Source organism: Sapajus apella, unplaced genomic scaffold (genome assembly GCF_009761245.1).
Source record: "Sapajus apella isolate SASKATOON/1434 unplaced genomic scaffold, GSC_monkey_1.0 scaffold129, whole genome shotgun sequence".
In the NCBI taxonomy this organism is placed as follows: domain Eukaryota; kingdom Metazoa; phylum Chordata; class Mammalia; order Primates; family Cebidae; genus Sapajus; species Sapajus apella.
This window is the reverse complement of record NW_022437069.1, coordinates 3,779,686-3,851,067: the sequence shown is the minus strand read 5'-3', so window position 1 is coordinate 3,851,067 and position 71,382 is coordinate 3,779,686. Positions and strand designations below refer to the sequence as shown.

General features: G+C 50.6%; 1 protein-coding gene and 1 long non-coding RNA gene across 2 annotated transcripts; one reads left to right on the top strand and one right to left on the bottom strand.

The window, feature by feature from the left end:
• Positions 1 to 17,339: 17,339 nt before the first annotated feature.
• On the bottom strand, positions 17,340 to 40,052 carry KLHL25 (kelch like family member 25). Its single transcript, XM_032262491.1, has 4 exons — positions 38,520 to 40,052; positions 26,633 to 28,433; positions 25,876 to 25,879; positions 17,340 to 19,078 (listed from the first exon to the last, which is right to left on the bottom strand). The coding sequence occupies exon 2, from the start codon at positions 28,420 to 28,422 to the stop codon at positions 26,653 to 26,655; it is 1,770 nt and encodes a 589-aa protein (XP_032118382.1). The 5' UTR covers positions 28,423 to 28,433; positions 38,520 to 40,052; the 3' UTR covers positions 17,340 to 19,078; positions 25,876 to 25,879; positions 26,633 to 26,652.
• A 6,157-nt stretch (positions 40,053 to 46,209) lies between these two features.
• LOC116539506 lies at positions 46,210 to 51,573 on the top strand. The gene is made up of 3 exons (XR_004264091.1): positions 46,210 to 46,369; positions 50,050 to 50,132; positions 51,418 to 51,573. It is a non-coding gene; the product is annotated as an uncharacterized LOC116539506 (long non-coding RNA).
• The last annotated feature ends 19,809 nt before the right edge of the window (positions 51,574 to 71,382 follow it).

Sequence of the window (71,382 nt, the reverse complement as noted above, 5' to 3'; positions counted from 1 at the left end):
CGCAGCAATTGCAGCTGGACCCAGGACGGTCCAGCTCTGTGGGGGGAAGGGCATTGGCCATTACCGAGGCAGTCCACCATTACCAAGGCCCTTCTAACTATACCTCCGTGAACAAACGAAACAGCAAGGGAGTTCACACAGCAGCTGGGCAGAGCCCACTGCAGTCTGCAACGCGTCTGCTGGCAGACTGTGACTAGGCCACCTCCTTGCTGGGCAGGGCATCCCTGAAAAAAGGCAGCAGCACATCAGGAACTTATAAATAAAGCCTCAACTTCCCAGGACAGAGCACCTGGGAAAAAATGTGGTTTTGAGTTCCACTGCAGCAAACTTAAATGCACCCGCCCAGCAGCTCTGAATGGAACAATGGAGCTCACAGGACAGCAGTTGAGCTCTGATAAGGGACATACTGTCACCTCAAGCAGCTCCCTGACTCCTGTATATCCAAAGAGGTACCTCATAAAGGAGAGCTCAGACTGACATCTGGCAGGTATCCTTCTGGAACAAAGCTAGCAGAAGAAGAAACGGGCAGCAACCCTTACTGTCCTGCAGCTGCTGCAGGGGACACCCAGGCAAGCAGGGCCTGGAGTGGACTCCAGCAGTTGTACAGCAGAGGCGCCTGTCAGAAGAAAAACTAAAGAACAGAAATAAATAACTTTAATGTCAACAAACAGGACGTCCACTCAGAGACCACATCCGAAAGTCACCACCAACAAAGACCACAGGTAAATAAATCAACAAAAAGGGGAAGAAGCCAGCGCCAAAAGGATGAAAGCCAGAACGTCTCTCCTCCTCCAAGGGATCACAACTCCTCACCAGCACGGGAACAGGGCTGGATGGAGAATGAGTGTGATGAATTCACAGAAACAGGCTTCCGAAGGTGGGTAACAACAAATTTCTGTGAGCTAAAAGATCATGTTCTAACCCAATGCAAAGACACTAAGAACCTTGAAAAAAGGTTTGACGAAATGCTAACAACGAGGATAAACAGCTTAGAGAAGAATATAAATGACTTGATGGAGCTGAAAAACAACATATTCCACTTTCGGGATCCATCACTGTTGGGAACTTAGGTGTTTTCAAGATTTCCCTCTTCTAAGTAACATACAAGGTTGTGTTTTATAACATTCTTTCTTCCCTAAATATGTATTTATAACATTCTTTCTTCCCTATTTTAAAGTAGTATGTATTTATTTTAAAAATGTAGAAACTACAGATTAATAGACTTTCTAGACGCATATGGGTGCCAAGCTGACAAGGGGTGGGCCTGTCATGGTTAATGTGTCAGTTTGGCTGGGCTAAGCAAGGCGCATTATTCCTGGGTGTGTCTGGAGGGCGTTTCCAGAAGAGATGAGCATTTGACTCAGTAGACTGAGTAAAGACCCGCCCTTACCAGTGTGGGGTGGCACCACCCAATCCATTGAGGGCTTGAATAGAACAAAAAGGGGAAGAAGGCTCCCTCTCTCTTCCTCCCTCTCTCTGAAGTGGTACATCATCCCCTCCAGGAGAAGTGCCAGCGGCCCCCACCCCAGTGCTTGGGGCTCTGCACTCATGCTGGAACTTACCCATTGGCTGGCCTGGTGCTCAGCTCTTCGGGTTTGGACTGAAGTTACTCCACCGGCTTTCTGGGCTTCTGCTGATGGCAGACTGTGGGACTGAGTCTCCAGAATCACCCGAGCAAACCCTGCATAATCAGTCTCTTAATTCTTTATGTAAGTGGCTGGGTATGGTGGCTCACACCTGTAATTTCATCACTTTGGGAGGCCAAGGGGGGGCGGGTCACCTGAGTTCAGGAGTTCAAGACCAACCTGGCCAACATGCTGAAACCCCATCTCTACTAAAAATACAAAAATTAGCCAGGCATGGTGGTGGGCACTTGTAATCCCAGCTACTGGAGAGGCTAAGGCAGGAGGATCACTGAAACTCGGGAGGCAGAGGTTGCAGTGAGCTGAGATCACACCACTGCATTCCAGCCTGGGCAACAGAATGAGACTCCGTCTCAAAAAATATATAATAATAAATAATAAAAGATACAAGAATTAGCTGGGCGTGGTGATGGGCGCCTGTAGTCCCAGCTATTGGGGAGGCTGAAGCACAAGAATCGCTTGACCTGGGAGGCAGAGGTTGCAGTGAGCCAAGATCACGTCATTTGCACTCCAGCCTGGGTGACAGAGACTCTGTCTCAAAAAAAAAAAAAAAGATAAAAAGTATATAATTGATGCAGCTTTTTGGAAAACATTCCAGCAGTTTCTTCAAATGGTGAAATGTCGAGTGCCGCTATCTGCCTCAACGTGGGGGAATGCTGGAAACGTTATGCTAAGTCAGACACCACTCACAAAGGACTGTGTCATTTACTCCTGTTACGCAAAATGCCAAATAGGCAAGTAGAGACAGGAGGTAGATTAGTGGCTGCCTAGAACGGGGGAGCCGGTGGGAGGGATGGTGAGTGACTACTCATAGCGGTGAGGTTTCTTGTGGGGGTAAGAAAAATATTCTAAAATTGACTGTGGTCATGATTGTACCACTGTAAATATACTAAAAACCACTGATTGTACCCTCCGCCCTCCCCTTTTTTTTTTTGAGATGGAGTCTCACTGTCGCCCAGGCTGGAGTGCAGTGGTTCGATCTCAGCTCACTGCAACCTCCACCTCCCAGGTTCAAGTGATTCTCCTGCCTCAGCCTCCTGAATAGCTGGGATTACAGGCACACCACCATGCATGGCTAATTTTGTATTTTTAGTAGAGATGGGTTTTGTCATGTTGGTCAGGCTGGTCTCGAACACCTGACCTCAGGCACCTGCCCACCTCGGCTTCCCAAAGTGCTAGGATTGCAGGTGTGAGCCACTGCGCCCGCCAATTGTGGGTGGATTGTATGGTATGTGAGTTATGTCTCAATAAAACTGTTATTCATATTAACAAAGGGACATGAGGAAGCTTTCATGTCACTGTGATTGTGATGAAGGTTTCATGGGTATAGACAGATGTCAAAGTCTACAAAACTATATAATTTAAGTATGTGTAGTTTCTTTGCACATCAATTAGATTTCAGTAAGACTGTTTCTAAAAGTTGCCTACAGTGAACACCTAGAAATAAGCACAGTTCACACGGGTCCATCCTCCCAGTCTCTGCTATAAACACACACTGTTTTACATAATGGGGTCATCCTGCCTTACTCCACGTTATATCATGAGCATCTTTCCAAGTCACTGACTCTGTGATGGATGGTCACATAGCGTTTTCTGTGCAATAATGTCGTTAGCTTCTTCCATGCAGGGTTATTTAAAATGAGACAATTGAACTGTTTCAGGCTACGGGGTCACCCCCTTCCTGTCCCTGCCTTAGACTGCCAACCCCATTGCTGCACCTGGCGTGGCTGCCTCTGGAAAGAGCCTCGGATTTGGAGCCTCTGCCAGGACAGGGAGCCTGTCGGAACCAGCCCAGGGCCAGCCAGCTCATTCCTGGAATTCCTGCCTCTTCTCACTGCCCTGGGTTGGCACCAGGTGCTGAGCAGGACTCAGGCCAACTGTGGGCATGGGCTCGAGGCCACTGCTTCCTCTTCCACATCAAGGCATCAGCCATACCTCATCCTGAAAGGCAGAGCGGAAATCCAGCTAAATCCCACGCCCAGCTCTGGGCTGGGTTCTGAAGGGAAGACCCAGCCACTGATCGGCACTTTAGATTCATGTGTCCTCCCAAAACAAATGTGAACAACCGTGTACCTTTCGCAGGGATTGATGTCTATCTCTCAAACGGTATCACAGGTGTAACTGTTACAAAGTATATAATTTGGGACATTATTTTCATGCTTCAAATATATTTAGGGCTGAAGGTTTAAGTTGTTCAATGTATAGAAAATGCCCACCATGTAACCTCATTAGCAAAGCCAGTACTTCTTGACAAATTTATTGGCCAGTTCAGAGTTCAATTTCCACTAAAAAAGTTTGATTTTGTAGCCGGGCGCGGTGGCTCAAGCCTGTAATCCCAGCACTTTGGGAGGCCGAGGCGGGTGGATCACTAGGTCAAGAGATCGAGACCATCCTGGTCAACATGGTGAAACCCCGTCTCTACTAAAACTACAAAAAATTAGCTGGGCATGGTGGTGCGTGCCTGTAGTCCCAGCGACTCAGGAGGCTGAGGCAGGAGAATTGCCTGAACCCAGGAGGCGGATGTTGCGGTGAGCCGAGATCGCGCCATTGCACTCCAGCCTGGGTAACAAGAGCGAAACTCCGTCTCGGAAAAAAAAAAAAAAAAAGTTTGATTTTGTTTATAAAATTTAAATTAAAATGTTAGTTGACAACTAAAAACGTTAATTAGTGACAAATAAATAATCTCACTTCTGAATTATAACTTAATAAGGAGGGAGGTAAGATGACTAGATGGATGGGTGGAGGGATGGATGGATGGATGGATGGATGGATGGATGGATGGGACAGGTGGATGGGTGGAGAGATGGATGGGTGGATGGATGGACAAGTGGATGGATGGGTGGAGAGATGGATGGATGGACAGGTGGATGGGTGGATGGATGAATGGTGGGTAGGATGATGAGTGGGTGCATGGGCAGGTGGATGGGTGGGTACATGGGTGGATGCATGGGTGGACGGACAGGTGAGCAGATGGACACAAAAAGATATGGAACCTTGCCATGTGCTTCTCAATTGAATTCCAAACGGCACTGTCCTCTTTAACAACCATATGCTTTGCAATCCACCTTTCCCTCATGCTGCCCAACCTTACCACGTCCATTTGGTGCTCCAGATGTTTTTACACCATGAGCAACGCAACATGAGTTTCAGGAGGGGAGAAAGAAGAGATGACTTTTTTTTTTTTTTTTTTTTTTTTTTTGAGACATAGTCTCTCTCTGTTGCCCAGGCTGGAGTGCTGTGGTGTGATCTCAGCTCACTGCAACCTCCACCTCCAGGGCTCAAGCAATTCTCCTGCCTCAGCCTCCTGAGTAGCTAGGATTGCAGGCGCGCACCACCATACCTGGCTATTTTTTGCATTTTTAGTAGAGATAGGGTTTCACCATGTTGGCCAGGCTAGTCTTGAGTTCCTGACCTCGTGATCCAACCACTTCGGCCTCCCCAAGTGTTGGGATTACAGGCATGAGCCACCGCGCCTGGCCTCCTTTTGTGCAATGAAAGAAGGGTGATTGAGGAAGAAAGGCGGAGAAGGAGGAACAGCATGGGCAGAGGCACAGTTTTGGGAAAGTGCATCCCCAGATCCCAGAGGGGTTCCTTAGGACTCGCCCAGCCTGGGACCCATCACAAAGCCCCTCTGCGGGGGGAGCCCTGTGCGCCAGACCACTTCCCCCACAGAAGGTGGGGCCCTGGTGTCTTCCTGCTCTTTCTCCAGCACCACAAGCATTCGAAGCCCTGGCTTTTCCCTGAGGAGAGAGAGAAACACTTCCTCACCCGCTAGCCCTGACTCTAGCTCAGACTAGCTCAGACAAGCCCGGACAAACGCAGCTCATGCCCAGTGACATTCTAGGTTGCCTAGGGAAGATCTGCCGGGCTACCGCCTGACCCTGTACTCAGCACCCGACCACAGCAGTCTTCTTTCAACCACCAGACTGAGGCTTGGACCTGGGAGTGACTGTCCCCACCAACACAACACAGGAATTCAGTCTTCCTGGAGGCAATCAGCCTCCCAAAGAGAGAAGTCTGAAAATCAGGAAGTCACAGAAAGTTTCTTAAGACTACACGCTTTCCAAGCAGAAGCGGAGGTCCTTTGCACACTGTGATTGCAGTAACCATTTCTCTCAGTTGGCTCATACAATTCCAAGTCATGGAAGGAGGACAGAGCACTCATGCCAACAGGAGGAATGACACACCTCTGTGAGGAACCTCCTGGTGGGCTCTGGGCTTCCTGGAAGCCAGGGCTAATGGGGAAACCTTTTTGTGGTTTGTTTTTTGTTCTGAGTTAAGAGTCTCACTCCATCACCCAGGCTGGAGGACAGTGGTTGGCACGATCTTGGCTCACGGCAACTTCTGTCTCCTGGGTTCAAGTGATTCTCCTGCCTCAGCCTCCTGAGTAGTAGCTGGGACAGGTTCATGTCATCATGGGAGGGGGGTGAGGGTTCACCATGTTGGCCAGGCTGGTCTTGAAGAACTCCTGACCTCCAGTGATCCACCTGCCTTAGCCTCCCAAAGTGCTGAGCCCCACCATGCCTGGCCAGAAACATGTATTTTTAATGAAATTGCCTTCAACTCCCCAGAAAAGCTGGACTGCCCTCTTCTTTCTAGTTAATGCTTTTTTCACACACACACACACACACACACACACACAAAGTTAGAAACGTATATGGGGCAAAGGAAATGGGCATTGCTGACGGAAGTCTAGCAGCCTCTTTACCCAATTTAGCTCAGTCCTTACAACAGGCAATATTATCTGTTTCATTTGTCTTTGTTACGAATGAGGAAATGAAGTTACAGGAGCAGAGAGACCTTCCCAACGAAGGCCACCAAGTAGAAGACGAGCTGCTGTTTGCACACAGCTGGCTTGGCTCCAGTGTGTCCCCCTTTCCCAGACTGCGTTTGGGAGAGAGAAAGCCCTAAACTACAGAGGCAGCAGCCTTTGGCAGGGTTCCAGGTGACACCAGCTCCCTGCCAGTTCGAGGGCCCAAGGTCTGCATCCTAAGGACGCCCTGATCTCACCCCATGAGCCTGAGGCTGAGAGCATGCCGGACAGAGGGACACAAGCTCACAGCGTCCTCCTGACTCCCAGATCTCTCCCGAACCCAGTTCATTTTTAAGAGGAAGCAAAAAATACACAGGTGGCTGCACACACCCAGAACATGTCACCCAAGGCCAGGCGGTTGGCCTCAGGCAATGACAGATGCACTCCGGGGCTAAGCCGGGCTGCAAAGCCAGCATCTCCTCCGGTGAAGACTGTGCCCTCTGATCCCAAAGCCCGCTGTCTCTCCTAATCAGCTGCATTGCACTCCGACCTCAACACCTACTCTGAGGTCTAATACAGCATTGACACAAGAAGAAATGCTGACGGGTACAAAGGTGTGCCTGGTGATATAACTTATCACCACTGGCACAACCCCAAAGGGCCAGAATTGGCCCCCATAGGGATGGCTGAATACAGGAGCAAAGCCAGGTGCGGCCCAGTGAGAGGCCGCCTGGGGAATAGCTGACCTCACGACAGTTCAAGGTGGCTGACTGTCCTGAGCCACAGTCCCTGCTCCTCTTGGCCCCTAAGACCTGGGCCAAGGCAGTGTGCTGGCATCAGAGCACACAGCCCAGTCTGACTGGTGTCCCTGGAGTGTGCACCACAGGTCAGGGGAGCAGACCAAGCTCCCCACCAGTGAGGCCGTGCCACGAGCCTCCCAGGGAGACCTCAACTCTACTCTGAGTCCCCAGCATGGAGCTCTTCTCATGGCTACATGCACCTGCCCCTTCCTGGATCCACACCGCAGGAAGGGAAGGGATAGCTTTGCTCCAGGCCAGCCTGCAGCCGCTGGCTTCCCTTCCACCGAGCCAAGACCCATAGCACCTGGTCTGGGCAGCCCCTGAAGTCCTCTGCAGACCCTGCCCTCCAGCTCACTTGGAAACAGGGTCTTCTAACGACACCTCTGGTCAGCTGGTGACATCTATGCACTGCTCAGCAGAAGGCTTTGGATGCAGAAATGTAACACAGGGGTTCGCTGCTGTAATAAAGGACCACAGCTAGCACGTTAAACAGAAATGCATTCTCTCACACACCTGGGGGCTGGATTGCGGTGCCAGCAGGACGATGGTTCCTCCAAAGGCACCAGGGAAGCATCTGTTCCAGGCCTCTCTCTCTCTTGCTTCTGAGAGTTCCTCAGCTCCTGGCAGCAGAACTCAGGTTCCACGTCGGATTCTCCCTGCACGTCTGCGTCCACATCTCCCCTTCATATACAGACACCAGTCAGTCATGCGATTTAGGGGCTCCCTACTCTAGGATGACCTCATCTTTATGAATTACATTTGCAAAGCCCCTATTTCCAAGTGAGGTCACTTTCTGAGCTACTGGGATTTACGATTTGAATATTTTGGGGGGGATTAAATTTCAAACCATAACACCTATCAAATATTTAAAAACCAAGTTTATGACATTAATAGCAGTAATCTGTCCTCCTTTATTAATACATTAAGGAACAACATCTCTTGACTGCTCTAAAATCGTAATTTGCAGATAGTAAATGAGTGTAATTATTTCAAGATATCTACGACTATAATGTTACGTGAAAATATCCAGAGACACAGTTACTGGGGCAGATAATACCAGTGGGGGTGTCGCCTACATCCGTAGGTGAAGAAAATGCTAAACATCAGTCAGAGGTTAGGGAAAATAAAGGTGTCAAGGCAGTCCGCTATTACCGAGGTAGTCTGACATTACCAAGGTAGGCCGCCATTACTGAGGCAGATCGGCATTACCAAGGCAGTTCTAACTATACCTCTATAAACAAAACCACAAGGAAGTTCACACAGCAGCTGGGCAGAGCCCGCCACAGCTCAGCAATGCATCTACTGGCAGACTGTGACTAGGCCACCTCCTTGCTGGGCAGGGCATCCCTGAAAAAAGGCAGCAGCACATCAGGAACTTATAAATAAAGCCCCACCTTCCCAGGACAGAGCACCTGGGAAAAAAGGTGGTTTTGTGTTCCACTGCAGCAGACTTAAACATTCCTGCCCAGCAGCTCTGAATGGAACAATGGAGCTCACAGCTCAGCATTTGAGCTCCTATAAGGGTCAGACTGTCTCTTCAAGCAGTCTGACCCCCGTATATCCAAAGAGACACCTCCTACAGGAGAGCTCAGGCTGACATCTGTCAAGTATCCTTCTGGGACTAAAATAACAGAAGAAGAAACTGGCAGCAACCCTTACTGTTCTGCAGATGCTGCAGGTGATCCCCAGGCAAGCAGGGTCTGGAGTGGACCTCCAAGAGTCCTACAGCAGAGGGGCCTGACTGTTAGAAGGAAAACTAAGAAACAGAAAAATAACTTCATCAGCAACAAAAAGGACGTCCACTCAAGAGACACCATCTGAAAGTCACCAACTACAAAGACCACAGGCAGATAAATCCACAAAGGTGGGAAGAAACCAGTGCAAAAAGGATGAAAACACCCAAAACCAGAATGCCTCTCCTCCTCCAAGGGATCACAACTCCTCAGCAGCAAGGGAACAAAGCTGGATGGAGAATGAGTCTGATGAACTGACAGAAACAGGCTTCAGACGGCGGGTAATAACAAACTTCTCTGAGCTAAAAGAACATGTTCTAATCCAATGCAAAGACACTAAGAACCTTGAAAAAAGGTTTGACGAAATGCTAACAAGAATAAACAGCTTAGAGAAGAATATAAACGACTTGATGGAGCTGAAAAACCCAAGAACTTCACGAAGCATACACAAGTTTCAATAGCTGAATTGACCAAGCAGAAGAAAGGATATCAGAGATTGAAGATCAACTCAATGAAATAAAATAAGAAGCCAAGATGAGAGAAAAAAAAGAGTAAAAAGAAATGCACAAAGCCTCCAAGAAATATGCGATTATGTGAAAAGACCTAATCTACGTTTGATAGGTGTACCTGAATGTGATGGAGAGACTGAATCCAAGCTGGAAAACACTCTTCAGGATATTACCCAGGAGAACTTCCCCAACCTAGCAAGACAGGCCAACATTCAAGTCCAGGAAATACAGAGACCACCACAAAGATATTCCTCAAGAAGAGCAACCCCAAGGCACATAATCATCAGATTCACCAGTGTTGAAATGAAGGAAAAAAATGCTAAGGGCAGCAAGAGAGAAAGGTTGGGTTACCCACAAAGGGAAGCCCATCAGACTCACAGTGGATCACTCAGCACAAACCCTATGAGCCAGAAGAGAGTGGTGGCCAATATTCAACATCCTTAAAGAAAAGAACTTCCAACCGAGAATTTCATATCCAGCCAAACAAAGCTTCATAACTGAAGGAGAAATAAAATCCTATAGGAACAAGCAATTGCTGAGAGATTTCATCACCACCAGGCCTGCCTTATAAGAGCTCCTGAAAGAAGCCCTAAACACAGAAAGGAACAACCAGTACCACCCACCCCAAAAACGTACCAAATGGTAAAGAGCATCAACACAATGAAGAAACTGGGTCAACTAATGGGTAAAACAACCAGCCAGCATCAAAATGGCAGGATCAAATTCACACATAACAATATATTTTTTTTTTTTTTGAGACGGAGTTTCGCTCGTTACCCAGGCTGGAGTGCAATGGCGCAATCTCGGCTCACCGCAACCTCTGCCTCCTGGGTTCAGGCAATTCTCCTGCCTCAGCCTCCTGAGTAGCTGGGACTACAGGTGTGCGCCACCATGCCCAGCTAATTTTTGTATTTTTAGTAGAGACGGGGTTTCACCGTGTTGACCAGGATGGTCTCGATCTCTTGACCTCGTGATCCACCTGCCTCGGCCTCCCAAAGTGCTGGGATTACAAGCGTGAGCCACTGCGCCCAGCCACATATAACAATATTAACCTTAAATGTAAATGGGCTAAATATTCCAATCAAAAGACACAGACTGGCAAATTGGATGAAAAGGCAAACCTATCAGTGTGCTGTATCTAGGAAACCCATCTCATACACAAGGACATACATAGGCTCAAAGGGATGGAGCAAGATTTACCAAGCAAAAGGAGTGCAAAAAAAATCAGGAGTTGCAATTCTAGTCTCTGATAAAATAGACTTTAAACCAACAAAGATCAAAAGAGACAAAGAAGGGCATTACATAATGGTAGAGGGATCAATGCAACAAGAAGAGCTAACAATCCTAAATATATATGCACCCAATACAGGAGCACCCAGATACATAAAGCAAGTTCTTAACGACCTACAAAGAGACTTAGACTCCCACATAATAATAGTGGGAGTCTTTAACACTCCACTGTCAATATTAGACAGATCAATAAGGCAGGAGATTAACAAGGATATCCAGGACTTGAACTCAGATCTGGACCAAGCAAACCTAAATAGACATCTACAGAACTCTCCACCCCAAATCCACAGAATATACATTTGTCTCAGCACCACATCACACCTACTCTAACGTTGACCACATAATTGGAAATAAATGCAAAAGTACAGAAATCATAACAATCTCTTAGACCACAGTGCAATCAAATTAGAATTCAGGATTAAGAAACTAACTCAGAACCGTGCAACTTCATGGAAACTGAACAACTGGCTCTTGATTGTTGACTGGATAAACAATGAAATGAAGGCAGAAATAAAGATGTTCTTTGAAACCAACGAGAACAAAGACACAACATACCAGAATCTCTGGGACACATTTAAAGCAGTGTCTAGAGGAAAATATATAGCAATAAATGAGAAGCAATATATAGCCCACATGAGAAGCAAGGAAAGATCTAAAATCGACACGCTATCATCAAAATTGAAAGAGCTAGAGGAGCAAGATGAAAAAAACTCAAAACCTAGCAGAAGACATGAAATAACTAAGAACAGAGCAGAACTGAAGGAGACAGAGACACAAAAAACCCTTCAAAAAATCAATAAATCCAGGAGATGGTTTTTTGAAAAGATCAACAAAATAGACAGACTGCTAGCCAGATTAATTAAAAAAAAGAAGAATCAAACAGATGCAATAAAAACACAATAAAGAGGATATCACCACTGATTCCACAGAAATACAAACTACCATCAGAGATTACAACAAACAACTCTATGCACATAAACCAGTAAACCTGGAAGAAATGGATAAATTCCTGGACACTTGCCTCCTCCCAAGCCTAAACCAGGAAGAAGCTGAAACCTTGAATAGACTAATAACAAGGGCTGAAGTTGAGGCAGCAATTAATAGCCTACCAACCAAAAAAAGCCCAGATCCAGATGGGTTCACAGCCGAATTCTAACAGACGTACGAAGAGGAGCTGGTACCACTCCTTCTGAAACTATTCCAAACAATCCAAAAACAGGGAATCCTTACGAAATCATTTTATGAGGCCAACATCATCCAGATACCAAAACCCGGCAGAAACTCAACAAAAAAAGAAAACTTCAGGCCAATATCCATGATGAACATAGATGCAAAAATCTTCAATAAAATACTGACAAATCGATTGCAACAGCACATCAAAAATCTTATCCACCATGATCAAGTAGGCTTCATCCCGGGGATGCAAGTTTGGTTCAACACACGCAAGTCTATAAATGTAATTCACCGCATAAATGAAACCAAAGACAAAAACCATGATTATCTCAATTGATGCAGAGAAGGCCTTTGACAAAATTCAACAGCCCTTTATGCTAAAAACTCTCAATAAACTAGGTATCAACAGAAAATACCTCAAAATAATAAAAACTATTTACAACAGACCTACAGCCAATATCATACTGAATGGGCAAAAAATTGGAAGCACTCCTTTTGAAATCTGGCACTAGACAAGGATGCCCACTCTCACCACTACTATTCAATATAGTATTGAAAGTTCTAGCCAGAGCAATCAGGCAAGAAAAAGAAATAAAGGTTCAGTTAGGAAAGGAGGGAGTCAAACTGTCTCTATTTGCAGACAACATGATTGTATATTTAGAAGACCCCATCGTCTCAGCCCAGAATCTCCTGAAACTGATAAGCAACTTCAGCAAAGTCTCAGGATACAAAATCAATGTGCAGAAATCACAAGCATTCCTACACACCAATAACAGACTTAAAGAAAGCCAAATCAAGAATGAACTGCCATTCACAATTGCTACAAAGAGAATAAAATACCTAGAAATACAACTAACAAAGGATGTAAAGGACCTCTTCAAGGAGAACTACAAACCACTGCTCAACGAAATAAGAGAGGACACAAACAGATGGAAAAACATCCCATGCTCATGGTTAGGAAGAATCAATATCATGAAAATGGCCATACTGCCCAAAGTAATTTATAGATTTAACGCTATTCCCATCCAGCTGCCTATGACCCTCTTCACAGAACTGGGAAAAAGCCACCTTAAACTTCATATGGAACCAAAAGAGAGCACACATAGCAAAGACAATCGTAAGCAAAAAGAACAAAGCTGGAGGCATCATGCTACCTGACTTCAAACTATACTACAAGGCTACAGTAATCAAAACAGCATGGTACTGGTACAAAAACAGAGATATAGACCAATAAAACAGAGCAGAGGCCTCGAAAGCAATGCCACACATCTACAACCATCTGATCTTTGACAAACCTGACAAAAACAAACAATGGGGAAAAGATTCCTTTACAATAAATGGTGTTGGGAAAACTGGCTAGCCATGTGCAGAAAGCAGAAACTGGACCCCTTCCTGACACCTTACGCTAAAATTAACTCCAGATGGATTAGAGACTTTAAACATAAGGACTAACACCATAAAAACCCTAGAAGAAAGCCTAGGCAAAACCATTCAGGACATAGACATAGGCAAGGACTTCATGACTAAAACACCAAAAGAATTAGCAACAAAAGCCAAAATAGACAAATGGGATCTAATTAAACTCCAGAGCTTCTGTACAGCAAAAGAAACAATCATTAGAGTGAACCAACAACAGAATGGGAAAAAATGTTTGCAATCTACTCATCTGACAAAGGGTTAATATCCAGAATCTACAAAGAACTAAAACAGATTTACAAGAAAAAAACAAACAAACCCATTCAAAAATGGGTGAAGGATATGAACAGGCACTTTTCAAAAGAAGCATTTATGAGGCCAACAAACATATGAAAAATAGCTCAACATCACTGGTCATCAGAGAAATGCAAATCAAAACCACATTGAGATACCATCTCACACCAGTTAGGATGGTGATCATTAAAAAATCTGGAGACAACAGATGCTGGAGAGGATGTGGAGAAATAGGAACACTTTTACACTGTTACTGGGGGGTGTAAATTAGTTCAACCATTGTGGAAGACAGTGTGGCGATTCCTCAAGGACCTATAAATAGAAATTCCATTTAACCCAGCAATCCCATTACTGGGTATATACCCGAAGGATTACAAATCATTCTATTATAAAGACACATGCACACGTATGTTCACTGCTGCACTGTTTACAATAGCAAAGACATGGAACCAACTCAAATGCCCATCGACAACAGACTGGACAAGGAAAATGTGGCACATATACACCATGAAATACTATGCAATCATGAAAAATGATGAGTTCGTGTCCTTTGTAGGGACATGGATGAATCTGTAAACCATCATTCTCAGCAAACTGACACAAGAACAGAAAATCAAACACCACATATTCTCACTCATAGGCAGGTGCTGAACAATGAAAACACATGGACACAGGGAGGGGAGCATCACACACTGGGGTCTGTTGTGGGGGAATAGGGGAGGGACAGTGGGGGATAGGGATGCTGGGGAGGGATAACATGGGGAGAAATGCCAGATATAGGTGACCGGGGGATGGAGGCAGCAAACCACATTGCCATGTATGTACCTATGCAACAATCCTGCAAGATCTGCACATGTAGCCCAGAACCTAAAGGGTAATAAAATATCTATATATTAAAAAAAAAAAAAATGTGGCCTCTTCTAGGCTTTTCCTTGACCCTTAATGAAGCAGAGCCACATCCCAAAGCCCAACAGGGCAAATGAAAATGCGGGACAATACTGTGCCCATCCTGGGAAATTCACCCGACTCACCCGGGCTCCCTGGGCAGGGCCTGAACCTCTGCAGGTGCTGTGGGCAGGGCAAGCTGCAGGTCAAGTAGGACTGGGCCTGAGGGCAGGAGAGCAGCTGGGGGCCAATCACTTCTGCAAGTTACAAGACCATTCCTACCTCCTGAAGGACAGAGTCTGGGTGGATCCATCCGGGCCGGGAGGGACATGACAGGCAGGGCATGCAAGTTTCTTACTCTGCACAATATCCTCCCAATGATGCAGAAGAACTGAGGCGCTTTCCAAGCCGCGCTCATTACAGACAACTGCGTCTGAAGAGGTTGCTTCTTTTCCCACTGTGATTTACAGCCTTGGGTGTTGAGCAAGGGGTGGTTGCCACACACCCTTGGGGTGGATGACTTTGGGCTCATTCTTGTCAGTTCCTGGGCAAAGAAGGGCCCTTTGAAGGCAGGGAAACCTGGCTGAGCCGCTGGGTGGAGGAGGCAGTTGGCTACCTTCTCCTTGGCCTTGGCAACTCGATAGTGCCCCCAGGCAGGTTCTCAGGATGCCAAAGTCCCTGAGATAGCCCATTTTCTCTCCTGCATCAGGCACAACCCAGGAAAGCTGCATTGGCCATCTTGGGGCCGAGGTTTCCAGGGAGACCTCACACCATCACTGATGGGGAGTGCGCCTTCTCCCTTCCCAAAGCCGCATCCTAGACTCAGTCTGACCCCTGGGAGGCCAAGGAACATGGAAGTGGGCCTGCTGGGGAATGACTGGAAGCAACACCCCTCCCAGCCCCCACAACGTAACATGTGGCTTGGTTTCAAATCCCACTTCCGCTGCAATGAGGTGGCCATTCTCCCCCTGTAAAGGGTTATCTGGGCACTGGTCATGGTGTTTAGTGCTTTATAGAACTTGACCTCAACTCAACCCTGACATCATTAAGCCTCTATCAAAGGATCAAGTGGTTTAACCAAGCTTGTACATACACGAGCGCTTGAACCCAAGCCCAGGTGGGCCCGGCTCCAGAGTCCACATTCTGTCAATTGCAACTGTGTTGCCCCCTTCTCCTCCTCCTACTAGCGTGAGACCTTAGGCAAGTTACAGTGACCTCTGGGCCCATTTCCTCATCAGCAAGATGAAGACAAGAATGTCTACCTCCGGGGGTCACTGCAAGGGTTAAAGGAGGTAATTATGCAAAATGCTGGCCAGTGGGTAGCACACAGTGGGGGTCTGACCAATGTCAGCAGCACAGAGCCAGGCTCTCGGCGGACAGCGGCTCCCAGAGAAGCAGGAGGCAGGCGGTGTGCCCCGGTTCCAACCCCTGACCCAGCATGGAGAGAAAGAGGTTGCCGTCTTAATGTCCATGCTCCTTTTACTTGGTGTTGGAATCCTGGAGTCTTCTCGGGACACTTCCCAGTCCCGCTCGCAGTCAGGCATCGATGTGACTGAGTTCTAGTCCTTGGGAGAATGCAAATGGGGTGGCCAGGGCTGGGATCGCCAGGGTGGACCAGGAAACCGCTGCCTAGCATGGAAGATGGGGCAGGGAGACAGGAGGTGGGGTGCAATATGGAACCCCGTGGGCCACGGCCAGCTCATACTGGTTCTGTGACTGTCCGGCCGGGGCTCACACTCACCCTGTGGCTGCGTGACAGGGAACGTCACCTCCGCTGCTGTCTGGGCTGTACTCACAGGACTCTAGCTGGAGCCAACTCCTGGCGTCGGGTGCCCAGAGGGCTGAGCTCAGGGCCGTGTGGAAGCGGTGGCATTCATCTGTGATCCCCAGCACTGCTGCAGGCAGACAGTGCCAGGCGAGCGCCAAGACGCCCTTCCCAGGCTGTGACTAGGGGCAGCCTGGGAGGGCCTGGTGGAGTATGCTCATGCACCATACTCACCTCTGAGACACACACATTCACTCAAGATCATTCCAATTTTTAAGGAATATGGCCTTAGGCCCATACGTTAGCATCTGAAGCACTTCTTACACTGTGAAAGCCCCATTTGGATTTGGCGGGCTGGCATGCCACTGACCACCACGGAAGCCGCCACTGACCACCACGGAAGCCACCACTGAGAGTCACTGTTCCGGGTCACCTCTGGGTTCCAGTTCACAGCACAGCCACCCTGCACCCAGGCTGTGCCACAGCATGACCTCTTGGGCTACCTGCTGTCTGAGGGGTGCCTGAAGGTCAGACCACAGAATACAGAACACAATGTTTACCTGTGGGCAGACGCTTGAGCTCTCGAGGTTCATGGTGACTAGAAAAGGCACAAGGAGGGCAGGTAGACCAGGGCCCGCGGTGCAACCAACAGGCGCCAATGGTGCTGTGAGCTGGCGCTGCGACCGAGAAGCTGCCTCCTGGAGCCATCTCACCCCTGGGAATTGCACTTAGGTTATTTTCAGACAAAGGAGCATCGACTGGGGGTTCTACCTTTTCGAATGGATGGAATTACATTCCCAGCTTGTATTTACCAGTTTCCAGGAGATAACTGCTCTCAGGAGGAGAGGCAGAGAGGATCAGGACTCTCCACATCAATCAATTTTGTGCCTTCTAAAGTAACTTTAGGAGGCACAGGAACTGGGGTGGGGGGGAGCTCTCATCTGGGTGGGCCCCCAGTTCCCAGCTCATGAGGGGCAGATGCCAGCAGGCAGTCTTTGAGCCTTGGCTGGTGGGACAGAACCGAAGTCGGACAACAGCCATGTCTCCAAGACCGAGCCCAGCACACAAGGCAGGCCAAGAAACTTCTCTTTTTATTAAGCTAAAAAAACTGACAAAAGCAACACAACTTTGGGGAAAGCACCACGGCACGTCCTTTGTGCTATGTGAGAAGTGTGCTTTATCTCAACCAAGATAAAGTCCAGGCGCCCTCCCTGCAGGCCTGGCAGAGCCATGCCCTGGGACCACAGCCAAGTGTCTTCAGGCGGGATCTGCTGGGTCTATAAGGTCCATGGAGCTCCATGTAGCCAGCACCCCATGGCAGAAGTGCATCAGTGGGCAACCCTGCCCAAAGGTCCCACTCCCCAAGAGGCCTCCAGGACCCCCACCAAGGCACAGGGACAGTCGGGGCTGCTTAAGTAACTGCTTTGTGGCGCAGCCCCCACTGCTGCCCTAATCCCGAGCCAGCCAAGCGGTGTTCACACTGCAGATGCCTGAGAAGCCACAGGTGTAGACACCCTGCCCAGCCCCCTGCCAGGATACCAACACCTCCGCCCCCCTCAAATGGTGGCTTGGAGTGGACGAGAGGTGTTAGGCTAGTCACTGACAGGTGCCAACCTCCCCATAGCCCAGGTGTGAGGGAGGTACTGGTGAGGGACCCCAGTGACCGAGGAGGTGACAGCAATGAAGAGATCTAGGCAGGTCCCTTGGGGCCATTCTTCTTATCCTGGAGCTCAGGGAGCAGACAGGGCCCAAGACAAAAGAGGGGGGTGAGGACGCCACTGTCCTCCACACGAGACGGATGTGGCCCTGGTGCCATCTGCAGGGCACACCCTGGGGTCCCTCTGCTATCTCCAGCTTGCACCTGCTCCTGGTCTTGGCGTGGTCTGCTGGAAGGAAGCCCCCAGTGCTGCTGGTCTTGGCGAGGTCTGCCGGGAGGGAGCCCCCAGTGCTGCTGGTCTTGGTGCGGTCTGCCGGGAGGGAGCCCCCAGTGCTGCTGGTCTTGGCGCGGTCTGCTGGGAGGGAGCCCCCAGTGCGGCCGGCAGGCGTGTGCGATGGGGGTCACTGCTGCCTCTCAGGGTGGGCTCTGAGGAGGGGAGGTCCCTGAGGGTACTTGAAACCTTGACCCTGCCACAGGCCCAGCTCCAGTGAGTGGGCACGATCATCTGTGTTCCCACCGGGCCATGCACTGGGTAAGGCCCTGAGTGGGTGGGCTGGGACTTACAGCTTTGCAGGAGGGGTCCACAGACCTTGGAGGTCTGGGCGTCCTTGTGGATGTCACTGAGGCCCCCTGCAGAATTTCTGCCCCTTATAAAATCTGTCCCAGGTTCTCTCCTCATCACCTTTCTGGTCTCAACCTGGGACCTGGTTTCCCAGGCCTGGGACACCATCTACAGATGGCAATTCAGCCCCAGCAGGGCAGGCCGGGAGGAACGGGCTGTGCCAGCAGTGCTGCGGGCCCTGACGCCCACCCAGGGCTCCTCCCTGCCCCTGCCTGCCGGGCCCCAGTTCAGGACCTGCCAAAAAGGTGATCTCGATCTCAAGGCGTCCTTCTCGCCGAGGCCAAGGTCGGTCCTGGTGGCATCTATGCCCCTCTGGAAGGAATCTCTTCCCACAAACCACTGCAAAGCTGAGAAGGCCCCCGGGGGCACAGCTGCAAGAGACACTTCTCTTCTCGCCTCAGGCTCAGAACAGCTGAAGGCTGCTGCTCCCCAGAGTTGGCGGAGCCCCTTCCACCTCTCGGAGTGCTGGCCCAGGGCTGGCTGAGCTCCCGCTGTGGCAGACAAGCCAAGGCCACGTTGTGACACTGAGGGCCGCAGTCTGTGGAGGGATGAAAGAAAGAGAAAATCAATCAGTGGCCACATTGTTCTGTCCTGATCGGGAACAAAATGACAATGAAGCAGCTGCCTGTGGGGCTCAGGCGTGAGAACTCCGGACGCAGCGCGCGCCAGCAGCACACTCCCCAGCGATTCAGGCACCCGGGGCCTGCTTCCCCCACCGAGTGTGACAGATGATTTAGATGTCAACTTGATTGGATTTGGGGATACCCAGAGGTCCAGGGGGGCAAGTTGTGTATTTTAAGTGCTGCCGCAGGTGCTGAGCCTGGCCCTCTTCTCCTGGAAGGGAAATGCAGGCGGCCTGGTACTTGTGAATGGCTGGGCTGTCCCGGTGCATCTGTGTGGTTGCTTCCAGAGGGCACCAGTGTGAGAGCCGTGGCCTGGGTGGGAAAGATCCTCCCCCAGTGCAGGCCCGCACCATCTGACGGGCTGGGTCCCTGCTAGAGCACAGAGCTAATGAAACAGGAACTCAGGCTTCTTCCTTCTGGAGCTAGGTTGCTCTTTTCCTGCCCTCAGGCAACAGAGCTCCAGGTTCTCTGGCCTTTGGACTCTGGGACTTGCTGCTCACCACCCCACCCCCGCCCCAGGCTCTGGGGCCTTAGTACGTGGCCTGAGCTCTGCCCTCCGCTTTCCTGGTTCTGCACCTTGCAGCCTAACACAGGACTTCTCAGCCTCCATCAAGCAAGCCAATTCCTCTAATATGAAGTTCCCTCCCACATTATGCCTCTCCGAGGCCCCGAAAGGGAAAGAGGTGAGCCCTCCCACACCGGGGGCAGAGGCAGGCAGAGCCCTCTAGCAACCCTGTGTGTTCATCCGCTCCACGAGGCAAGGAGTCTCAGCAAAGTCATGATTAATGGTTGACGCTATCCGGGGATTTTGGCTTTGGTTGTATTTAACCGGTACGTGTTAGCTTTACAGTTGTGTAAGACCAAGAACGTAAGAGTTTTCTAGTTGTATGTGTGTATCCAAGTAACCTTAGTAACACACTTCAATTAAAGCACTGAAGCCTGCGGGACTTTCCCCTTTAAGTGGGGTGCACCTCTCCATCCCTCACAGCGCTGGGCCCTCTGCTCTCTCAAGGCTGCTCTGCAGGAATTCTGCCCTCCCAGGTGGTCAAGTTGTTTCCGGATACAGAGGCTGGGTTGTGTCGCTGAGAAGGTCCCCAAATGCCTCCAAGCTCCTCACAAGTGAAGCTGGGTTCACAGGGGTCCCTGAGATGCTCTAAGATGGCAAAGCCGGCCCTCTGGGGCCTGGCCACCCGATCCTGGCCCTGACCCCTCTAAGATGGCAAACCCTGTCCTCTGGGGCCTGGCCGCCCGATCCTGCCCCTGACCCCTCTAAGATGGCAAACCCTGTCCTCTGGGGCCTGGCCGCCCGATCCTGCCCCTGTCCCAGCAACAGCACATGCCAACATGTGGTCCCTTCATGGCGAGGCCTCACTGCTACCTGGAACTAAACATCCATGCCACCTACCTGGGGGTACCCCTCAACGCGCCCTGAGCTGTTGAGAGGAATACAGACGACAGCTTAGGAGCTGGGGAGCCTCACGGCCAGGCTCCTGTGTTCCGTCCCAGGCTGGGCCCCTTTAATTTTTGGCAGGTGCTCCCTGGGGCCTGGCCTCCTCATCTATGAACTGGGCTAATCCTCCAGCTCGCAGAGTGGATGGGGGGTCAGCGGCCGCCCTGCATTTACTGTGTGCAGCAGGCCCTGGCCAGCGTGCGTCCTGTGGGTTGGTGTAGGGCTTGCCCTGCTGGACTCTGCCTGTACCATCAAGGGTGGGATGGTGCCCTATCCCCCAGCCCGGCACAGAAACAAATGACTGCTGATAACTGGACGGACAGACCCCGATCCTGGGCACTTGCCTAGCCAGGCCCAATCCTCGAGGCTGGTAGAAACCCTCAGGCCTGCACTCTGAGATTTCCCACCTGTAGCAATTTTTTTTTTTCAGACAGTCTCACTCTTGTTGCCCAGGCTGAAGTGCAATGGCGCCATCTTGGCTCACTGCAACCTCCACCTCCCGGGGTTCAAGCAATTTCCTTGCCTCAGCCTCCCGAGTAGCTGGAATTACAGCCAAGTGCCACCACACCAGGCTAATTTTTTATATTTTTAGTAGAGATGGAGTTTCTCCATGTTGGTCAGGTTGGTCTCGAACTCCCGACCTCAGGTGATCCGCCCACCTCGGCCTCCCAAAGTGCTGGGATTACAGGCGTGAACCACCATGCCTGGCCTGTACCAACTTCTTTTAAGGCAGGAGAGAAGGTGCTGCACTGCCCCTTCTGCAGCAGTGAAAGCCACAGTGATTAAAGAGCTTGGCCTTTCCCAGGGCTGCGACTGGAGCCCCTGCCCTGCACCCCAGTGGCTACAGTGGCTGGGCCCCAGTAACGCCTGTGAAGGGAGGACGAGCTGTCGGCAGCTGAACGCCTGCCTGGCATTCGGCAACCCCCCATGCTGGAGGCGGCTGGGGAGAGAAGGGTTGGGGGGAGTACCCAGTGGGAGAGAAAAGGAGAGAACGTTTGCAGCCAAGACCACCCTTACGGGGTAACCAGGCGCCTCCTGTGGCCGCTGGCTTCTATCCCCTAGGCCGTGGATCTAACCCCAACACTGGAGCAAGGGGCTGCCCTGGAGGTCCTGCCATCACCCAGGCTCCCGCTCAGCAATTCCCCGCTGCTTCTGGGCAGCTGCTGGCCAAGCCTGTTCTCTGTGCCAGGGGCACAGACGTGAGGATGCCCGTGGCCAGCTCCCTAGACGCGCCTGCAGGCACACAGCACACTCAGGGTTCCAGTCCTGCTCCAGCCTTACTCACTGTTCATCTGATGGCAACTGTCTCCCCTCTCGGAGCCCTAGTCGGCGTCCTGTCACAGCAGGACCGCCGACAAACAGCTCTGGAGTATGACGGGACGCCATGCAGATGCTCACACCTACCAAGAGCTCCAACAGGAGGCCACAGTGTCCAGAGGACCTCCTGGTGGCTTCTGAAGCTTATGTCAAAATCCTGCAAAGGGCCCTCCAGGCATAGGGACAGTTGGGCCCGGCGTGGACGCGGGAAACTCAGCCACGTTCACGGGGACTGGCGAGAGCTGGACTTCTCACCAGCACCCTTGGCCTGATCCCCGCTTCTGCCTGGGACAGCAGGGTCAGGGAGGGGAATGCGGGGGGTGGGGGTGGGGTGGCAACAGAAGCCATCTCGGGCCCAGGCACTGCCAGATGACACTCTAGGTGGCCGATGACCTGGGCTCAGTGAGGAGTGCTGTGTTCACGAGGGGAGCCCACCCTGGGGTGGGGGGGTAGGAGGTAGGTGTACTTGTTTCCACCCTTTCTGGCTCTGTCCTTGTCGAGGGCACTCCACCCAGCTCCCCACAAGCCTTGTCTGGTTCCAGGGCTCTGCCCCTCCTCCCACTCAGAGCCACAGCACAGGCCCCAGTTTGCAGCTGCCTGAGTCGGGGGCTCTCCTCTGGCTCAGCCCTGGCAGTGCCACAGTGGCCGCCTGAGTGGCCCAGCAGCAAGAGCTCTGCTTGCAGCCACTGTGGTTCCCTTTCCTAGGGACGCGGGGAGGGCTAGGCATGCCTGGGTATTGGCTTCTGTGATGCAGGCCCATCTGTGGAGAGCCCAGTTCACTCCTCGCCTTTGAAGACAACTAGGAGACTGAGCTGTCCAGGCAGAAGGTGAACAGGAGGGGCTTTGCAGAGCATGGGAACAACCCAGGGTCACCCCGAGGAGACAGAAGCCATGGGAGTAGGGTGGCCTCAGGCGGAAGAGGGGCTGTGCAGAGGGTCTCTGAATGGCTGCCAGGCCCATGAGAAAGAAGCGGCTAGAACGCAGGGCAATGGCAGAAGCCTAAGAGCAACCCAGATTCGGCGTGGCCGCTGGGAAACACGCAGCCCAGAGCGGCTTACGAATGCCTTGGGGACATGGCTCTGGGATGACAGGGTCTGGAAGTAACTTCCCAGTCAGATCTGGGACTGGCCCAGTCTTGTGTGTCCACCTCTTCATCCCTAAATGGGGCTGATGACAGCAACCCCATGACAGACTGAGGAGGACTCAGGCAGGAACAGGGCGTGTGCCCACAGAGGAAGAGCAGTCATGGGTGGATGGGCCTTTCTAGAGGGAGGGGCTAAGCAGGGACATCTAGAGGCCCTTGCAACCCACAGCACACCAAAACCATCATCATCAGCATCCCCCGTCCTCCATGGCTACCCCTTTTGAAGCTGCTTCTGAAAGTGTCAATCGTTTATCTCTATTCAAGTGCTGTGAGTAATACGATTTCCACTCCCATTGTCCAGATGGGGAAGCTGAGCCTCAGGGGAATCAAGTAACCAGTCCAGGGTGGAACAGCCAAAAAAGTCACAGCAAAGGCACTGTGCATGCTTCCCTTCCAGGGCGCCGGAGCAGAGCAATTCCTGGAAGACACGTAATTCACTAGGTCCAGCTGACAGCCAGGGCCAGGTGGGAGGGAGCCTCTGGGGCAGCCCTGGTCTGGAGGTTCAGACAAGAGATGGTTTTAGCTGCCTGGGGCCAGCGGCATGGGCCCCCTCACCCTTCCCTGGCTGGCTGGCCTGGGGTGGAAGGAGCCTCCATTTCCCACAAGTGACATTCCCCAGGTTCCTAAATGATCTAGAGAATAGCAACAGGGAATTAATGAGGAAATGCCAGTATCCTCTTGGAATCTCACTCCTCAGGAAATTAGGACATTTGGCAGGTCTGATTTTTCTCCAAAGAGAGCACATTAAAAAAAAAAAAAAAAAAAAAAAAAAAAAAAGATGAAGGCTGGGGGCAGTGGCTCACACCTGTAATCCCAGCACTCTGGGAGGCTGAGGCAGGTGGATTACCTGAGGTCAGGAGTTAAGACCAGCCTAGCCAACATGGTGAAATCCTGTCTCTACTAAAAATACAAAAAGTAGCTGGGTATGGTGGCATATGCCTGTAGCCCCCCTTACTTGGGAAGCTGAGGCAGGAGAATTGCCTGAACCTGAGAGACAGAGGTTGCAGTGAGCTGAGATCGCGCCACTGCACTTTAGCCTGGGTGACAGAGCGAGACTCTGTTTCAAAAAAAAAAAAGAAAGAAAGAAAACAGAAAAGCTGTAAAAGAGAAAAGTGGGCCGGGTGTGGTGGCTCATGCCTATAATTCCAGCAACTCAGGAGGCTGAGGCACAAGAATCGCTAGAACCTGAAAGGTGGAGGTTGCAGATAGCACTCCACTGCGCTCCAGCCTGGGTGACAGAGTGAAACTGCATCTCAAAAAAAGAGAAGAAAAGCAGTGCTCCTATTCAGGCTGGCCTCTGTGAGCCCAAACACCGTGTTTGCCGATTAGATGCCTGGGCCCGGGCCGTCCTCGCCTGCATCGTGTCCCTCTCTCTCTCCTTTTTTTTTCCCTTTTTTTTTTTTTTGAGACAGAGTCTTGCTCTGTCGCCAGGCGCTAGGCTGGAGTGCAGTGGCACAATCTCGGCTCACTGCAATCTCCGCCTCCCAGGTTCAAGCAATTCTCCTGCCTCAGCCTCCCGAGTAGCTGGGACTACAGGCGCACGCCACCACGCCCAGCTAATTTTTGTATTTTAACAGAGATGGGGTTTCACCATGTTGGCCAGGATGGTCTCGCTCTCTTGACCTTGTGATCCGCCCGCCTCGGCCTCCCAAAGTGCTGGGGTTACAGGCGTGAGCCACCGCGCCCAGCCTTCATTGTGTCTCTTGAAGGGACTCAAAGGCTTGGCTGGGTCTGATTTAGAGGCTGAACCATCAGGTTCCATTGAGAAGCAATCCCAGCTAACAGTGACCGACTTTGCTGGGGAGAGCTTTCAGCATTTGTGTCAGCAGCCGCCGGCTCATCGAGAAAATTAATTTTCTAGCTCAGGCCAGCTCCTGACAGGGTTCCCGTGACCTGAAGCTGAGCCCACAAACAGGGATCAGTGCCACCGCCCAGCACTGCAGGAGGCTCCCTCGGGCAGGAAAGCTTGTCTTCCACAGTCTTCACTTGTGCTGAAGGCAGAGTGTATCCAGGGATCTCCTGCCCCCATCCCAGGGGTGAGGGGCCCAGGAGAGCAAGAGCTGGAGAAAGGCGAAGTGGCACACACCCTGGCCTTTCCCAGGCCGGGCCACAGAGGGCGTGTTAGGCACAAAGCCCTTCTCTGGCATCTACCCCATTACCCTGCCACGCTGGCTGGGACACCCTCTCTCATGGCAGGACCCCACACTGACCCTGCCCCCAGCTCAGCTTCTCAGGAGATTGCACCAGCAGCAGATGAGACCTTCCTCCCGCCCGTTCCTTCTCTTCACTGCAGGTCCACAGAGCCTGGCCCAAGCTGCTCCCAGTGTCTCCGTCCCACCATCACCTCCTATAAAGCCCTTTGCATGTCGCCTGTTTTCACAGCAATTCCACACAGTGAAGGTGCAGCAGCAACCCACGGACACCTGCTCTGCGGAAGTCCTACTCCAAGGCCCTCGAGGATGACCTCGCTCAAGCCAGATGCCTGCGGCTTTGAGGAAGGACTTCTCCCCAGCCCCTGCACGCTGGTGAGCACACAGCTGCCCTCAGGAGAGACAGCACCCAAACCAAGGCTGCCTGTCCCCACCATGCAGGTTTTGGCGTTATTTGGGGGACTCCACCATGTAGACATGCTGGTTGGCAATCTTTTTTTTTTTTTTTGAGATGGAGTCTCGCTCTGTCACCCACACTGGAGTACAGTGGCATGATCTTGGCTCACTGCAGCCTCTGTCTCCCAGGTTGAAGTGATCCTTCCCACCTCAGCCCCTCAAGTAGCTGGGATTACAGGTGTGCAACCACCACACCTGGCTATTTTTCTTGTATTTTTAGTAGGACAGGGTTTTGCCATGTTGCCCAGGCTGGTCTTGAACTAGGCTCAAGCCATCTGCCCACCTCAGCCCTCCCAAAGTGCTGGGATTACGGGTGTGAGCCATTGCGCCTGGGCCTGGTTGGCAGTCTTCATACATATCAACACTCATCAGTGTGGGGAGAGTAACACTGTCCTGATTTCATGGGGAGGGGCCATTCTCCTGGACTCTGCCCTACTGTACATCTCTTCCCTTGGCTTAGCTTAATCTGTATCTTTTCCCTGTAATAAACTGTAAGTGTGAGCCTAACAGCCTTCAGCGAGTTCTGTAAGTCCTTCAGGCAAAACTGACAGAGGGTGGTTTGGGGGGCCCCCTTTGTTGCACCTGTTGTCAAAACTAAGAGCAGGCTGTGTGGAGATCGCACCCTCAGACTTTGCAGGTTGACCCAAGTTCCACAGGGCATTGTCAAAAGATCCCTGGGTGATTCTGAAGTGTAGCCATGTTTAGAAACCACCCTGCTGGTCTAACTAAGGTTTTTGTCCCCATTTTGCAGCCTGGTTGAACAATTTGCTCCAGGTTAACTGCAAATAGAAGGCAGAGCCAGGAGTTGACACCAGAGCACACCAGCCACCTGCTGCCCACCCAGACTTCCCTGGAAGACACCGTGACCCTCACCCAGAGTGGGAGCAGGCGGTACTGCGTTCCCCCATGACCCTTCCAGACCCAGAGTGGCTCTGGGCTGCCAGGGGCTCACCTGGGCTCGGCAGGTGCTCCTCACGCGGGCAGGTGCTTCCAGGTGCTGACGAAGGCCGTGGGGATGAGTGAGTAGGGCACCGTGGTGATGCAGTTCCATGTATCTGAAGTGGGGTCATAGCAGTCCAGGGTCTTACACCTCTGGGTCCCAAAGTAGCCCCCGACCACATAGAGCTTGTTGCCGGAAGCCAGGGCGTGGCAGGACATGCGCTTGGCGGTCATGTCCCCAATCCGTGTCCACTGGTTGGTCTCACAGTCAAAGCGGTAGGCCGAGGCAGCCGTGAATTCCGTGTCACCCCCCATGATAAAGATCTGGCTGCCCAGGACAGCGGCGGCGGTGTACCGCCAAGGCTGGGGGCACTCAGCCTTGATCGTCCACCTATTCTCTGAGGGGTCATAGCACTGGACTTTGGACACCATGTCCCGGTGGATGCTGGTTCCTCCAAAAACAAAGAGCTTCAGCTTGGCGCTCACCACTGCAGCATTGCTGACGCCGTCCCTCAGGGGGGCCACCATCATCCACTTGTTGGCCCCAGGGTCGTATTTCTCCACTTGCTTCAGGGAGACCGAAGGTGAGGCCGGGAAGACACCTGCCAGGGACGTGTGTCCCCCCACCACATACAAGCAGTTCTCCAGCTCAGCTGAGCCATGGCCAAAGCGGGCAATCAGCATGGGCGCCGCCTTGGACCACTCCTCATGGACAGTGTTGTACACCCAGACGTCCTTGGAGACCCCGTTCTCGGAGCCCCTGCCCCCCGTCACATAGACCTTGCAGCCGATCGCCGAGGCGCTGAACTCCTTGCGGGGGCTGGGCAGGTCAGCCTTGGGGATGATCTCTTTGGCCTTGTGGTCCACCTGGTAGATCTTGTCGCACATGAAGGTCTGGCCCCCAAGGATGAGCAGCGTGTGGCCTGCCTTGCGTGGCCGGGCACAGGGGCTGGTGACCACGCCATCGTTCTGCAGGATCCTGGTTTTGCAGTGCAGGGCCTCGTCTATGATGAGCTTGGTGCGCTCATCCGCCATGAGGAGGGCCTCGCTGGAGACGGCCTCCTGCAGGCAGTCTGACGGCAGCAGCGCCAGCCGCACGCTGCGGAGGAGCTCGGGCAGGTGGGCCTTCCGCGGCTCCAGGTCGTGCTTCACCCACTGGAGGATGGCCTCGAAGACTACCCGCTCGTCCTCGGTCTCCAGCTCATCGCTGGAGATGAGGTCCAGCAGCGTGTCCTTGGACAGGCTATTGAAGTCCTCGCTCTGCCGCACCGTCTCAAAGTGCACCAGGCACATGCGCCAGGAGAACTCGTACAGCCGGCGGCACTGGTGGGCGTCCGAGAGCAGCATCATGGCCAGGCAGTTGGAGGGGAAGAGGTTCTTCTCCAGGAACTCGGCGGCGGCGTCCCGCACGTCGTGGAACTGCAGCATGTCGCCCGCCTCCAGCAGCGACTCCGCGTTCTCCTCGTTGATGGCGATGCGGGAGGAGTAGGCAAAGTCCAGCAGCAGCTCCAGCACCTCTGGGTGCAGGTTGTCCTGGAAGTTGACAGTGTCGTCCCTGCTCTCCCGCAGGCCGTGGCTGAACATGGCCTCAAAGTAGCGGCTGGAGGCGGCCAGCACGGCACGGTGACAGGGGAAGGCACGGTCGCCTGCCCAGAGCGTGACGTCGGTGAACATGCAGTGCTTGCGCAGCGTGTTGAGGTGGGCCAGCACGCAGTCCGGGTGGGAGGCCTTGTGGAAGAGGGTGACGTTCATGGAGCCTGTGCTGCCCCGCGACTTGCGGGTCTCGTGGACACTGACCGACATGGTGCACCAGCCTGCGGGGGAACAGGCCCACAGGTCAGAGGAGCCCCTCCTGCCCATCTGCCCTCTCAGGGCTCACTCTTTAGCACGAGCCCCCTTGCCCCCTCCCACCCCCTCTCTGCTCACCTCTGCTAAACCAAGCCCCTCTCCCACAACCCCGTCGCCAACGACAACACAGGGTAGAGTGGCTGGATCTCACCCTGCCCTGCAGAAACTGGTTCTGTTCTCCGGGTATGGGCCAGCTCTGGGACAAACATCTTTGGCCTGCCGATGAGCCATCCCCCAGGCAAGCTCGACTTGAGGCTGCCTCCCATGGTTAAGAGAGCATGCAAGCGGTGTTCCTGACTCAGGCAGGTGTCCGGCAGTGCTAAGGAACCGGTGCCTTAGACCACATTCCACTCTCATGACAGCCTTCTGCAGAAGCTTCCCTTGGGAGTCCCACTGTACAGCTACAGAAGCCACAGCTCAGAGAAGCAAAGAAACTACCCAAACTGCCACAGCTGGGATTCTCACAGGGGCTGTCCGGTTATGAAGCCTGATCTCTGTCCAAGGTGACTGATCCTTGCAGGGTTTACTGTGGACACCCAAGCAGAGCCTCATGTACCCCTTTCCCTGCTCCCAACAGACTGCCCTGGGATGGGCTCCAGGTGGTACTGGCCAGACGTCCCCCTTGCCTTTGGGAACATCCCCACGAGCCGCCATCATGGCCCAAGTGCTCAGTGGAGACATGTTCTCTGAATCCAGGTGTCCCCACAGGGGTCTTCACCTAGCTGTGCAAGTGATGGCCTGAAGGCAGGCCCACCAGTGACTCACACTCGAGACCAAGGCAGAGGCCCAAGATGACAGCAGGACGTGCTGAACTCTAACTAAAGCGACCCAGATTTGCCTCGGCCAAAGCAGAGGAACATGCAGCCAGAGCTTCCCCGGTCCCCCAAGTGACTCCAGGATCCTAGGTCTGAGCAACACCTCCCCTGCCTCCCTCGTCTGCCCCTCTCCACCACGCCTGGGGATCTGGTGCTCAGAGTGACGGTCTGTGCCAACAAACAGGTTCACTGCCTGCTTGATCTGGGGGATTTCCAAAGCACTGTCATTAACATCCAGCAAAACTCATATGCCTATAGAGAAAATGTGGCCAAAAAGCAAACTGCATTCCAGCATCTTGACTCCCTAAAAGCCTGTGCTGCTGTCTTCCTGCTGGTAATGGGGCCAAAAAACAAAAACCCTAAACAACCAAGTTTTTCATTTTTAATATTCAAAAGTATACACCTCCCCTGCAGCCTCCTGCTCTAAGTCAATTTCCTACTTAGGTAACAATCTGGTAGAGGAAGGAAACGATTTCATGCTCCAATGAAATAAGAAATGAGTGTCCAGCTACCTGGCTCTGTCTTGCTCACTCCTCCCATGGCAAAGAGCCAGAGAAACTGAAGGAATCAGAGCTAGGCAAGGTCCCTGCTTTTGGGCTTAGGCAGGGAGGGCACAGGGGCCAAACTGGCCTTGCTGCTTGAGCCCCCAAGCTCCAGGCAGAACGCAGACCCAGGCCCTGCCTAAGGCACTGCTGTCCAACCCTGCAGCCCACAGCGCTCCGAGGCGATAAGGTCAGCCCTTCTAGGGGCTGGGGAGAGAGCACTGGAAGCAGGTCCAGGCTGTGCCCTGCGGTCCCAGCTCCACCTCCACCCTGTACCTCACTACTGCTTTCTTGTAAAGTGAGATTCCCATCCTACTCAGGCCTCCACAACTCACTGGACAACTGACACATGGGGGACACATGACAACTACGTCCTGAGCACATCCTCGAAGCTGGGCCCTCAGATGCAGTGGCACAGAGCCTGAGGGGCTAGGCTGAGCTGGTCTGAGGGAGGCCGTGCCAACAGCTCGGCCATGAATGATCAGAATTGCCCAACCTGAATTCCAGACCCTGCGACATTTCCCCAAATCTTGCTGTGATTGCTAAACCTTCACTCCAGTTTCCTCACTCCAGACCAGCCTCTTGGTCATCAGACAATTTCCCAAATGCGGCTCTGTCCCCTACTTCACCACCCTACAGTGTCAGGACATGTTTTTTGAGACAGAGTTTCATTTTTGTTGCCCAGGCTGGAGTGCAATGGCGCAATCTCGGCTCACCACAACCTCCGCCTCCTGCCTTCAAGCAATTCTCCTGCCTCGCCCTCCCAAATAGCTGAGATTACAGGCATGCACCACCAAGCCCGGCTAATTTTTTGTATTTAGTAGAGATGGAGTTTCACCATGTTGGTCAGACCGGTCTTGAACTCCTGACCTCAGGTGATCCATCCACCTCGGCCTCCCAAAGCGCTGGGATTACAGGTGTGAGCCACTGCACCCGGCCAGTGTCAGGACGTTTTAAGAGATGTTTGTTGCCTCTGGTCTGCAGACTGTGCTGGGGGAAACGAGAGTCAAGGACCAGGAAGAACTCCAGTTCAAGCCCTGGGACTCCTAAGTCCAAGCCCTCTCCACTAAGGTCACATTCAAGGGCCCTGATGCCGGTATCAGTTCCATTATCAACACACCTGTGTTTCCAAGGGCCTCCCTGCTCTAGGTCCCTAGGCACCTCAGGGAGCACCTGCCACCTGCCCCACCCTTGCCCTGCCGGGAGGTAGCTGGTACTAAGCTTGGGCTGAACAGCATCTTGAATGCCTGGGCTTGGACATTCCGAGTGTGGGGCCAAGCCCCTCTGGGATTCTCCTTACGGACAGCCCCCGCTGGGATCCCAGCTACCTCACCTTAGTACTATGGCCCTGGAACCAACACACCTAGTACCAGCTCCACTCTGGGGCGCTGTGTTAACTGGGGTGCCTGCGAGCGCACCCAGGCAGAGACTCCTTTGGAGGGAGTTATGGGCGGGATAACGCAAGACTCAAAAGACTGAGAAAGCCAAAAAGCAAATTAAAACAGAGCAGCCACAATGGTCCTGAGGAGGCAGAGCAGTGACCTCTCCAAGCCAACACTGAGTGGCGGCCCAGGGTCCCAAAGCTGACAGATCCTGCCAAAGTCGGCACCAAGAATGCCTGCCTGCTGACAAACACACTGACAACTCACGTACACACCCAGGCAGTTTCCCACCCCCCAGGGAGCCGCCAGCCTGGGGCACCTCTGTGCCAAGGGCACAAGCACCTGCCCAGCTGTTTCCTTGGTTTGTCCCACCTCCTGGGTAGCGCCTGCCCCTGTCCCAATTGATGGCAGCCACTCACTCACCGACTCAGCCCGATCCCAACTGAGGCCCTGGAGCCCCACCTTACAGGCAAGGATGCTGAGGCCCACTCAGGTTCTGGGGATGTTATTTGTGTAATGTCTCCCCAGCTGCACAAGAGGCCCAGAAAGGCAGGCCCATGCGTGGTGCTCGCTGATGTGACCTCAACAGCCAGGACAGAACCCAGCACAGAGGCACTCGATTTGATGGCATTGACCCGTCCATCTTTTCCTATGCCCATGCTGAAGCCCTGAGAGACAGCACACGAACCTCATTCACATCACCCCCACCCAGACTGCCAGCCCAGCCACTTTCAAGACCCAGAAGAGAAGAAGGCCGAGGCAGTGGTGAATGCTGGCCAGGCAGCTGTAACAACTGACATGTGGTAGACAGGCGCCATTTCACTCGTGCCAGCACAACGCCGCCTGCTCCTTGCACTCACACCCTGACTTTTCTGGGAACCACCCGCCTCCAGGCAGCTCAGCAGGTGGGATCCCAGTATGGGCACTGGCCCCCGGGTGCTGCACATCCCTGGGCCCTGGGGATCAGGTGGGGAGTGGACACATGCCAGGCCTGGCCAATCAGCCAATGTCATCCTCCCGACCACTGTGACGGGGCCTACACCCAGGACTGACCGGTGCGACTCTATACTAATATGTTCACTGGAATTTTGAGGAATGAAGCAGGCTCTTTCCCCAGGACTGCTGAACGGACTGGACCAGGGCTGGGAGTGGGAATGGATGCTGGCCGTGTTGCCACCTACCCAAGATGGAAGCCTGTGCAGAGGGCCGTGTGGAGTCCTATGGTCCCCCAGTCCACCCGCTCTCGCTGAGTCCTGTCACTTAAGAACTCACGGGGTTATCAAGTGCCCTGAATTGGTGATCAGGGGCTGCTTGTCTCAGCAGGGGGTCTCAGCTCTGTGTGTCCCTCCACCCCTTCCATCCAGCACCCAGGAGAATGGGTCTGTGCAATTATTTTCAGTTGCTCAAGATATATGTGCTCAGTTATGTACCAAGCCTCATGGTAGGGCCTAAGCCACAGGCTCCCAGTGGCAGGGGTGGGGAGCATGTGAGAGGGCCCAAAAGCAGGTCCTGGGACGCCTCCCTATGCCCAGGGCTCACACCTTTGGGGGCATAATCAATCAGACACTCTCCCTCTGCACATATCCCAGAGTTGTTCTGATGACCTAAGTGTCGTCCTGGGCCTTGATGGATTTAAGGTGCATGGTGTAACTGCACAATGCTGCAAGGCCACAGACCTGTGAGCCTTCTCCCTGCCAAGAGGAGTGGAACCACTTAGAAGCACCGCTCCCCACGGCAATCCTTACCTACAGACTCGGCTGAAACGTACCAAGTACCAGTGTGCCCAGCTTGCTTCTCCTATCATCTTTGGAAAGTTAACTAAATGCACAAGGAAAGAAAGTAACCAGGGGGTAAGACTTTCAGAAGACTCAGTTTCGAGTTCCGGAGAAAGCTCGCCACGCTCACAGAAGATTCCAGTGACAGAATGCTAAAGGCCTATTCTGAGAGAAACAGGAACCAGGATGCCATCAGAGCTGCTTTTTCCACGCCATGCTCAGCAAGGCCTGACGTAGCTTGGCAGCAGCACTAACCCCTTCCCATCTGCCTCCACTAACCAAGAGTTAGCAAGGCTCAAAATGAGGGTGTCAGCTCGGTCATTCTTCACTAGAGGATGGGGGAAGGACAGAGGGACAGGGCTCAGGACAGTTCAAATCACCTCCGGAGCTCAGGGCCACGGCCAATCCACGTGGCCCCTTGGTAAAAACTGAAACTCCCCCCACTCCCGCAGCGTGAATTTTCGGTTTGCCAGCATACTGGCAGTGTACCTGTCTCTGGCTTGGCAGGAAAGCACCTCTGAAAACTCAGAAAAGCCACATCTGGCATCAGCAGATGTGGCTCTGGGCCCAGGCACAAGACTTAGGAAAATGCAGCTGAAATTCGGCCCGCATGAGGCTGGGTGCCGTTATGCAGTCAACAACCTGCACGGTGGCTCATGGCCACCCTGCAGGAGCCGACGCTGACAGCAACGCAAGACCTGGCCCTTCCTGGCACCAAGTATGCACTGGTGCATCCGAGTCAGGATTCTACCAGCGATGACTTCATGAAAACACAGAGCTGCGAGGACATGTCCCATTGCCAGGCCCTGGGCCCCGCCAAAAACCCACTTCCACCATTCCCACTTCACTGATGAGGAACTAAGGCTGGAGGCCACAGTCTTGGCACTGGGGCCTGACTGCAGACTCTTGAGCTCCTAATTCCTCAGGAAGGTGGACGTGTTCGGTCAGCACTGGGAGGAAAGGAGATGGAAGGGTGGACATCTTGCTCTCCTGTCCCCTCCTGAGGACTGGCAGCGCAGGCTAGGATGCACCAGCCTCCTGGCCTGAGGTCCCCTGCCTGGGTTTCAGAGGCTGTGCTGGCAGCAACCATGCGTGAGGGCGCCCAGCCATGTTGCTGCCTTTCAATGGACCATTAAAAAAAAAAAAAGTGGCCGGGCATGGTGGCTCATGCCAGTAATCTCAGCATTTTCACTTTGGGAGGCCAAGGCAGATCATGAGGTCAAGAGTCCGAGACCAGCCTGACCAACACGGTAAAAAACATTCTCTGCTAAAAGTATAAAAATTCGCTGGGCATGGGGTAGTCCCAGCTACTTGGGAGGCTGAGGCAGGAGAATTGCTCGAACCTGGGAGGTGAAGGTTGCAGTGAGCAAAGATAGTGCCACTGCACTCCAGCCTGGGTGACAGAGAGACTGTCTCAAAAAATAAAAAATAACAAAAAAAAAAAAAAAAAAAAAAATCTTTATGTATCTTTATTTGATACTGTATATATCTTTTTATTTAAAATGTAACTGATCAGAATTAGTTATGTTTTTCAGTGTGTTTATTTATTTATTTTGGTTTTGATTCAGCTTTTTATTGTGAAAAGATCTGAAACCTGCAGTGAAGTCACAAGAATCGTGAAATGACGCCTTCTGGCCCCAAGGGGTGGTCAGTTTGCTGGGCAGTACTTAGACCTCCCAGCCCCCGGCCTCACCCCATCTTCCTTGCCTCATTTTGGCCCCCACGCCTCCTGCACAGGAATGGGCTGCCCACTGGGCAGTTCTAGAATGGAGCAAGGCTCAGGGAAGGGGTGAGGATGTCTGCTTCAGACAATGCTTGGTAATTAAGAGGCCTCCTCTTGAGGCCATCCATGAGGTCCCTGCATCACATAGCTCCCAGCCAATGCCCACCCCAACAGCACAGAACCACACCCCTTCCACAGCCTCTGAGAATGCGGCAGTGAGACAGCCTGGCTTGGCCTGCTGTTCTGAGGTCAAGATCAACAGTGCCACCAACCAGTGCTCTCACACTTGTGTCTCCTTCCCCACCCAGACACATGCACACTGTCCCTTGTGGACAATGTATCATAGGATTACTCTACACATGACCCTACCTCTCTGCCTGCAGCCAAAGCCTGGAAAGTGAAGGGAGGTCCAGACAGACCCAGAGGGCCGGCCAAGGTTTCAGCGCCTTCCCCACATGCTCCAGCCTTTTAACTTAATGCACCCAAACATTAAGCACACTTGAAGGGCAGCCACTTTAACTTCCAGGATTGACGACTGAGTCCCAGGGTGACTGCAGCCTCTGGTCACCGGGGAGTGGGAGCCGTGATTACAGGCTGAAAGATGCTACTGAGATGGACGCCTTCTCCACTCCAGGGGAATGGGTCGGATGGGGCACCATGCTGGGCCCTACGCAGGGCAGCAGCTCTGCCTTCACACAGAAGGCACAGAACAGGGGTCAAGGCCTGTGAAACTCTGCTGAAAGATGAAGCAACACTTGTTGCTAAAAATCAGTAGGAGATTCTGGCCAGGAAGAGAGCCAAATCAGATGCACGACTCTCATGTATCTGACACTGTGCTGGACACTTTACATACAAAATTTAATCCTCACCAAGCTCGACATGGTTATGACTTTCTGTCTTAATCAGGATGGATGAGGGTCTGCTTCAGCAACAAACAACCCCCAAATCTCAGCAGCTGTACTGGAGAAAGATTTTATTTCTTGCTCATACTATCAACACATGCATCATGGTTCACGCGGCGGTCAGTGTTCTTAATTCCAGTCCCAGGAACCCAGATGACAGAGCTGCCACCATGTCACCAGTCACTATGCCGAAGGGCAGAGAGAGAGCTCTGGAAAGCATTGCACTGACGAGTAAATGCTTGGCCTGGAAGGACACACACCACTTGTATTCACATCTCATTGGCCAAAACAAGCTACATGCCTTCACTCACCCGCCAGAGAGCCAAAAAGTCCAATCCTGCCATATGCCATACTATTTCTGTAAAAAATGTACAGATAAGAAAATAGAAGGTCCGGGCACAGTGGCTCACGCCTGTAATCCCAGGACTTTGGGAGGCCGAGACAGGAAGGTCAAGAGATCAAGACCATTTTGGCCAACATGGTGAAATCCTGACTCTACTAAAAATACAAAAATTAGCTGGGCGTGGTGGCGGGCGCCTGTAGTCCCAGCTACTTGGGAGGCTGAGGCAGGAGAACTGCATGAACCTGGGAGGCGGAGGTTGCAGCGAGCAAATATTGTGCCACCGTACCCCAGCCTGGTGAACAAAGCGAACTCCCATTTAAAAAAAAAAAAAAAAAAAAAATACATAAAGAAAATAGAAGCTTACAGGTTAATGATAATGGCAACAACGGTGTTAATCACAGTTGCTTAGTACTATGTGCTGGGCACCGTCTCAGTGCTTCATGTGTTAACTCACCTCATCCCTACCCGGCCTTAGGTATAATCATCATCTACATCTCACAGCTTAGGAAACTGGGCAGGAGGTGTTAAGCAATTTGCCCAAAGCTACGCAAGGAACGGGGGCAGAGCCCTGGGCTCTGGCTTGCCGAGTCTGTTCCCATAACTACACTACGTGAGTTGACTGACCCAAGACTGGGGAAGGGGTGGTGTTCAAATCCACGCCATCTCACTCTTTACTGAGCACCAAAGGGGACAGAAGAGCTGTTAGCGGGGCCTCAGCCCTGTGTCCCCCAGCAGGTCCCAGCAACAGGACACCATCCTCTCTGTCTACCCTTTGAGCAGCCTTCTCCACCAGCTTCTCCACCAGGACACTGGGATCCCGAAGAGGATTACAAACCCAGGCAACACAAAACCCACTTCTCTCCTGTGGGTCACTGGTCCTAGTAGGGAGCAGCCTCTGTGGTCAGATGGGGAATCAGGGTTGAGAAAGTTCACCTTAGAGAAAGGACCTACCCAGGGCTTGCCTAGCTACTGGAAGACAGCATATGGATTTGGCCAGCTCACCAACATTTTTTTTTTTTTTAAAGAGAACCCATCTTGCTAAGAGGATAAGTCAGCTGAGCCCTCCCATGGGAGGAGCTGTCCAGGCCACACATCCAGCCCGCAGCAGGTGCAGAGGTGGCCATAATGGGCAGCACCCGTCTTTCTGCCCAGCGTCCCGTCTTCTTGAGTCGGGGCACCACAGAGCAAGTGAGAGGCCAAGAGCCACACCCAGGAGCTCCATCGTGTTGTCTTTTACTGATGTAACAGCGAGGAGCAAGACAGAAAAGATGCGAATGCCTAGGACCACACCACCTAACCAGGATGACCGGGGAGGAGGTGGTGGACGGGGACACACAGCGTAGTTCCTGGGGAACGAAAAACTCTTTTTCATCGTATGTGTAAGGCATAGATATGTGGTATTAAAATGCAATGAGGAGGCTGGGTATCAATTAGGAAAAAAAAGCCTAAAAAGGCTTAGGGGTAGGGAGGTGCCAACAAGATTGAGGATCACTGCAAACAGAACTATTTTCACTTTGGCATATTATTTTCAGTTTTTATCGCAAAACAAACACTTCTAAATTACTGCAATTGCAGAATATTGTTTTATACTGGTTTTGGTTGAAGTTTTCACATAGTTGCCGTTTTCCTATCCTTCACTCACTCCTGAACAAAGGCTGATGAAGGACCTGCAAGGGCAGGCATGGGGACCCAGCCTCCCGGAGCCCTCACAAACCTTCGTCTAGTGTCTTTGCGCTTGTCGACTGTAAACTGCAATGTCTGTGAAAACCTCCTATCACTATGGTTTACAAATCCATTCACCATAATTGTCTGAATTTTTATCCAAGGAAAAAAAAAGTCTTTGCTTCCATTGGTTCACTGTATTCTCTTGAGATAAATCCTTTCAAGAAAAGTGATAGTTTTTTTATGTCATACTGTCCTAAAAGTTCTGATTACCAGGTAGGCCACCCGCAAGCCACACTTAAACCACCCTGCAATGAAGAGGCTTCGTTCAGCTCAGGGAGGGGTGCAGCCCCTCTGCATCTGTCCAGGCCGACGGAAGCTGCCACCTGGCTTCTACCTGCCGCATCCGCTCCCTCTCAGCTTGGGGTTGCTGCCCTGGCTTCTTCTGGACCCCAGAGTTGGGAGTCATCTGCAAGCCCAGCTGCTGCTCCAGATGGGAGTAATGTCAATAAAATGGACACCACTGCTGTCACCACAGAGGGGACAAAAAGCTCAGTACTCAGGTTCACCCATCTGGCAAAGTAACTCATTTCCCTCCACTTAGCCAGAGCAAGCCAGAGGGAGAAACAAAGAGGGGCAGACAGACTGGATCCCTCCTAAGCAAACATGGTGTCCTGAGGAGGCCTCCCCCTGGACAGCAGGACTGGCCTGGCCCTTTGCAAACAGATGCAGCCTGAGGGTCTGGAGGGGGGCTGTCTCTCCTCCTGTCCGGTTCCACAGATGGAGCCATTAAAAGCACCCTGGCCTAGATATCACTTTCAATGACCCACCAGGAGTGACAGTCTTCCAGGAACACAAACACGCAGAACAGAACAAGAAAAGAAAAGAGCCAAGCGCTGGCCACTTACTGGTAGTGAATTTCTTTCTCCTGTTCTCCAGAAGCGCTGTTCTTCTCCAGGCTGTCGAGCTGATGCTGAATCGGAATGAGAATGCCTCTCAATTCTCAAAGCCCAAGGCACAACTCTGTCTTTCCCCACAGAGAGAGATGAGCGGGGGGAGCATAGCTGGCACCACCTCTTTGGACAATTGGGCAACATCTTACAAAATGACAAATGCATGTGCCCTCTGCCCCAGCATTTCCACTCCTGAAAATTTCCCTTCCATCACACCTGCACATGAGCGAGGTTATACACCGCAGCAGTTACAAAGCAAGGGATACGAACAACCACAATGTTCATGAATAAGAGGCCTGGTGAGATCTACCTGGGTACATTCACAGATGGAGTACTACACAGCTGTCAAAAAAAACTAAATGACTGGCTTTCTGCGCTAAAATGAAACAGCTGTGTATCAGACGTTACCTTTGACGTGTTAAAAACCACACTAATCACACACCCACATATGTCATATAGACACACCTACTGGCACGTGCACAAAATATCTCTGGCAGGCTGTGTAAGAACTCAGTTACCGCTAGCTATGGTGGAGAGAGCAGGGGAGACTGTTTTCACTGCACACCCTTCTGACCTGTTGAACTCTGTCCAAAGTGACATTATCTTCAAGCACCCTGCTGTACGTGAGTGTTTGTGCAGGAGCCCTGCCTACATTCTTTCATTCAATCCTTTCAACATCTTTATAAGGTCTCACTGTCCTGGTTGTACAGATAGCAAACTGAGGCTCTGAGAAGGTAAGTAATGTGCACACATCCTCAGTTTGGCTGGAGCCAGTATTCAAAGCTGTTTCACTCCAAAACAGCACAATGTGGGATATTTACAAAGACCAAGCACACTTCTGGATACCAACACCCCATGTGCCTCAAGAGAGTCATGCTGTTACAAAGTCTGATTTCCTATAGCAAACCTATGCCTGTCTTCCTGGGCCTCAGAAAAGGAGACAGCGCACGGAGACACACCTCCCTGCTAGGCTGAGTGCTGCACACTAGGCGGAGGACCAGAGCATACACAGCAGGCTTCCCCCGCCACCCCCTGCCTCTGCCTTCCTCCTGGCTTGAGAACAGCGACATCAGTCTGGGACAACCCCATGTGCCGGCACTCCCACCTCCGCATGGTGAGACCTGTGCCTGGTATTCATTCTCAGTGCCTCAGTTTCCTCATTTGTGAAACAGACACGAAAAGAATACACTAACCCCAAAGGACTGCTGAGGGACTAAGGAGGGAAGATGACGTGCAGAGCCGGGCACAGCGTCCAACAATTAGCTCCCTGTTTTCAGGGACTTTCGGTAGTACAGCTGTTCTCAAACTGGTCTTAGGATCTTTTTACAACTGAAAAATGAGAACCCTAAGGGGTTTCTGTTTATGTGGTTTTGCCTATTAGTATTTGCTACAGCTGAAATTAAAACTAAGCACAAATTTATATGTTAATTTAAATAATAAACCCATTATATGTTAACATAAATAACAAGTGTTTTTCTGTCACCCTGGCTGAAGAGCAACGGCATGATCTCAGCTTACTGTAACCTCCACCTCCCAGATTCAAGCAATTCTCCTGCCTCAGCCTCCCAGGTAGCTGGGATTGCAGGCATGCGCCACCACACCTGGCTTTTTTTTTTTTTTTTTTTTGCATTTTGAGTAGAGACGGGGTTTAACCATGTTGGCCAAGCTGGTTTCAAACTCCTGATCTCAAATGATCCACTTGCCTTGGTCTCCCAAAGTGCTGGGATTACAGGCACAAGCCACTGCACTCAGGAGTAACAGATGTTTTTCAGAAATGAATGTCCCAAGAAAAGATAAATATTTCAGGTGATAGGTAGCCCAGTTACCTGATTCGATCATTACACACTGTATATAGGTATTAAAACATCACAGATGCCAAAATATGTGCAATTGCTTTATGTCAATTTTTTTTTTTTTTTTTTGAGACGGAGTTTCGCTCTTGTTACCCAGGCTGGAGTGCAACGGCGCGATCTCGGCTCACCGCAACCTCCGCCTCCTGGGTTCAGGCAATTCTCCTGCCTCAGCCTCCTGAGTAGCTGGGATTACAGGCACACGCCACCATGCCCAGCTAATTTTTTGTATTTTTAGTAGAGACAGGGTTTCACCATGTTGACCAGGATGGTCTCGACCTCTTGACCTCGTGATCCACCCGCCTCTGCCTCCCAAAGTGCTGGGATTACAGGCTTGAGCCACCGCGCCCGGCCGCTTTATGTCAATTTTTAAAAAATTTTTTTTACCCAAAAATCAATTTTAAAAATGTTTGAGGATAGTGGCTGGATTCTCATATCCACTTTTGCACTAAATCTGTTGAACTGCACTGTTTTGACTATACAGTATAAAAGAAAATCCAACCTTACACAGATAGTTGGAAAAGGGAGATTTTATTTTCAGATAATTGTGGATACTCTTCTTCAAAGCTACACTAAGACTTGATGAGTATAGTGCCTTAAAGGTTAGCTGCAATGTGAAATCTGAGTCCGTATCAATGAACTTTTGTACTCAGTGGCATTCCCATCTGACAGCCTGTCCTGCACTTTGAAAGGATTGTTTACCCATGCGTGATTTTGTAACATCAGGCATTGGCCATTTGGAAAGCAACAGTTCACTGAGTTATGCACTCTGGAGAGAATGAGTGAAAAAGGGAAATAATGTGTTAGTATTACCATGAAAATAGTTTTGACCTTGTGGATCCCCTACCAAGGGAATCTCACGGATGCCCAGACCACACCTTGAGAACGCTGGGGTAGCAGATTTTTCTTTTTGAGACGGAGTTTCGCTCTTTTTGCCCAGGCTGGAGTGCGATGGCCCAGTCTGCGCTCACTGTACCCTGTCCCTCCCAGGTTCAAGCAATTCTCCTGCCTCGGCCTCCCAAGTAGCTGGGATAACAGGCGCACGCCACCACGCCTGGCTAACTTTTGCATTATTAGTACAGATGGGGTTTTGCCATGTTGGCCAAGCTGGTTTTGAACTCCTGACCTCCAGTAATCCACCCACTTTCGCCGGCAGGTTTTTCTTATCCTCCACACTAACCATTTTTGTTTTTAAGAACTCAGAAAAAGAAGCTTCTGTAGGAAGCGTGGTGGCCTATGCGGGGGGTCTCCATCCCGTCTGTACTATGATGCAGGCTCTGGAGCCTGCTGCCACCGTAGGCAGCTGGACTCCGTATACCCTCTCGCCCACTGCTGGCTGCCTCCCTCTAACGACCTGGCCCTGCCGGCTCTTCCCTTTACCATCAGAAGCCTTCCTCACCCACAGGACCTCCTCATCCTTCTCCAAAATAACAGACCTCTGGGGTCTGCAGAGGGCAGGCCCTCCAGCAGCAAAGTACCGGGGCCTTGAGTGGACTGCTACACTTGGGCTTTGCAGTTGATAATTCTTGGTCTCCTGAAATTACATGTGTATGTATATTTACAGCAAAAACATGGGTGCGCATAAATAGCCAGTCCTTCATGTACACATTTTTAACATGTTATTTAGCCACCAAGCTCCACTGCATCCTCCTTCCTGGAACCTAGAATTGGGGTTTTCCTTCCCAGTCCTGCTCTCACCACTGCAGGCCAGGTTATGACCGGGCTCCTGAACCATCTCTTCCCACACCTACCAACCCAGTGCCAAATCCCGAGTTCTGCTGCTCACAAGCCTTCAAGGCTTTCACACCCAAGCCTTGTTCAACCATTTCCTTTTCCAGCTTTGTCCCCGCTCCCCCACTCAACTTTAGCTCTTCCCCTCCCTTTCCCTCATTCTCCCTGCTCAGCCCCACACCTTCCCCTCCGTAGTCTCTCCTTTCACAGCTGCACCCCACGTCTGGATTTTACATTTGTCAGCCTTGTACATGGTACAAGCTCAGAAAAGGAATGCAGTAAATATAATGAAATCCGAACACCTACAGGGTGGTGGCCCATGCTATGCACAGGGCACAGGGCATGCGGTAACTAACAGAACTGTGTCCTGTCTCCTAGAATGAATGTTTTTCTGCCCTCTGTCTGTGCTGCAGCACTGTAGCCTTTCTTCTGCTGACCAGCACTGTTCACTCCTCAGGTCACGCGTACTGTGCCCTTCTCTCTAGTGGCAGCTCAAGGACAGTGTTCTGTGTCATCTTTGCTGCCTAGAATTGATTAGATGCTTAATAAATACTGCTCAATGAAACAGGGATTAGCCACAATACCCAAGGGAGAAAGAATCAAGATGATCCAGAGATCTGTTGGACATATGTGAGAGTTCCCTGGTGCCTGCCTGGGGCCGCCATATTATGTGCAATATAATCAATGTGTATCCTGTTTAAACATTTTATTATTTATTTATTTTGAGACATAGTCTCGCTCTGTCACCCAGGCTGGAGTGCAACGGTGTGACCTTGGCTCACTGCAACCTCCGCCTCCTGGGTTCAAGAGATTCTCCTGCCTCAGCCTCCCAAGTGGCTGGGATTACAGGCATCTGCCACTATGGCCAGTTATTTGTATTTGTATTTTTTTTTTTTTTTTTTTTAAAGTACAGATGAGGTTTTGCCATGTTGGTCAGCCTGGTCTCCAACTCCTAACCTCAGGTGATCTACCTGCCTCGTCCTCCCAAAGTGCTAGGATTCCAGGTGTGAGCCACGGTGCCCAGCCAGGTGCAATGGTTCACACCTGTAATCCCAGCACTTTGGGAGGCTGAGCTGGGCGGATCACCCGAGGTCAGGAGTTTGAGACCAGCTTGGCCAACATGGTGAAACCCCCTCTCTACTAAAAATAGAAAAATTAGCTGGGCATAGTGGCCTGCGCCTGTAATCCCAGCTATTCAGGGGACTGAGACAGGAGAATCGCTTGAACCTGGGAGGCGCAGGTTGCAGTGAGCCGAGATTGCACCACTGCACTCCACCCTGAGGGACAGAAGGAGATTTCATCTCAAAAAAAAAAAAAAAAAAAAAAATTTTTTTTTTAATGCCAGATGGGAAAGAGCAAACCTTAACTCGTTTCTGGATGGTATTCCACAAACCAGACACAGCAAAGCGGAGATACCAACCTTCTGCAGCCTAACAAGGCCATTAGATGCTAAAGGTCCCTGGTTTCAAATCCCAGCACTGCCGTTGTTACCTGTCAACCTGGTCCAAGGGGCTAGGTGCCGTGGCTCACACTTGTAATCCCAGCACTCAGGGGGGCCGAGGGAGGCAGATCACGAGGTCAGGAGATCGAGACCATCCTGGCCAACATGGTGAAAACCCCATCTCTACTAAAAATACAAAACTTAGCTAGGCGTGATGGTGTGTGCCTATAATCCCAGCAACTTGGGAGGCTGAGGCAGGAGAATCACTTGAACCAGGGAGTTGTTGGAGGCTGCAGTGAGCCAATATTGCACCACTGAACTCTAGCCTGGCAACAGAGTGAAACTTTGTCTCAAAAAAAATAAAAAGAAAGGCCGGGCGCGGTGGCTCAAGCCTGTAATCCCAGCACTGTGGGAGGCCGAGGAGGGTGGATCACGAGGTCAAGAGATCGAGACCATCCTGGTCAACATGGTGAAACCCCGTCTCTACTAAAACTACAAAAAATTAGCTGGGCATGGTGGCGTGTGCCTGTAATCCCAGCGACTCAGGAGGCTGAGGCAGGAGAATTGCCTGAACCCGGGAGGCGGAGGTTGCGGTGAGCCGAGATCGCGCCATTGCACTCCAGCCTGGGTAACAAGAGCGAAACTCCGTCTCAAAAAAAAATAAGAAATAAAAAGAAAAAAAGAAAACTGGTCCAAGATACTTAAATTCTCTAAGCCTCAGTTTTCTCATCTGAAAAATGGGGGTGAAAATAACTGTTCCTACTGCAAGGTACCATTCTCAGAATTAAGAGAGAATACGTGTAAAGAGTGTAGCACTCTTCCGTGGGACACACAAATTTTGCTCAATTCATGACAGCTGCTGTTATTAATGTTACTGTTGTTGATGTCCATGGATGTGGACTTGATTCCTGTGATCATGTTACCCTACGTGACAGAGACTTTCAGATCCAACTAATGTTTGCTACATATGTAATTAACGGTGTTACTAATCAATCAGTTGACCTTAAAAAAGGGAGATTATCTGGGTGGGTCTGATCTAGTCAATAGGCCCTTTATGTTATTATTTTTGAGACAGTCTTGCTCTGTCACCCAGGCTGGAATGCAGTGGCATGATGTCAGCTCACTGCAACCTCTGCCTCCCGTGTTCAAGTGATTCTCCTGCCTCAGTCCCCCAAGTAGCTGGAACTACAGGTGTGCGCCACCACACCCGGCTAATTTTTGTATTTTTAGTAGAGACAGGGTTTCCCCATATTGGCCAGGCTGGTCTCGAACTCCTAGCCTTGTGATTCGCCCACCCTGGCCTCCCAAAGTGCTGGGATTACACGCGTGAGACACCAAATAAGCCCTTTAAAAGCAGAGTTTAAAAGCATAGCGTAGGTTCTCAATTTCATTTAACAAAGTTTCAGCTTTGTGGGTAGTCAGAACTACATGGCTTACAGCTTCAGAGCTGTCCCAGCAGCCAGGTACAATTATCTGGGCAAAACCCAGCAAAGTCCTTTTTTTTTTCCACCCAAACTCCGGGTACTGGAAGTGATTACAGAAAGCCACCCAGCAACCAGGGTAGGTTTGTGTCCACATGCAAACGCGTCTTGCTTTGTACAACATGGGACCATGTGCGGTGGCCACTGCCTCAGCCCGCAGCGGCCTCCCAGGGCTCAGCTAACCAGTCAAACCCTGACATTCTGCTTGTAATTGTACCTCACAGTAAAAAGTCCTCGTTGGAGTGGTAAAAATAGCAACTGCAACTTCCTGCAATACAGATATACCAGTTGATGCCTGAAAGGAAACCTGGTGATTCGACCTCACAGCAACTCAGCGAAATAAATGCCTTCAAGCTGTGCTCAGAATGGCAGTGGGGCAGGAGCCCAGCAAGGACAGCCCACCCACCACCCTGTCCCAAGAGGACCCAGGCAAAAACAGCTCTGGAGTGACATGCTTCCCTTACTCTCTTAACACTCAACTCTCAGAATCAGGAGATGTCTAATAAATGCAAAAACTGCTTTCAGTGAGGACCCCCCCCCCCCCCCCCCCGCTTTCCCTCCTACTGCTCACTAGCTGCAGAGGTATAAAGGCAGGTGGCCTCCCTACCGAAGCCCTTTGAGGGACCCATTGTCCCCTTGGTTACCTTCCCCTACCTACATCTGTCCCTGAGGCTGTTCCAAGTAGGTCAGGCTGGCTGGGATCACAGGAGCCTACTCTGGGGCCTGATTCTGAGTCATCTCCAGGGCAGCAGGGGAATCATGGCCCAACCTGGATATTGCTTCCTGAAGGGTGAGCAGAGCCTGGCCAAAACGTCCCCAGGTACCTAACCCTAGGAGTACTGAATTCCTCTGGGACCCAGGCCATGGTAGCAGGCCCTGGCTCCTCTATCATAAGGCCTGATGCCTCCTGGGACCACACAGGCCTGGTTTTCCCCGGCCCCAGAGTTTGCCTTTCCTTCTCCCTCCATCTCCACAGCTTTCCCCTCCTTTCGTCTCCAAATCAAATACAAGGGCCTTCAGGTAAATCTTTTGCTTGTTTTCAAGCCTCTTGTTCCAGGTAAACAAATAAGGACACCCACGGACATTCACAAAGTTCTTGTTGCCCCAGCCCTTGGGCTCTCCCAACAAGTAGCCAGGGTTTGGTCTGTGGTGGCCACTGCCCCCTTCTAGACCTTTTTCTGGACCAACTAGGGAACTCTCTCTGGCTCATTTCTTTATTCCTGCAGACAGGTGACAGATCACCAACTGGGCCAGCCCTCTGTGAAGAGCTCTCGAGCCCAGCCAGATGATTCTCTCAGCCAGGTAAGCTCCCGTGCATCTCTGGGACACTAGGCAGACACTGCTCACCTAAAGCCAGCTCTGCTGCACATGGGCAAAGTCACCCTAGTTCCTCCCCTGGATACAATGGCTGTTTAGAAACACCTGAATTCACTCCAATGTTCCAGATATTTCCATTTCCCTAGTAAAAACCATGCGTCTTCATGTTTGCAGAGCTTTTCAGCATAAAATGAACTTTCAGGAATGTTTCCCCATGCACAATGTACAGCAGCCTAGTAGGGGGCAGGGTTGGGCAGGGATTAAAGGGCCTCATTTCACAGATGAGTCCCCAGCTGAGGTCAGGAGACCAATAAGCAGCAGAAGCAGTACTCACTACACTTTGAGCTTTTGGAAAAACAAAAGTGGACTAGAATCAAAGGATAAAGCCTGAATAAACTTTTTTTTTTAAATGGAACAATGAGATTCCACTCTCCATCACATTAGCTAAAACTAAAAATACAAATATCAAAAATTCTGGGGCCGGGCGTGGTGGCTAACGCCTGTAATCTCAGCACTTTGGAAGGCCAAGGTGGGTGGATCAGCAAAGGTCGGGAGTTTAGGACCAGCCTGACCAACATAGAGAAACCCTGTCTCTACTAAAAATACAAAATTAGCTGGGTGTTGTGGTGCATGCCTGTAATCGCAGCTACTCGGGAGGGAGGCTGAGGCAGGAGAATCATTTGAACTTGGGAGGTGGAGACTGCAGTGAGCCAAGATCATGCCATTGCACTCCAGCCTGACAACAAGAGCAAAACTCTGTCTCAAAAAAAAAAAAAATTGCTAGTGAGTCTGTAGAGAAAAATGGGCACTCAGACACTATTATTAGTGGGAGTAAACTGGGTAAGTCTTTGCAGAAGGCATTTGGCTTGGACAATGAAAATTTAAAATAATCACTCTTGCTCATAAAGATGCATGATCAAAGATGCAAGATTTCATTGATCAGACAGGGAAAATGAGGCATGATCCAAAGTCTCTCCTCTGGACACAATGAGAGGAAATGACGGTTTGGCTGCAGTCTGGAGTATGATGGCAATGTGAAAAATGAAAGAGCTCCACCACACACTAAGCAGAAGTTGTAGAGTACTGAGTATGATTCAAATTATGTAAATGCAAAATCTGCATGTACAGTGGAGGACTAGAAGGGTAAGCACCCATCTGTGGACAGATATAAAGGGGGAGATACACCCTCACACTGTGCTCCATCTTTTCCTCCATTTTTCATGTATAAAAGAAATCCTAGCTGGGCGTGGTGGCGTGCACCTGCAATCCCAGCTACTTGGGAGGCTGAGGCAGGAGAAATGCTTGAACTCAGGAGGTGGAGGTTGCAGTGAGCTGAGATCGTGCCACGGCACCACAACCTGGGCAACAAGAACAAAACTCCATCTCAAAAAAAAAAAAAAAAAAAAAAACGAACCGAGATCTATTGATATATTATTTAAATCAGAGAAAAACAATGAAACAAAAGAGGACAATGTTATCCTTAGTCTCCCCCTGCACCAGAGGCCGCAGCTCCTCTCTGTGCTCCTCGCCTCTCCCTCTGCAGCCCGCGCTGGCCCAGCCTCTGCATGAGCTGTGCTCCCCACCTGGCATGCCTTTCTCAGATCCTCCCATGGCTGGCTCCAATGCTACCACCCCAGCAAGGGCTTCCTTGACACCTCTTCTGAGTGCATCCTCCCGTGGCCACCTTCCTACATCTCCCTGTCCACTTCCTCTGCAGCTACATATTTTGTCAGTCTGTCGTCTGCCTCTCCCAGCTGAATGTGGGATCAGGAAGGGTGGGGGGGACCGTGCCTTGTTCTCCACTGAATCCCAGAGCCTGGCAGAGAACAGACAGGGAAAAACAATTCCCTGGACACATTTGAAATGAGGAAACCAACAGTCTTCCTCCTTACCTCATCAATGAGGAAACTGAGGCAGACTTTCAACATGCCCACTGTTCAGACTCCAGTGCTGTGCCATACCCGCCTGTCTGCTTCCCACACCAGACACTCAGTTCCCAAGTAGGAACTCTCTGAACCTGACTTTCCTTCCTCAGCTTCTAGTCCAGGCCGAGCCATTCAGAAAACTAAATAAATGTTTGTTGCGTGAATAAAGATGGATACCTTTCTCCCTCAGATTTCCAAGCCAGTGAACAACGGAGGCATTCATAAGTTAAGGGACTTGCTGCCAAGGTCTCACAAGCCCAGCTAGGGGGCAGGACAGGAGCTCTGCACAATGGATGAAATCGCCATGGCTTTCTAGAAAAGGAGCTCCCCCATTTCTTGGCTCTCAAATTCTCTCAGGCCAACTGGCCCCGGCAGCAGCTAACCTGGCTGGCAGCTTGTCCTGGGGTTTGAATGAGCAAAGCTTCTCCTTAATAGGAAATTAATTCTGCTCAGCCTAGATGGATCTGTGGGCAGCCTCTCCTTAGGATGCCAAGGGGAGCAGGCAAAAAATATAAGAGGCTTTTCTGTCTCCATCCTACCCCTGCAACCTACCCCTGACCACACAGCTGATGGTGGAAGGCTCCCCCTAGCAGAGGTGGGTGGGGAGTGACACCTAAGGTGAATGTGGCTCTCGGGCTGGTGGAAGCAGGCACAGCACTCCGCTCCCATGGCCTGCTCAGCCCTGCTTCCCTGTGGAAGGAGCCATCCAACTGGTCTTGCAGGCTGGTGCTCAGCCACCTCCTCCTGCCCCCTGGGCACCGTCAAGATCCTTCTTTCTTTTTTTATTTTGAGACAGAGTCTTACACTCTGTTGCCCAGGCTGCAGTGCTGTGGCGTGACCTCAGCTTACTGCAACCTCTGCCTCCAAGATTCAAGTGATTCTCCTGCCTCAGCCTCCCAAGTAGCTGGGATTACAGGTGCCCGTCACCACGCCTGGCTAATTTGCTCAAGATCTCCCTTGTTCCTCAGAGCTCCTTGTCCAACTCTGCCAGGAGGTGGCCTTGGCTCTGTGCCCAGGGGACATCCCACCAGTGAGGTCTCGTCCTAGCCATTCCAGATGCTCCCATGGCTACTGCCCAGCTCCCTGCCCAGGACCAGCCACAGCGGTGGCCTTGGGAAATGAGTAATCCACACACCACCTTCATTTGAGCCCACCCCTGCTCCCCTAAGCCCGACCTGGTGCTTTCCTGATTCGGTCTTCTATCTCCACCAGCTCCTTCCAGGAGGCCTCAAACTCTAAGGCAGTGGGCAGGGGGAGGAACTGCAGGAGGCTCAAGGAGAACAGCCCCATCCCTCTGGAGTTACTGGGAAAAGCTGACTCAGTCTCCATTCACTGAGAAAGAAAAGGAACCCAGCAGTTTGCCTACGTCACCCCTCTCATTGTACAGGTGGAAAAACTAGACCCCAGAGCAAGTAACCAATTCCCACAGCACATCCGAGGCAGATCTGCAACCAGAACCCCATTCCTGGCTGACTTCTAAGTCGGCCTCTCTGCACGCTACTGGCTGCTCAAGCGCTTCTGCCCAGAACCACTAGGCAAGTTACTCAAGCCTTATCAAACTGCTGAATGCCAGCACCTGCAAGAACTTTTGAAATGTTACAGCAAAACATTTAATAGAAGTATTACACCGGAGAGCAAAGTGAGGCTCACAGAGGTGAGGGAACCTGCATGGAGTCACACAGTCAAGCAGGGCCAAGGAGGACTTTCCTGCTCCCACTCAAGTGCTCTTTCTGCCAACAGGTTCTGAGGGTTCTAGCTATGGGATGGTGAACAGATGGAGTTGGCCTCGGGCCTTGGTCACACTGAAACAAGAAGTGGCTCAGGTGAGCCTCATACAGACTCTGTATCCAACTCAGGGCGCAGGAGACCACTGTGGGAGTAAAGTATGGCTGGGAAGGTTTTTATGCATTTGCAGAAAATATGGTGCATTTGGATTTCTGAGCCCACAGAGCTGCTATTGGCATTTTGGGAGGCCGAGGCGGGTAGATCACGAGGTCAAGAGATCGAGACCAAGCTGGCCAACATCGTGAAACCACGTCTCTACTAAAAATAACAAAAATTAGCCAGGTGTGGTGGCACGAGCCTATAATCCCAGCTACTTAAGAGGCTGAGGCAGGAGAATCACTTGAACCTGGAAGGTAGAGGCTGTGGTGAGCAGACTCATGCCACTGCACTCCAGCCTGGTGACAGAGCAAAACTCTGTCTCAAAAAAAAAAAAAAAAAAAACAGGCCTGATGCAGTGGTTCACGCCTGTAATCCAAGCACTTTGGGAGGCCGAGACAGGCAGATCACTTGAGGTCAGGAGTTCCAGACCAGCCTGGCCAACATGCCAAAACCCTGTCTGTACAAAAATACAAAAATTAGCCAGGCATGGTGGTGTATGCCTGTAATCCCACCTACTCAGGAGGCTGAGGCGGGAGAATCACTTGAACCCAGGAGGTGGAGGTTGCAGTGAGCTGAGATCGTGCCACTGTAATCCCAGCTGCTCGGGAGGCTGAGGCAGGAGAATCACTTGAACCTGGGAGGTGGAGGTTGCAGTGAGCCGAGATCGTGACACTGCATTGCAGCCTCGGCAACAGAGCAAGGCTCCGTCTCCAAAGAAAAAAACCAAAAACCAAAAAACAGGTCAATAAGTGCCACACAGCTACTGTTTATCATCCAACAGCGTTCTAGGACATAGCTTGGAAGGAAAGGCTTAGCAGTAAAAAAAGTTTGGCAAGAGAGGGAGGGTGCAGGGGTAGGGGGAGGTGACTGGGGACGCAAGTCAGCTGCAGAGCAACAAGCACCCAACCTCAATTCTGCACCCAGAGGACCAAAAAAAGGGGAAAAGGGAGCATGACATGACTGACACCCACCTGGTGCTAGGCCCCATTCTAGGGGATTCTGCATAGTATGGTGGTTAAATCTTTACCATAACTCTGAAAAAAGCTAACACGGCTCAATGAGGTGAAGGAACTTGATCACGGACCCACAGCATTTGAAACCCAGTCTGGTGCCAGAGCCCATGCTCTTTCCACTGCCCTTGGGTTAAAAGGGCTTGATAGGGAGCCCTTCCTATCCCTGAACCCCTTCTCTTCCCCACCTAATCCCACTGTACCCCCTCCCCAGCTCCTAACAGCCCCAGAAGGACCTGGAGGCAGTCTCACAAGATGACACCTTGAGGATGACAGATACTCAGCTTTTGACACGTTTAGGTTGGTATGGCAATGAGGCGATCCAGGAAAGGGGTTGGAACCTGCTGTAGGGGCTGGGCTGACTTCCATCACCTGGAAGATACTGATTAATAACTGATTGATAGTTCCTGATTGATACTGATTGAAAACTCCTGCTGGGATGCTGTTACTGAAACTGTGGATGCTTAAGTTCTCCCTCCTCCCTCCTCCCCCATACCTCCCTCCTCAACCCCTAGCTTGTTCCAACTAAGTGTTTCCTGGTGGGAAAAATGCCTTTCAACAGCCTTGGCTGGCTGAGACAATTAAATTATAAAATTTACCACATTAGATGAAAACCAGCATCTCAATCAGGCGATTCATTTGTGTCTGGCCACTCTGTTTTCTTGTGCCAGCTCTGCCCACAATGGCCAGGCTATGTCTACACTGCTTGCTGGTACAGAGTGACTATGGGCTCAGACAATGCGCTGGTCTTTGGGATCAGGAGGGTAGGTTCTCCGAGGAGCCCCCCCCCCCCCCCCCCCCCCCCCCCCCCCGCGAGAAAACACAATGCATCTACAAGCCATCAAGTTTCCTGCAAACGCCCTGGACTGCTGACGGTGTGGCCAGGACTACAGACAGAGCGAACCTTCCACCACCTTCCACTTGCATTTTCAAGACTTCAACCTGTGCCTATCTTGAGGTTGCCAATTGAGGTCGTCAATGCCTCTGGGAGAAATATGGGTGAGCGACAGGAGAAAGCTAGCCGCCCTGTGCCTGGAATCTGGGCTGTGGCACGCCTTTCGCTTCTTAATCAAAGCATCCTCTCTCCAGGAAGAGTATCCTCTCTCCTCTTGCTTTCTCTGTCACTATGATGTGCCAGCACCCCCTCATCTAGGTGCTCACTAAAGGTAGAGTCTCCAGCACCTAACCTAGGGCCTGGCACACAGCAGGTGCCCAGTCAAGTCTGTTCAAACAATTAAGGAATAAATGAATCAGTAACTCTTCCTACCCTTCCCACCTGCCGCTGCCCAAGTGATAGATGGGAAGAACCAAGCTTGCTTTCACTGGGTAATTGTTCTGTTCTTCCTGCTCTCTTCCCACACCGGCTACCCACAGATTTAAAACGCTATCAAGGGGCATCCGGCTGCAGAACCTGCCTTCGATGTGGAGCGTACAACTTGCCCACAGCTCTTCTTTCCATATGACACACATAAATCCAACTGCAGCCCGAGACCCAGGACGAAGGTGTCTTCCATTTCCACCTCGCTTTTATCAACCTCCCTGGAGCCTGACAAACGACTCAAAACTGAAACAGCTGCCGGGCCGGAAAAAGACTGACTCCATCAACCTTCACAGGCACAGCTTGTGGACCCAAGGGCCCCCGGTCTTAGGACACCAAGTGGACCCCGAGGTGGGGTCACTTTGTGCCCTACTCTTCCCCAGACATCAATGCAAGCCTTCACCGACACCCCAGGAAAGCTCACAGCTCAGATAGGCACACTGAGCATCCGTTCTCCCTATGAATGGGGAGACTGGGGCCCAGGGTCCAAAGGGCTTGGCCCCATCACAGTCACTGGAATCTGCTCCAGAATACAGACCGTGGGATCCTGCCTCCTCTTCTTGTGCCACTACTAACTTCCTTCCCTCCCTCCCTCTATTGCACCGACAGAGTGAAACCCAAAGGTCCAGACACCTGGCATTCTCTGCCCTGATTACCGGGGAGTCAAAGCCCAGCCTGCCTTCCCCAAGGTCAAAACCACCAGGAACCAAGAGCGTCCAGATTAAACCTGCAAGGGCCTGGGTCCGCCCCCTCACCCACAGTCCGTTGGGTCAGGCCTCTGGAGAGATTTTTCTTTGTTCAAAGACAATGGGAATGGACTTTGGGGGCTTTAGAGCAGGAACACAAAAAAAGTATCTGGTGTCTCCAGGGCACCATCCGCAAAAGAAAAGCTTCTAAACCAACTATGAAGGAGTCGGGGTGGGGTGGGGGTGTGGGGGCGTAACACTGCGCGGTGGTGTCTCGGAGCCAGGGCGAGTGTGGGCAGCAGAGTCAGGATGGAGGGCTTGCTCTGGACCTGCCAGGTTGGCCTCCACCCAGGTGGACAGGTGGGTGTGCCTCCGGGAGCGCGGCCTTTCTCTGCCGCTGGACAGTGCTGCAACCCGAAACGAGGGACCCCGGCAGGTCGAACGTGAACGGCCCGGGGCTCCGGGGCCAGGCCCGCGCAGACCCTTCCCTCGGGAACGCCGGGCCCTCGCCCTGCGCAGGGCGGGCAGCCATCGCCCGGGCGTCCGGGGCGCGGGGCTTCGCCGCCCGCGTCCTCAAAGACAAGCAGTGTCTCTTTCCAGGATCAACAGTAATTTTTTAAAAAGAGAGTCTGCGGACTCAATGAATCAACCACTCCCCGGGGAACGAGCAGCGGCTCCCGCGCGCACCATCCATTTGCCAAACAATTCATTCCCCCGCGCGGAGCTCTCGGCGACTTCCCTCGCGGGGCCGCGGGGTGCCGGCCGCCCGCCGCCCCCACGCCGGTCCCGGGGCCCCCGCCCCAGCCGCGCGCGCTCCTCCCGGGACGCGCAGCCCCGCGGGGGCTCCGAGCGCTCGGTCCCGGCCCGGCCGGCGCGGCGAGTCCCCAGCGCAGGGAGCGGGGGCGCGGGTGCAGCGGCCAAAGCCCGGCGTCCCCGCCCGGCGCGGACACTCACCGCCGCAGGCGCTCCCCGCCGCCGCCTCAGAGACGCCCCCGCCGCCCGCGCGAGCTCCGCAGGCCCCGCCGCCGCCGCGTCGACCAGCTCGCCACAACCCGAACGCTCCCGCTGCGCTACCGCCGAGGCGCCGCCAACAAACTAGTTTCTCCGGCCTTCCCGCCCCGCCTCCCGGCCCGAAGCGCAGCAGCCAATCAGAGGCAACGCCTCTGTGACGGATGGGCGGCTGAACCCGTCAGTGCAGCCGCAGAGGACAAAGGGGTGGGCGCCCAGGCCGCGCCGGCACCGCGGGGGAGGGAGGCCGGGGGCGGGGTGGGGAGAGGAGAAGGACTTCGACCAGATTCTTAAAGAGACAGGCGCCTGCCCGCCCCCGCGGCCCAAGTGTGGGAACGAAGCGCGGCGGCGTCCTAGAGCTTTCCGGAGGGAGGGAGCGTTGTAGACGGCGCATGCCTCTTACTTTTGTATTCGGGTCACAAGTGCGTAGGTCTCTTTAGACCCCGCGGAGCCACACTTGTAGTGGCCCGAGTGTTAATGAAACCCTTTCTTTCCCTCCGGGCTTGTTGAATGTTGGGGACTTTCTGCAGTCCCCAAACCCCACCTGTCCTTGCAATCTGCATTTTTCGGGGTATTTCACACCTCCTCTCTGTGTCATTTCTCACTGAACTCCTTTTGTAGGCCAGGCTTTAAACGTTCATTCATCCATCCATCCATCCAATAATTTCTTCCAGGAACGTTTCCTGGACGCCCAGACCCTGCGCTCGTCTAGGAGGGGGAGAACTGTGTGTGATTCCTCCTCTTCCCTCCTGACCGCTACTTCAACTTGCTGTATGTGTCCAATCTCGTCTGTAAAGCGGCAGAAAAAAAAAACTCCTCATCGGATTATTTGGGGTATTAAAGGAGACAAACTCCCAGACAAAATGAGTACTCAATAAATGCTCTTTCTTTTCTCCCTCCCAATGAGAATCCGTAATTCGAGGAGGTCGCTTAAGGATACAAAAGGCGTCGGGCGCGGTGGCTCACGCTTGTAATCCCAACACTGCGGGAGGCCCAGGCGGGTGGATCACGAAGTCAGTAGTTCAAGACCAGCCTGGCCAACACAGTGAAACCCCGTCTCTACTAAAAATACAAAAAAAAAAATTAGCTGGATTTGGTGGCAGGTGCCTGTAATCCCAGCTACTTGGGAGGCTGAGGCAAGAGATTCACTTGAACCGGAGAGGTGGAGGCTGCAGTGAGCCGAGATCACACCACTGCACTCTAGCCTGGGCGACAGAGCCAGACTCTGTCTCAAAAGAAAAAAAAAGGATACAAAAGATAAAGCATAGAAAGTGGTAAGAATGTAAGAGCCAAGTCTGGGGCGGGGAGATGCCCGAGAAGCAGAGGTCACCCTGACGGAGGTCAGAGGTACAAAGGAACGCTTAAGGAAGTGGGTTTGGGAGAGGGGCTAAGATTGTGACCTGGGCAATAGAGCCCCTGGGTAGAAGGCTGCTTAGAAGGGACAGAGATTCCAGGCTTAAAAGACTGAGAGAAGATGAGAAGATACCACCAGGGAAGGCATTTTTGGGAAACAGTTTGATGTTCTGGGTTTGAAGCGCCGCCCTGCCCCTCAAGAGCTGGGTAAGACTGAAGCAGATGGCTCAGACTCTGAGTGTCTGGTTCTTAATGGTGAAGAGGATTCTAAAACCTTTCTTGCAGTGGTATGGGAAAGAGTAAATAAGATAACATATGGAATAGGCCTGGCACCTAAGTGTTCAATATAGATTTGGGCTTCTGTTTGGCCCAGATCTGCAGACATCTAAGACACCAGGGCTCTGATATTTATGAACAGCATGGGCCAGAGGTAAGAAGCTGGCCAAGTGTGTTGTTAAGGTGCCTTCGGAAGGGAAAAGTTAGCATCAAAGTAACTGCTTCATTAAAGAAATGACAGAGATCCCATTTGTAGTTTTATCATCCTGCCAATTTTCTAGCACTAGAGTGTTTATAGAATTGTTGGTTGAATGAAGCTCCATATGCAAAATTGATTCTTGGCAAGTTTATAACTGCTGCTTATTATTCTATACAGGTTTGCTGTAAAATTATGAGTGCCAACCACGTAAAATCTGGCCCACATTATCTTTTTCCCCCTCTTTAACTCCAAGGCTTAAATTAGGCACTATAATATATTAAAATCAAATATGTTCTAAGCAATGGGACAAAATCAGGCCAAGAACACACGTGGAGTGATCGAATTTAGGTACAGTTTGAAAGAAATGAGAGGAGGAGAGGAAGCTTGTCATCTATTGTAGACCCTGGACCATCACTGTCATCACAGCTGTTCCCAGCCAGTGTCCTAATGGCCTGCTCACCTAGTCCACCTGCCATGCAGGGAGTTCTGGGACGGCAGGGACCGTGAATTCATCTCAGAATTCTTGAGGCTGCACCAAAGTTGTCTACACAGTTTTGAAATACTATGAATAAATCTCATGCCCATTAGAATTAGCTTTTGCTGCGTGTGAGAGAAAACCCAAAATTAGCTGCGACTGTAACAAGATAGAAGTGTCTTGCTTATGCAAAAGAAATCTAAAGTTAAGCTATCCCCTGTTGGCAAGTCCACAGTTGTCAGAAACACGGCCTACTGTATTTTTATTCCTTCATCTCTAGTGTGTGCTTCCCATGTGCAAGGTTGCCTCGTAGTCAAGATGGCTGCTAGGGCTCCGACTTTACAGTCTCCCAGGCTGGGCGTTGTGGCTCACACCTGTAATCCAAGCACTTTGGAGGCCAAGGCAGGCGGATCACCTGAGGTCGGGAGTTCAAGACCAGCCTGACCAATGTGGTGAAACCCCATCTTTAAAAAAAAAAAAAAAAAATCCCAGACAGTAGGAAGAAATAATGGCAGAAAGGCATGAGATGTGTGTCTTCCAGCCTTGTTAGTTGCACTGATGCAGACTGCAAAAGTCCCACATGACACTTTGATTGTGGACAGAATTTCATTTTCCTACCTGCGAAAGCAGCTGGGAAATGTAGAGTTTTATGTTACACATCGCTTCCCCAAAGTCAGGGTTCTTGTTAAGAAACAGGGAAGAATGGATACCTGGTGCCTACCAGCAGCCCTGACCAATACCTCCCCCCAGCATCGCCATCTGTCTAGTATGCCTGGTGGCCCAGAATCTGAAGTCTCAGAAATTCTGGGATGATGTGTAGAATTCAATATATATGCGTTAACAGATGATCAAATTCTTGGTTCCCTTTCTACCATCCCAGATGTTCCTGTTTAGTCTCCTCTGCTGATTCGTCCTTACTTCTCAGACTTACAAATATCGGAGTGCCCAAGAAGACCTATTCCCAGCCGGGCACGGTGGCTCACGCCTGCAATCCTAGCACTTTGGGAGGCCGAGGCAGGCAGGTTGCCTGAGCTCAGTAGTTTGAGACCACGCTGTGCAACATGGTGAAATTCCATCTCTACTAAATATACAAAAGTTAGCTGGGTGTGGTCGTGTGAGCCTGTAATCCCAGGTACTCGGGAGGCTGACACGGGAGAATCATTGAAACTGGGAGGTGGAGATTCCAGTGAACTGAGATTGTGCCACTGTACTGCAGCCTGGGTGACAGAGGGAGACTCCATCTCAGAAAAAAAAAAAAAAAAAAAAAAGACCTATTCCCTTCCCTACCTACCCCATCTAAGTGATTTCATCCAGGCCCAGGCCTTATGTTCACATAAATACCGGCAACTGCCAACTCTGTGCTCCCACCCTGCCTTCTCCATGAGCTCCAAGCCCACGGGTGCAGCTGATTCCTGGGTATCTCTGTGTGCATGTCTAGGGCACCTTACCCTCCACCTACCTCCACTAGCTCCTCGTCCCCCTCTCAGGAAAGGACAACTCAGTTTTTCCTTTTGTAAGATTAAAAAGTCCTGGCATCGCCGGGCGCGGTGGCTCACGCCTGTAATCCCAGCACTTTGGGAGGCCGAGGAGGGTGGATCACGAGGTCAAGAGATCGAGACCATCCTGGTCAACATGGTGAAACCCCGTCTCTATTAAAAATACAAAAAATCAGCTGGGCACGGTGGCGAGTGCCTGTAATCCCAGCTACTCAAGAGGCTGAGGCAGGAGAATTGCCTGAACCCAGGAGGCGGAGGTTGTGGTGAGCCGAGATCGCACCATTGCACTCCAGCCTGGGTAACATGAGCGAAACTGCGTCTCAAAAAAAAAAAAAAAAAAAAAAAAAGTCCTGGCATCATTCTCTCCTACCCCATGTCCAGCGCGTCAGGAAATCCCTGTTGAGTCTGAGTGCTTACTGCTTCCACCGCCATCCCCAGGCCTGTCTAGAGATGCTGTCATTGTCTCTCCTCTGTGACATGGTGGCAGCCTCTAGATCATCTCACTCTTCCACCCTGCCCCCACAGAGTCAGTTCTCGACACAGCAGCCAGAGGGATCCTTTTATAAGATAATCTCATTACTTCTGTCTACCCCTAGAAATCCACCAGTACCTCCCACCTCACTCAGAGTGAAGGCCAAAGTCCTACCATTGGCCCACAGGCCTGCGCCGGTCTGGCCTGGGCCACCCTCACACATCACCTCCCACCTCCCTGTTCCTGACCTGATGTGCTCTGCTCCAGACCAACGGATCCCTTTCAAGGCCCTGGACAAGCCAAGCCCACTCCCGCTCAAGGCCTCGCCCCTGTTGCTCTATAGGATTCCTCTCCCTCAGACAGCCATGGCCACAAGGTTTCCTCCCCGGCTTCCTTCAGGTTTCTGCTCACATGTCACCTTGCCACTGAGGCCTTCCTGACCACATTCCCCACTCCTGGCAGTCTCTAGCTCTGGTCCATATGTCCAAGGCACTTACTTCCACCTGAAAGTATATACACTTACACAGAGATTGAGAGAGAGAGGGAGAGAGAGAGGCAGCCCCTGGCAGGGAGGAGCTGGCCTGCGTGCACAGCTCGGCCTTGGTGCTCTCCTGTTGAACATAAACAACATCACAGATCATCAGCATCAGAAAACGGCGCTATGTGACCATGAGGGGTCCAGACAAACAAGATCACTCCATCATCATATCTGAACACAGACAAAGCACCAACAGTGCCCAAGCCCCAAAGTGCCAAACATCCCTCTCTCCCAGCTCCATGGATGACTGCTGCCTCCTGGTTAATTCTAGTCTGCTGTCTTTTTGCATAAGATACCCTATCCCACACTTATCCCTGCTTTCTGAGGGCAGCTGATGCAGAGCAAATCCCTGCTTCCTTGGGTCCTCTCCGAAGCCACCCAACCAAAGCCTAAATCCTATTATAGTTTCTTCTTAATGCGCTTATACTGATTCCTCATGCTTACCCCGCCAGGTGTGGTCTCTCTCATTACGGCAATAATATCGAGTTGTTCAACTACAGGTGTTTCTGATGGAGGACATTGACAATAATATTCACAGACACAAATTGTATTTGGGGGAGTGGGATTTGATTGGCTGTCTTCTCTTCCAAAATTGAAGTCTGATGAGAGCAGGGCCTCATCTCCAGACCTGGAAGCTCTCCGTAAATATTTACCCAGTGAATTCAGAATGAACTCAATGTAGCTTCAGAGATAGTGTCCACCACCATCAAATGAGGAGATTCTGATGTTGGTGTTGGAATCATTCAATCAAGTCTTGGATTTTTAATCTAGCGCCCCAAAGATGGAACTCACTCAGGGCAAGCAGTGGCAAAAGGTAGCTTTGTCAGCTTTAGTTCCAAAGGGAGGAGCCTGGTGTCAGTGGTTGACTTCCTGGAGGAGCAGCCAGGATTAAGGTCACTGGTGAGTCATGGATGGGCCTGGGCATACAAAGGAGCAGGAGGGCTGGGTCTAGCAGGGACAGCAGCTGCCGGAGGTGGGAGGGTGTTGTGTCTTCACCTGGTGGCAGTGCGGGGACTGACTGAGGTAGAAGCTATCCGACTCCCAGGTTCAAGTGATTCTCCTGCCTCAGCCTCCTGAGTAGCTGAGATTACAGGTACGTGCCACCATGCCCAGTTAATTTTTGTATTTTTAGTAGAGATGGGGTCTCACCACTTTGGCCAGGCTGATCTCAAACTCCTGACCTCAGGTGATCCACACACCTCAGCCTCCCAAATTGCTGGGATTACAGGCATGAACCACCGCACCTGGCTGTCATAATTTTCTCAGTTATGATTTTTGCAAAGGTGATTTCATGCTCAGGCAGCAATGTGTGCTACAGTGGCACAGAAGGATGAAAGGGATGACCAGTCTGGTCTATGTGCCAACAGTCATGTGCAGAATGGGGGACCTTTAGGTGTCCAAGTCCTGACCAGAGATACCAGTGGCAGGGGAGCTACCAAAAGGGTTGGGAAGGGACAGGTGCAGTGGCTCACGCCTGTAATGCCAGCACTTTGGGAGGCTGGGCAGACGAATCATCTGAGGTCAGGAGTTCGAGACCAACCTGACCAGCATGGTGAAAGCCGGTTTCTGCCGGGCGCGGTGGCTCAAGCCTGTAATCCCAGCACTTTGGGAGGCCGAGGTGGGTGGATCACGAGGTCAAGCGATCGAGACCATCCTGGTCAATACGGTGAAACCCTGTCTCTACTAAAAATACAAAACATTAGCTGGGCATGGTGGCGCGTGCCTGTAATCCCAGCTACTCAGGAGGTTGAGGCAGGAGAATTGCCTGAACCCAGGAGGCGGAGGTTGAGGTGAGCCGAGATCGCGCCATTGCACTCTATCCTGGGTAACAAGAGTGAAACTCCGTCTCAAAAAAAAAAAAAAAAAAAAAAAGCCCGTTTCTACTAAAAATACAAAAATTAGCTGGGCGTGGTGGCATGCACCTGTAATCTCAGCTACTCAGGAGACTAAGACAGGAGAATCACTTGAACCCGGGAGGCGGAGATTGCAGTGAGCAAAGAGCATGCCACTGCACTCCAGCCTGGGCAACAGAGCAAGACTCCATCTCAAAATAAATAAATAAACAAACAAATTAATTAATTTAATTAAATAATTGAAAACCACAAAAAGGCAGGAAGGAGCTGCAGGGGGGAAGATAAGTGGCATCAGAATAAATGCCGCCATTTAGAAACACTGGCCCAGCCTGTCCCACTCCTTTCCTTCCCAGAAACTAGGAGGCAAACACAGTAGGGAACAATGGTTAAAAAATAAGAATCGAAGATGCAAAGCAGTGTGTATAGTGTGCTAACTTTTGGCCCCCAAGTGGGAGAATCAAGAAAGCACTCTTGGAAATGCATGTGTGTGAATGACAATCCCTTGGAGGACATTGACAAAGAAACCCAGCAGCCCCCTGTACGTGGGGAGGGGCGATGTGGGGCAGAGGTGGACTCCACGGGATACCTAGTTAGTTAGTTTCATTGCTGAGCCATGGGAACGTACTGTTTATTCAAAAAATAATTCAAAAACCGAGTTGGAAGCTCACAAAATCTATTAATATGATATATTTCCATGTACAAATTAGAGGAAGAAGAAGGATAGAGGCAATTTATACTTCATCCATATGGTCTGGAGTTTTAGAAAAACGTATTTGGGATTTCTTTGTATAATCAAAAAATAAAATTCGGAAGAAAGGAAGAGAGGGAGGGAGAGAGGGAGAGAGGAAAGAAATGGCATTTGGAGAAAGCCAGCACAACCTGAGTTTGCCTCCTGGCTCTGCCACCTACTGGGTGCCATGGGCAGACGGTTTTACCTCTCTAGGTCCCAGTTTTCCCATCAGTAAAAGGGGAATAATAATAATTCCTACTTCAGAAGGTTCTGAAAAGGATAAATTTTAAAAAATCATTCAGTGTAAGGCCAGGTGTAGCGGCTCACACCTGTAATCCCAGCACTTTGGGAGGCTGAGTCAGGTGGATCAGCTGAGGTCAGGAGTTCGAGACCAGCCCGGCCAACATGGTGAAACCCCGTCTCTTTTCTTTTTCTTTTTCTTTTTATTTATTTATTTTTTTTGAGACGGAGTTTCGCTCTTGTTACCCAGGCTGGAGTGCAATGGCACGATCTCGGCTCACCGCAACCTCCGCCTCCTGGGTTCAGGCAATTCTCCTGCCTCAGCCTCCTGAGTAGCTGGGATTACAGGCACACGCCACCATGCCCAGCTGAATTTTTGTATTTTTAGTAGAGACATGGTTTCACCATGTTGACCAGGATGGTCTCGATCTCTTGACCTCGTGATCCACCCGCCTCGGCCTCCCAAAGTGCTGGGATTACAGGCGTGAGCCACCGCGCCCGGCCCGTCTCTACTAAAAATACAAAAATTACCTGGATGTGGTGGCATGTGCTTATAATCCCAGCTACTTGAGAAGCTGAGGCAGGAGAATCACTTGAACCTGGGAGGCAGAGGTTGCAGTGAGCCGAGACCACACCGTTGCACTCCAGCCTGGGCAACAAGAGTGAAACTCTGTCTCAACAACACCAACAACATCTATGTAGAGCACTTATGCCAGAGCCTGGGACTTAATAAACCCTAGAAGCATCATAGCTGTGAGGACAGCTGGATGTTTGTAAGTTGCCAAGGAGTGTCCCTCAGTTACTTTTCCTAAGTGCTCTATTAATTGTAATTATTCACTGTGAATGTTACCATAATTATCAACATCATCTCAGAAAACTCCCCAGCTGGAGGGATAAGAGCTCTGTGCCTCTCATTTGCCACCCCTGAACATCTTACAGCATTAGGAGTCTAATCCTTGCTAGTTGTTGATGGCAGAGGGGTTGGCCTCCACCTCTTGGGGCCCCTCCCTGGCATCCATGGAAAGCTGAGGGGATGTAGCCAGGACAGGACTGGAAGATTCCTGGGCTTGGTTCCAGAAAAGCTCCTCCAGAAAAATAGACAGTGAGCCCTGTGGAATTTGGTTCCATGTTCAGATGAGTCCATGCATAGCCAATTAGGGATGTTATCTAGGGGATGTTTAAAGATCAGAAGCTTTGTTCATTAACGTGTTGATTTCAGAATGTCTACCAAGCACGCAACATGTTCTAGGCACAATGCTGGAAGTTGAATAGATCTAGAGAGAGAGGGGATACAAAGGTGAATAAATCGTAGTCCTTGTCCTTAAAAAGAGCACAAACAATGCCCAATGTTGCAAAAAGAAAAAAAAAAATGTAAAAGGAAACAAAGAATGCCATAGTAAAATAAAATGGCACATCGAGTTGGAGAAGGAAAGGAGGGTTTTGGAGGTAACATTTGCACTGGGTCTTGCAGGGTGGGTAAAATTCACAAAGGGTAGAAAAGCATCTCAACGTGTAAATGAAGACCTGGCATGGAAGGTTGCAGGGACAGATTCAAGAAAAGAAAAGGAGCCCAGGGAGGAGCATGGAGTTTAAGTGGGGGCCTAGGGGAGGGAAGATGAGAAGCATAAAAGTAAACTGACTTCTGGCTAGCCGTCCTGCCAACCGTCCTGTTACTACCAAAGCTCCCCAGGCCCGTTATACACTGAAAATTCACCACGTGAAAAACAGGGCATATGAGTAAATTAACTGTTACTGTTTATTCACACAAAGGATTGCCCACACACCAGTGAAAAGTAATCAGCTGTCTTTATGTGCCAACGTGGATACATCTCGAAGACATTGTGTCGAGTGAGAAAAGCAATTTGCAAATGGATACATAGAGTACAATCATATTTATGTACATTATAACATCTTTCAAATAATGCTGTAAAGTGTATACTGTTTATAGATAATTGCATATATTGTATAACTATAAAAACACCATGTATGCATATACACTCAGTATACAACAGTTTAACAAAATATTTTGAGAACTTCAATCAGACTGAAGATTTTCTGGCAAAATACAGGTTATTGAAACTACCTCAAAGACATGTAGAAAACACAAATAATCGCTCAAGCCCAGGAGTTTGAGATCAGCCTGGGCAACATGGCAAAACCCCATCTTTACAAAAAATACAAATATTAGCCAGGTGTGGTGGCAGGCATGTATAGTCCCAGCTACTTAAGAGGGTGAGGTGGGAGGATTGCATGAGGCAGAGGTTGCAGTGAGCCTAGATTGGACCACTGCACTCCAGCCTGGGCAACAGAGCAAACAGAGCAGGACCCTGTCTGAACAAAAAAAAAAAAAAAAAAAAAAAAAAAAGCATATTCCTGAGCCTAGAAGAAAGAAGGAAAAGGAAGGAAGGAAAAGAAAGGAGGGAAGGAGGCCGGGCGCGGTAGCTCACACCTGTAATCCTAGCACTTTGGGAGGTCAACGTGGGTGGATCACCTGAGGTCAGGAGTTCAAGACTAGCCTGGCCATCATGGTGAAACCCCATCTTAAAAAAAAAAAAAAAGAAAAAGAAAGGAGGGAAGGAAGGAAGGAAAGAGAGAGAGAGAGATTGAACACAAACAATTCAATGACAATAAAAAGGATTAATCTATCAGGATAACACGATGATTCTAAATGTGAATGCACCAAAAAACAGAGCCTCAAAGTACATCAAGTAAATAGTAAATAGACAGATGCAGCATCATAGCTGGGGACTTTAACACCTTCCACTCAGTAACTGATAGTATTAATACAATATCAGAGGGTAGGCTGGGCGCGGTGGCTTACGCCTGTAATCCCAACACTTAGAGAGGCTGAGGTGGGCAGATCACCTGAGGTTCGAAGCTTGAGATCAGCCTGACAAACATGGAGAAGCCCTGTCTCTACTAAAAATACAAAATTAGCTGGGCATGGTGGCGGCATGCCTGTACTTTCAGCTACTTGAGAGGCTGAGGCAGGAAAATCGCTCGAACTCGGGAGGTGGAAGTTGCGGTGAGCTGAGATTGTGCAATTGCACTCCAGCCTGGACAACAAGAACGAAACTCCGTCTCAAAAAAAAAAGAAAGAAAGAAAGAAAGAAAATCAGAGAGGATATAGATATGAAGACCACAATCAACCAACTGGCTCTAATTGACATTTATCAAACTCTCCTTCCACCAACAGAATATACATTTTTCCCCCCAGGTGCCCATGAAGCATTCACTAAGACAGATCATATCTTGGACCATAAACCAAACTTAAACAAATGAACAAAGGAAAAGAAATTATATGAAATGTGTTCTCTGACCATAATGGAATCAGATTAGAAAACAATTACAGAAGAACAAACAGAAAACCTTAAACATTAAACACCCTTCTAAATAATCTATGGATTAGAAAAGAAGCCTCAAAGGTAGAAATAATTAGCAAATACATACACAATCTCAATGAGATGGCTTTCCTGACAATACAACATCGAAAGCCACAGAAGTCCAGCTCCCTGTAAAACTGTAGGTAGAAAAGCCAAGTTCTGAATAAGATGCAGTTTGTTTCAATACTGAAAAGAGAACCGATTTGGAGTGCACCTGCTGGCAAATGTCCCCTACTTTCTTTCCCACTTGAGAAGATTGGACCTCCAGGAAACCTACACATGGCTAAGCTGACAGCGTTCCTACACCTTCTCCTTCCAATATAATTTCTTTCTAACTTCCCTCCAAGATTGGCATGACATTGTTGAGCTGTTTTCAGATGTATGCCTGAGTTTGAGAACATTTCTGTTTTGTTTGTTTTTTTAGAGAAGACATGGGTCAGAACTGTTTAAACTGAAGTTCTTCACGGCATCATTTGTATGAGAGTGGGTCGTGAATAATAAATAATGTACACTGCTGACTACTGAAAATTACCTAGAATTGAATGAAAACAAAAACACAGCCTATCATAATATGTAGGACACAGGGAAAGCAGTGTTTAGCAGGAAATTGATAGCACTAAGTGCTTACATTAGAAAAAAAGAAAGGGCTCAAATCAGTATCCTAAATTCCTATCTCAGGAGACTAGAAAAAGAAGCACAAAATAAACACAAAGCACAATGGATGGAATAAAGACTAGAACAGAAGTCACTGAAATGGAAAGTAGGAAAACAACTCCAAAAATGCAATGAAGCAAAAATATGATTGTTGGCCGGGTACGATGGCACACACCTGTAATCCCAGCCCTTTGGGAGGTCAAGGCGGGTGGATGGCGAGGTCAGGAGTTCGAGACCAGCCTGGCCAGCATGGTGAAACCCCATTTCCACTAAAAATACAAAAAATTAGCCGGGCATGGTGGTGCACACCTGTAGTCTCAGCTACTTGGGAGGCTGAGGCAGGAGAACTACTTGAACCCGGCAGGTGGGTTTTTGTTTGTTTGTCTGTTTTGAGCCAGAATTTTGCTCAGTCACCAGGCTGAAGTGCAATGGCGAGATCTCAGCTCACTCACTGTAGCCTTTGCCTCCTGGGTTCAAGTAACTTTTCTGCCTCAGTCTTCCAAGTAGCTGGGACTATAGGCATGCATCACCCCAACTGGCTATTTTTTTTTTTTTTTAATTTGAGACAATATTTTGCTCTTGTTGCTCAGGCTGGAGTGCAATGGTGTGATCTTGGCTCACTGCAACCTCTGCCTTCTGGGTTCCAGTGATTCTCCTGCTTCAGCCTCCCCAGTAGCTGGGATTACAGGTGCCTGCTACCACACTCAGCAATTTTTTTTTTTTTTTTTTTTTTTTGAGATGAAGTCTTGCCCTGTCTTTGAGGCTGGAGTGCAATGGTGCAATCTTGGCTCACTGCAACTTCTGCTTCCTGTTCAAGAGATTCTCCTGCCTCAGTCTCCCAAGTAACTGGGATTACAGGCACAAGCCACCATGCCCGGCTGATTTTTTGTATCTTTAGTAGAGATGGGGTTTCACCATGTTGGCCAGGCTGGTCTTGAACTCCTGACATCATAATCTGCCTGCCTCAGCCTTCCAAAGTGATGGGAATACAGGCATGAGCCACTGTGTCTGGACTAATTTTTTGCATTTTTAGTAGAGATGGGGTTTCACTATGTTGCCCAGGCTGGTCTCGAACCCCTGACCACAGGCGATCCTTGGCCTCCCAAAGTGCTGGGATTACAGGTGTGAGCTACCACACCCGGCCTGAGCCACTGTGCCCAGCCACGGCTAATTTTTGTATGTCTGGTAGAGACGGGGTTTCACCATGCTGGCCAGGCTGGTCTCAAGCTCCTGATCTCAAGTGATCCACCCACCTTGGCTTTCCAAAGTGCTAGGATTACAGGCCTGAGACACCGTGCCCGGCAGTATCCCATAGTTTTGCAAAATGTTACCCTTGGGGAAAACTGGGCAAAGCGTACAAAGAGCCTCTCTGTATTGTTTCTTGCAATTGCATGTGAATCGACAACGATCCCAGCAAACATTTCAATTAAAAAAAATTATCAAAAAGTTACTGACCCTCTTACTGTTCCTCCCACATAAAAAGATCTGAGTAAAAATGTTTTAAGGAACAGATAATTTTCCATCCTATTTAAAGTTGTTCAGCACATTATGAAGAGACAGAAAATCATTTCATTTATTTTACTCAGATAATGTCAATACCAAGACACCACACGCGGAATCCCAGTGTAAAAAGACTTTAAACGACAAAGGTTTGCTGGTGGAAGCAGAGTGGGAGCTTATAGTCACTTACTTTCCTTCCGCTCTGCCCACCCTTTCCCCCACAAACCCGCTACTGCCCACTCCCCACCCACAACTACGTTTTGGGTTTCTGTGGAAACTAAGGTCTATGCAACTTGCTATTTGAAAATTACCTCGATTACACAGTCCTAATTATGGAGAATTATTGCCATGAAAAATCCCAAGCAAAACACTAACAAATTGAATTCAATTTAAAACAATTACTTACTATCACTGTGAAGAAGAGTTTATCTCAGGAGGGTTAAAATGGCATAAAAATGGAAAATATGTGATATGGCATATCAGTAGGTCCAATAAGAACCTACTGATGTGATAAATTTAAGAGATACTAAAAAGAGAGATTTAACGAAATTAATGCCCATTCCTGGGTAATTTTTTTTCTTCTAGACTCTCTCCAGGCTGGAGTACAGTGGCATGATCTCAGCTCACTGCAACCTCTGTTTCCCAGGTTCAAGCAATTCTCCTGCCTCAGCCTCCTGAGAGCTGGGATTACAGGTGCACATCACCACGCCCAGCTAAGATGGGATTTCCCCATGTTGGCCAGGCTGCTCTTGAACTCCTGACCCAAATGATCTGCCTGCCGTGGCCTCCCAAAGTATTGGGATTATAGGCATGGGCCACCATGCCATGTCCTGATTTTTAAAAAAAGGAAAGAAAGAAAAATTCAACTTACTAATAATAGAAGGAAGCATTTTAACCTGATAGATTATGGGGTAAGGAAACATTCCTGTATCTTCATGATGCGATCTGAGGCATAGGAAGCTTCATCTTCTGAACGAGAGTGGAAGACTAGAGGAGCAAAGCCTCCGGGTGGACAGACCAATCAATCACTGACAACCACATTGGTCCAGGCAAGCATAACAGCAGTCAAAACAACTGTGCTTGCTGGGGTAGAGGCAATTCTCCCACGAGGTACCTGAGATTGGCTTGAGGGATGAGAGTGAAGGAGAAAACTGCTATTGTCCCAGGCGGGGTGGTTCAGTGACTTATGCCTGTAATCCCAGCATTTTGGGAGGCAGATCACTTAAGTCAGGAGTTCAAGACCAGTCTGGCCAACATGGCGAAACCCTATCTCTACTGAAAATATAAAAATTAGCTGAGTCTGATGGTGCATGCCTGTAATCCCAGCTACTCGGGAGGCTGAGGCAGGAGAATCCCTTGGGAGGCAGAGGTTGCAGTGAACCGAGATGACGCCACTGCACTCCAGCCTGGGTGACAGAGTGAGACTTGGTCTCTGTGCCTATTAACCAGTAACTCCCCATCCCCTGCTCCCCACACCCCCTGGTACCTGCCCTTCTACTTTCTGACTCTATGAGTTTGACTCATTTAGGTACCTCATCTAAGTGAAATCATACTGCATTTTTCCTTTTTCATCGGGCATATTGTATTTAGCATCATGTCCTCAAGATTCATCAATGTTGTTGCCTGTGTATGAATTTCCTTCCTTTTTAAAGCTGAACAAGTGTTACGAACTGAATGTTTCTGTGCCCCCCAAATTCAAATAGTGAAGCCCTAGCCCTCGGTATGGTTGTATTTGGAGTAAGAAAGTAACCAGGATTAAATGAGGTCACATTCAAAAACATAAGAATTTATGTTCTTACAAGAAGAACATCAGAGGCTGAGGCAGGAGAATCGCTTGAACCCAGAGGGGCGGAGGTTGCAATGAGTCGAGATGGCTAAGTTTTTTATTTTTAGAAGAGATGGACTTTCTCCGTGTTGGTCAGGCTGATCTTGAACTTTCCACCTCAGGTGATCCATCCACCTCGGCCTCCCAAAGTGCTGGGATTACAGGTGTGAGCCACTGCACCCGGCCCCTTGCATTTTTGTAAATGGTAGCCGTTACTGAGCTGCCTTGGAAAGGGGCGTTCCTTGGCCCTGGACTCAGAGTGACAGCAGTGGCTAATCCTTATGGGTATGCAACAAGCTCAATTCTTGCCTCCGCAGAAGAACGAGTTCAACCAAAGGGCATAAGGCAGAGTGAGAGAGACAAGCTTTGGAGCAGGAGTGAGAGTTTATTAAAAAGCTTTAGAGCAGGAACAAAAGGAAGTAAAGTGCACTTGCACTGACCTTTGACCTGGGGTTTTATACACTGGCCTGTTTCCGGGGTCTGCATCTCTTCCGTCTTGATTCTTCCTTGGGGTGAGCGGTCTGGGTGCACAGTGGCCTGCCAGCACTTGGGAGCGGCCGCATGCGCAGTGTGTTTAACTGGAGTTGTGTGCACGCTCACTTGAGCATTCTCCCCTTACCAGTGTTCCTAGAGGAAGGCACTATACCCGTTAAACTCCGTCATTTTGCCCCTTAGCGTACATGCTGGAGCCCACTCACCCAACTCCCGAGATCTTACAGGGAAGCTGCCGATCACCAGTTTCAGGTGTTTCTCTCTATTGGAAGACTGCCTTTCCCAGGCACCAGCTGTGATCACTTATGAGGTTGGTGCAAAAGCAATTGTGGTCTTTGCCTTTAAAAGCAGTGACAAAAACCGCAATTACTTTTGCACCAGCCTAAATATTATTTTAGGGTGACAGTGTAACAACTGCTTTACCATCACCCGATGGTTTCCTGACATTCCTGGTAGTTGGGAGGGGTCCTCTCCTGCCCTGCTCATGGCCCACTAGCTACCTATTTAACAAGCGTGGCGGGGGAGGGGGTCAAGCAGGCTTTTGGCTTCCCAGATAGGGAATTTGGATTCCTGGATTTTGTGAATGCAGCCACTATTTATTGATGCAATTGCTCCACCCTATAGGCTGGAGTTGTGCTTGGCCATAGAATGCCAGATGGCCACTAGGCGCCAGCCACTCCCACCCAAGAACACTGTCACCCACAGAACAGAGCTGCGCAGATACCAACATGAAGCCCCAGCAGTTATCAGGGATGTTAAGAAACCCTACCGCCACTTCAAATCATAAGACCAGCTAACATGTATTAAATGCTTATCACACATCAGGTGCTGTGCTAAGCGCTTCATGTGGATTACTAGTTCCTTAAATCCTTCCATCAAGCTAGCATTTGACTTTCCAGGGACTCTTCTAAGAATAAAAAACACAAAGCCCTGTTTTATGAATTGTAGTAATTCATAATCCAACTCCTATGCTCTGTTGTGGAATCCTTCAGGACCTCTAGCGAAGGCTGCCTCGTAAGTGTCCTCACACTACACACTCCTTGTCAGCTTTCCAGGACATGGGGATCCTGGGAGCCTTACCTCATTCTCTGTTGAAGAGGGGATAAAATTTTACAGTTTATTGCCTGTGTAATGCTAGATCAGCTTGTGCCTTAAACTTGGTATTGAAGGGGTGACCTAGAGAGAAACCACCCAAAGAATGAAAATTACTTACTAATAAGTATGAATTGTCTGCATGCAAAGGATGCATTTTACTGGAAAAATTTATCATGTCAACATATTTTTACCGTATTATCTTGGCTATATTATGGCAGTACAATGGGAAATTATTGACAGGAAGTCATCCATGTTTTCAGTAAGCCATCATGGACCACAGAATTAGTCTGCCACTGAGAAGGCTGTATTTGTTTGGGCGCAATGGCGCATGCCTGTAATCCCAGCACTTTGGGAGGCTGAGGTGAGTGGATCACGAGGTCAGGTGTTCGAGACCAGCCTGGCCCACATGTCGAAACCATTTCTCTAACTAAAAATACAAAAGTCACACACTGGGGCCTGGGGGGTGGGGGGGCTAAGGGAGGAATAGCAGGGGGTGGGGGGATTGGGGAGGGATAGCATTAGGAGAAATACCTAATGTAGATGACGGAGTGATGGATGCAGCAAACCACCACCATGGCACGTGTAT

Excerpts from the sequence above, each read along its gene's own strand:
- KLHL25 (XM_032262491.1), bottom strand. The coding sequence starts at position 28,422 with ATGTCGGTCAGTGTCCACGAGACCCGCAAGTCGCGGGGCAGCACAGGC.